The sequence below is a fragment of the Stegodyphus dumicola genome, chromosome 9, assembly GCF_044657685.1.
Source record: "Stegodyphus dumicola isolate Sdum_Otavi_A_Nest chromosome 9, ASM4465768v1".
NCBI classification, from domain to species: domain Eukaryota; kingdom Metazoa; phylum Arthropoda; class Arachnida; order Araneae; family Eresidae; genus Stegodyphus; species Stegodyphus dumicola.
Genome location: NC_140776.1, coordinates 41,880,531 through 41,933,384, shown reverse-complemented (window position 1 = coordinate 41,933,384; position 52,854 = coordinate 41,880,531). Strand labels below are relative to the sequence as shown.

Below are 52,854 nucleotides of genomic sequence, written 5' to 3'. Positions count from 1 at the left end.
CGGTGTCGTTCAATGATGTTTTCTTGTAACGGGTACCTGGAGCTCTCCATATGAAAGTCCGGCGAGAATCAGACTGCAAGCTAAACCTGGACTCGTCGGAAAACATCACACAAGCCCACTGTTGCGGTGTCCACAATGCATGCTCTCTACTCCAGGCTAACCGCAGGCGACAGTGAGTTGCAGTAAGTGGAACGCATCTGACAGGTCTACGAGCATATAGACCAATCTGCTCTAAGCGTCTGTACACGGTCTGCCTTGAAATTGTCGTACCAGTAGCTGAAGAGAGCTGACGAGACAGGTCTGAGGCTGTGCTCCACCTGTTTCTTTTGGCATTAACTGCCAAATACCGGTCCTCATTCGGCATTGTAACTCCTTCCAATTGGGTACGCCCACATTCCAGACGGCCAATAATTCTACCACGTAAAAAATCATCCAAATGCGTCCTTTGTGTCGTAACTATTCGGTTATTGCACCGAAATGCTTATAAAGCACCTGCGAACAATTTTACTTCTTTGCCTGTATTCCTTATATATCACTCTCTTACACTCTCGTTATTGTGACGTACCATCGGTGTCATCTGGTTACTTCCTGAAATTTGCATATGATTCTTGAAGATGTGTGTAGTGATTTTACAGGTGATATATTTATTTTAGAGTTCGATTTCCGCGTGACTCCGAATTATCCTTAATTTATGGACATGAGTGTATGACAAAGCACACAAGGTCTACTTGGCTACAGGAAGGGATGTCTTTGTGGAGCTAGGTAAACTGGCTTGTATTCACGTTTCCCATGCAGAAATCTATGAAAAACATCCATGCAGCCAGCCCATTCACCTGGATTCGAACCCCGGGCAAACTAGCAATCATAGTCTTAACCACTTGGCCAATGGTGGGGCTATTAAACTGGTAGAAGCTGAGTAAATGTTGCAGAAACTGGCTTGAAAAACCCTCAAGAAACTATCTGCACAATCAGTAGTTATGTATGAGAATGCTCAGAAAGCACAAAAAAAAATTAACTTTTATATATATCAACATTCGTTGTATGCAGGAACTGAAGGAATTAGATAAAGAGAAATATTTAGTGTAAATATGCATAATGTCTATATAAGAGCAATGTAAACAAGATTTATAAAAACAATACATATATCCTGAAAGACCTTTAATGAAGAAGATCACAACAATGGTTAGCAACACAATATCAGTGTACAGATGCTCCAGAAAGTAACCTCAAACTTTAAAATAAGGTTGCCCATGCATTACAAAACAGAACTGTCATTTCAAGCATATACTGTACGACATGATTTGCTGTTGCATTTGTACAATGTAAATAAATAAACATAAGTATCATATGTCTTGCAGTCTGTGCATTAAACCAATAAACTTTACTTACTTGTTGCGATGTGCACAATTTTTCAAACACCCTGTATTACTCAAACAATTAATTTATCAAAATTGATTTTAGTTGAATGTTTTCATGCTTCTTTCAGATGCATCAGAATTTTGCAATATAAACAGTACTTTACTGATTATTATTTTTTACATAATTTTAACTAATATGTAATTATACTAAGCCGCTAAAAATTATTGTTATTATTTTCACACTTTTAGCATGAAGACAAGAGATAACTCTCTCCTGATAACACTTTTAACACAAGACAAGAGATAACTCCTAAGATAGCTCTTGAGGACACTGCCATACTCAATTCATCAATCAACAATGATAGGCAGACACTTTATTTCATGAATTCTGAAGTAAATACATTTGCAGTTATTCGATCCAAACTCTTTAAGCTTGAAAATCACAATAATTATTCAATATTTGAGAAAACATCCAGATGTTATTTTAATAATGCTTGTAATTTCACTAATAGCATAACCTTAAAATATGAAAAACTGAGTTTTCAGGGGGTTTTCAAGTAGCACAGCAGTGCCATTTCAAATTTCAGACCGACTTAAATTCACTTTACAATACATGATTCAGGTTATTGAGCTACTTATAATATTCTGACATAAAATGTGTTAATACTTAATTAAAAAGTAATTAATAAATTGTATGTGCTTCAGCTAACTTTATTTTATGATTAAAAAAATCCTGAGTATGGCTTTGTATTGATTAAAGTACTTCTAAATGTGATAAAAATAAAATTAATGGTTATGATTAATTATATAATTGTATGGACAAACTTAGTAATATATCATTTATTGATGTAAAATAAAATTATATACAAATATTAAATTATTAAAGATGTTTGAATCTTCATAAAAGTTCTACACAAGTTGATAACATATTAAGACAATTCAGATCAAATAAACTTTAATAAGAAAAGTTACACTGAAAATTATTAAAAGTAGGAGAATGATATTTGTACATTCATTAATTCAATAAATTTAATAAATAATTAGCAAAAACTTTCCTTAATAAAGGCTGAAAATTAAAAATCTTTGGAAGATGTGATGCAAGAGCTGGCAGGCTATGTAGCTCATTCATCATTTTTTACCATATTTTAAAGATTCAGATACCTAAATTTCAGTCATAATAACAGTGAATAAATTTTACTAAAAAATGGTAAAAATGAATTGATTTTAATTTTAGTATTTTATGTAGAAAATCTGTGGGCTTTTATTAAAGAAACGTGAACATCAAAATATTACCTTTACTTCAAAAGTTTATCATTTTATTTGCTTTTTTTAAAATGTAATTAAAATTTAAATTACCAAGTTTAACAGGTCAACTTTCAATTCTGATTAGCCCGGAATTATATAAGTTATTACCTATCAATATTAACAACACTTTTTTTAATCATATAGCATCAAAACATGATTGAAGAAAACGAAACACAAATAACAATAACATCAGACACATTTTACGACTAATATTCTTAAATTCTTTTTGCCCTTACTTTTACAATAGAATATGATACTACTAATAAATACAGCATATTTAAAGTGCATGAGATAAAATAATGTAGTTAAAAAAATAATGCTAGATTTATTATAAAATCAAACAGATCTGCAATTACAATATATCTCTACATGGTAAAGTCAGAATAAAGTGTACATTTGTAAGGGGGGTGTTAACAAAAAAAAAAAAAAAAAAAAAAGTTATTTTTACACAGTGGTTATCATTTAATTTTTTTTGATAGATTTATATGTAAGTTAAATTACTAGAAACTTTAATGATGATTATTAACCTCTTAAATACTAATGATGATGCAGTTTCATTGTGCTCTTTCAAATTTACATTTTTAAACATTTAATAAATATTTTATAAAATGTAAAAGCAGATGCAAATGTGTAACAGAGAAATTTATTTCAAAAATGATCACATATGAAAAATAAACAAAACAAACATTCAGACGTAATAAGTCCAATTTGCAAACACAAATTAGTACTAGGATTCAGTCTTGACAAGAACACCTGATGAAGATGCTTCAGACTCATCCTTCATTGGTTCCAACATGGGAAATGGGGCCTCTTTCCTAATTTGAATGTTGTACTTTTCTTTAAACTCATTAATTTCTCTGCCTTTCTTTTCAATCTGTTGATTTAAATTCTCTAGAAATACTGCTAACTGCAAAGAAAATGCAACAAAAATTTCAATTAAAAAAAACTTCACTCTAGGTTTTTTTTCATACATCGTATAAAACTATGTATATATTACATAAGCTTTCTTCTAAATAACAAAGACGGAAAAAAATCCTTAGAGGATTCGACTAAATTATGCTGTTCAGATATTACATTTCTATTTACAAAAATCAAAATGTGTTATATCTAATTTCCTATAGCTAAATTATCATGTGGTTAATTTTTTTTTTATTTCTTGACAAAAATACATTTTTTTAAATACACAGTGCATTTCAAAAAGAATATGCATATTTCGAATGCACATATTTATTAAACTGTATGGCATACGTGTGTGTGTGAGTATGGCAAAGCCTCGAGGGCTATCTGCCTAAGAGGAGGGATGCCTTCGTGGAGGACTTTCTAAGGGAAACTGGCTCGTATACACGTTACACATGGGGAAAACCACGAAAACGCCCACGCAGCCAGCCCGTTCGTGGGATTCGAACCTCGGACCGAACTACCAGTGTTCAGCGACTTTACCGCTCGGCCGCTGGTGGGCCGTATGGCATACGAATATGAAACTTTATACACATATGTACGAACCCTCTCAAGTTCAGATTAGAGATGTTACAGATGTTCAATATGTCCTCCATCAGCGACATGAACAATATCACATTGATACTCAAATTCCTCCCATACTCGGGCAAGCATGTCTGTCGTCACTGATGTTATGACAGGACAGATCTGGTTCTTCACCTCTTCCAGGTTCTGTGGGAATGGTGGTACATAAATGCTGTCTTTAATGAAGCCCCACAGGAAAAAGTCAAATCTAGTGACCGTGGAGTCCAGCTGAGACATGTTCAGTCGCCAGCTCCTAGACGACCAATCCAACGGTTTGGCAGAGTTTCATTCAGATAATCACGCACTTGGTGACAAAAGTTCGGGGGTGCCCTATCTTGTTGAAAAATGAAGTTGTCTTCGTGCAGCCTCGGAAACAACCAGTTTTGTAACATAGTGAGATACTGCTGACTGTTAACCATGTTTCCATCAAAGAAGAATGGGCCGTAAACAGATGATCAGAATATCGCACAAAACACATTGATTTTGGGCGAATCTCATACATGTTCAATGGCTGCATGTGGGTTCTGTAGGCTCCAAATTCGAACATTGTGTTTGTTTACATGACCACTAACATGAAAAGTCACTTCATCACCGAACACGATGCTGGTGCGAAAGTGTTATCATTGTCAATACCATCAATAATCTTGTTACAAAATTCCACAGGTTTGCGTTTGTCATCAGGACGCAGAGCCTGTAACAAATGTAACTTGTATGGCTTCATAACCAACTGACGTCTCAAAACATGCCAAATTGTTGTTGAAGGCAGTAATAACTCCCAACTGGCCCGACAAGTTGATTTTAAAGGACTACGTTGGAAAGCAGTTTGAATTTGTGCAACAATTTCATTGAGAGTACAAGGGCGGCCAGGACTCTTTCCTTAACATACACATCCTGTATATCCTGTATTTACAAATTGTCGAACATCTGCGAATGTTCCACCCAATCGGAAGATCACTTTAGTACCTTGACTTGAAACATCTTTGCACTGTAAAGATGAAATTGAGCTTCACAAACTCAACACAAAATGATTTCTGCTGCAGAGTATTCATTTTAAGCATGTGATGGTTACCACACAAAACAGAAGACAACTGACATCTAGCAGCTATTAATATATACTAGACTACGTATTAGTTTCCCCAATAGCCGAGCCGAGGCACAGTAATCGATAGTTTGGACAAAATAACACTTTGTAATACTTATATTCTTTTTGAAACACGGTGTATATAACAGAAAAATATCTATATATTTAAGCATTGTAAGTGGTCAAAATTTGCATGCTAATCCTTCTTTTTCAAACTTTTTCTAGCATGGGAAAATTTTTATTGTTCTTACTTTAAGTTCTTAGACGGCTTTCTTTGCCTTTTTAATTTGTTCCTCATCCAAGAAAATTCGGTGTTTCGGATCTACATATATTGAACCCAGCAAGATCTCATTGTCTAGCAAACTAGTTTCTCTTTTCTTCATTGAAGAAATGATTCCTTCGGCAATAAACCCTCCATTTCAGAAAGAACAAACATCGCATCCTTCCATTCTAACCTCCTGCCAATTCTTTAGATTGCAGCCTTTTTGTGGCTATATTCGGTGTAGAAAGAAGAGCTTCCAATTTTGCAAGATCATTCCAGTCTTTCTGTTAGTGAAACATTAGGGTTATCTAAATCTTCTAAAAACGTTCTTAATTCTAACAACCTCTTTATCATCAAATATGTACTTTCTTATCACGTTGCTTAATTAATAATTGCTCTTTTTCCTGCTCGCTTCCTAAGAATGGCATCAATTTTGGTAGTCCTTGCTGCTAGTGCTGCTTACCTAAATTTGCCAGTGAGATTTGTAACTAAATGAATCAATTTAATCACTAATGGCAAATATCACATCCATTCTCCTCCCTTATATTTATTAATACATCAATAAAATAGAAAATAACTATTTATTAATGTATATAGTTCATAAATAAAAATAATAACTCAGCTTGTCATTATTTTTTTTTTCAATTCATTTGAAGTTCAAACTGTCCAACAAAAATTGGAGTCGGAGTCGACCTGTTTTTAGCAACTCCAGCTCAGACTCCTTTTACCCTAAAATCTGCCCAATTCCGATTCCACGACTCCACAGCCCTGCCAAATACGTTGGTGAAAGACTGAATATTTGGTTATATTCTTGTACATTCAGACTATCACCGGTGTATGTAGACAATCTCCGATATACTGTGGTGGAGGTCGAAAAGAGAAGTCGAGTCCAACAGAGGGGCAACTGTCTGTCACCAAATTCTTTGCTCTGCTGTGATTGAAATTATGTAGCATTTATTTGTTATACTTTGGAACACTGTTTGTCAGTCTTATGCTAGGTTTGATGTTACGCGCAACGTTTTCTTAATTTTTTTTTTTTTTAATCCAATACCCTAATTTAGGTTGAATGGATACTGCAGTGAATCGTGAACTTTTACTTGAAAATTTAAAATACATTAATTGCGAGTAAACAAGAAGACATTTGTTTTTATTTTTCAAACACATCTCTCCTCACAGGGCTATATTTAGCATTAAACCAAAAAGAGGCATAGCATCGTCTTTTTTGCCTGGCGAACAAACCACAAATATATATATACCACAATAAACCCTTCATTTCAGAAAGAACAAACATCGCATTCTTCCATTCTAACTTTCTGCCAATTCTTTAGATTGCAGCCTTTTTGTGGCTTCTTTTTCTTTTTTATCCAATACCCAAATTTATGTTGAATGGATACTGCAGTGAATCGTGAACTTTTCCTTGAAAATTTAAATACATTAATTGCGAGTAAACGAGAAGACATTTGTTTTTATTTTTCAAACACATCTCTCCTCACAGGGTTATATTTAGCATTAAACCAAAAAGAGGGACAGCATCGTCTTTTTTGCCTGGCGAACAAACCACAAATATTGAAACTGAAGAACAACTCTTAAGAAATTGCTAATACTTTTTAAACCAAAGAACAGCTCGAAGAAATTGTTAATACTTTTGAAGAAAACCTGAGCAGTGGCCATAGCGAAACCATATTCCAAAGAAAAATATTGAGGAGGACCTGCAACCTACCACGTCTTCATATCAAGACTGAACTGAACAACACGAGTTAATTTCTATAAAAAGATTGGCCGTGAAAGAGAATCCTTTATAAATCCAATGAAAATGTTACGAACCTCAAAAAAAATTTTCTCCTGCTCAAATTGGTGATACCGTACGAATACAAGTCCCTGATGTTGACCGTGGTTGTACAGATGGCCGAAATGCGTTGACAGTTGTTGTTAGAATGAGACTCTGGCTTTTATAAACTAGCAAATAAAAATGACACCTTCAAGCCACTTTATACGCGTAATCAGTTCATAATTTGTAAAGAAAAGTTACTTTCCTTAGATGAGATTCCTTCTCAAGTAATGTCACTGAGAGAAGCAGCTGATTCGAGAAGTAGAGGGCAAGGCTATACTGCAATGTCAATGCAAAAGAAAGTGTTCCACAACTAAATGCATTTGTAAAAGCAAGGGACTCTTGTGCAATTCAAAATGTCGTAAAAGTTTATGTTGTTGCAATAAAATAAGATTTTAATTACATAATTAAGTTGTTGTTTTCTTTTGTATTATTTTCTTTTCTCATTTAAAATGTATTGTTTAAGTTCAAAAGTTTGTTTACATGTGCTGTTACTTAAGCTTTTTCATATTTTGACATACACAGTATAAATGCAAAAGTAAAAAAAAAAGTTCTTTATTGGCTAAATTTAAAATTAAATGCTTAACATTTATCCAAGAACAAATGCTGTTATTATTAGGAAGTCAAGTAATATCAAGTAGCTCTTCTCACATTAGAATCAAAAGCTACATGTCATGCAGTGAAAACGCCTCTATAGAGTTACAAACAACTCTTCTCACCATGGATTGGTAACTCCTCTCAGCAAGACAGGTGAAAACATTATGTTACCCTTAAAGTTTTAATGGCACCCGAAATACGGAGAACAAAATGCAAATCTCCGACGACCATTAGTACCATTAGTACATGGTGAATGTCGACATTTGCCGGCGTAAGTCAGAAATAAGGATATTTGGCAAATATTTGGGCATGCACCAAGCAACTATGTGAAGGTCAACATTCTCCAAATCTCGATCTTTCACAGTAACATCAATGCTACGGAAGGTATGTAGGGTGTAATAAAAAGGGATTTTCGAAAGAAATGCTACCGGCAGTATGGAGGATAATTTTCATTTTTACTTTTGTGAATTAATGTGGCAATGGCAGTATACAAATTCTAGTTTAGATTTTTTTTTTTTAATAGTTTTTGGATGCTATTTAAGGAATTCTGTGTGTCACACTAATCGAAGAAACAGAATTTTTTAAATAAGGTTAGTTGATATTTCCTTTTTGTACAGCATAGATTAGATAATCAGTATTTCCATTTGTATGCTATTTCTTTGTTTGATTTAAAATGAGTTTATTGAGATTATATAATGTTTTATAGTATTATGTTTTGGACACCATTCAGGACATTAGATGTAAACAAGAATGACAGAAAAAAGAGCACCATTATTCACCAAAGGGTACTTGAACAGGGTTCATAGCCACATTTTAATTAAAAAAATAAGCACCTATAAGCACTTTTCAAGCACATTTTAAGAAAAAAATAAGCACCTGTATAATTACATTATACACAACTGCATAACCTTAAAAATTAGACTTGTAATTTAAAATATGAGAAATGCAGTACAGTCAAAAGTCGTTAATCCGGACTCGTCGGGACTTCGGTGATTCCGGATTATCGATTTTTCCGGATTATAGATAATCAGTTTAAATCTGGTAAAATGGCATGCAGAAATTATAAAATTCAAAATATGAAACCGTAATTTACGAAATAAAGAACAATTATGATCTAAAGGGTATCAAAATTTACAAAAAAAAAGCTTAATATTTATTTGTTTACTTCATTAAACATTTCTTTCAATGTAAGTTGTTTAAGTTGCTTCGTTTTTTTATGTGATAATACATTCTCTTTAATTCTATAAACAGACATAATTTCTTGTTCAGTTACAAAGTTCCGCTGTTCAAGTCCTATAATTGCTGTGTCGAGAATACCGACTAATTTGTCAATCGAAATTTATTCGTTTTCAATAACCTCTGTCACTTTCTTCCCTATCGGACGCAAATTATAATGACGAAGCATTTGATTTAAATCATATCAAAGACGAGATGAAATACTACATTAAGTAAGCAATTATAAGCCAAATAAAATAAAAACATCTGCCCTTAAGATAAGGATAATGCTGACAGATCAACTTCCAATTCATTGCACACCGCCGCCCCAGCGTTAAAGATAAACAAAGTTTAGATAAACAAAGGATATGCCTTTATCAATTTTTTGCAGCAATTCCACTTTTTGTTTAATGGACTCCGAAAGATACTTTCGCTTTGTATATCCTTTACGTATTAGTAAATATATATCGGAAATTCTATTTGACAAAATCGAAAGTTTAAGCTTACTTTTATAAAATTGCTCTAACAGTCTGCAAAAAATAATAATCCGGATCCAATTCGAAGATTAAGGAACAACGCAATCTGCAACATTCACTGAAATAGATAATTAGATAATTTTCGCTTAGCTTATCCTGTCCGTGATACATTAAACGCGCATTCGTAAACGTATTTTGCGCATGCGCACACGCAAATTCGCAGCGGCAAAGGTCCGGATTATAGATCATTCTGGATTATGGGTGTCCGAATTAACGACTTTTGACTGTATTTATTAAGAGAGAATAAGTATTACCTCAACCATGGAAAATAATTACTTTTTTTTTTAAATTTTAAATAAAAGTTCAATTTACAGAACTAGTTTACAATGAGAGGAAAAAAAAACTATGCAGAACTAAACTATATCACAAGATTTAATGATGAAATTCTGTTCAATATAGAAAAAATAAATAATAATAAGGCATATTTATTGTATTCGCTTGGAACCTAATAATAAATACAATTTATTTTTCTACTCATATTGATATTTAAATAATTTAAATATAAATTCTGAAAATTTTCTAAATTTTCATTGTATATCAGTTTTCCCTTAACAGATATTGCAAGTAAAGTAATTTAAGTAAAAAAGAGGAACATTTCTGAAATCAGAAGACAGAAATTTGCTTCATGCAGTCATCCTTTAACAGTAAAAGCTTAACTAACATCAGGGTTGCCACTCAAACAGGAGAATGAAATTCCCTGACTTTTCCAGGTGTGTTTCAAGAAAATTCCAGTCTATCCGCATAATGTACATTGGCTGTGCTAAGAGGTAAATTAATTATGGTATTACTTGTATTGTGTAGCAAATTCACTTAATTATTCAATAAATCCCAGAGGACATTTATTCTTAATTATTCTTGGTATACTTTGTTTAATAATTTTGTTTAGTTTTCCACTTAAGAAACTTAATAAAATTTAAGATATATATATTGGATAACAAATGTATGTTTTATTTAATTATTACTCATGATCATCACCAGTTCAACACGAGGCTTATCCGGTCCTTATAAATCACAACGCAATGCTAAATAGTTAGGTTAGATTTTAGGTAAATTTAATTTGCGTGAGGTATGTTCTTAAAAGGCACCTTAACACTTGAAAACACAAATATAATTATAATAGTTGTTGTTTCCTCCAACTGAAGATTGAGATTAGAAACTTCCCATTCTGGAATAAAATAAGGCTTTTTTTGTAGACATTCTGCAGCTAAACGAAAGAAAGAAATCTATTTTAATAAATTGAGGTATTTTATATTTATTTCGCAGCATACATAAGGAAAAAATATGTGCATTAAATTTCGTGATGGTATGTCATCATACTGCTATAATTAATTTCAGAATTATGCCAGAGAAAATTTCCTGAAATTTGGAAATATTATTTACTAATAATAAATAAATTTAGAGGGAAGAAGCAACATTAAATTATACGAATAACATAAAAATAATTACTTAAAAATTGAATTAGAATAATCAATGATATTTTAGCGAATATAGTTATATTACATGGCTAGCCTAGATGACTGATTACTATTTTTTTATTTTACTGCAAAATGGCAAGGTATTTATTAAAAAGAAAAAAAAAAAAAAAAGGTTTAAAAAGATTTTGCGGTAAAATTCTAGTATACGGTAAGGCTTTGGCACGATTTTGAAAATTGTCGCCAAGACCAAAATGACCCGTTTACTGCGCATCAAGATGTCGCCAAATTCCATTATTATTCTAACCAAAGAACGTCTATGTAAAGAAGAAAAGGTTCCATACAAGTAAAATGCTATTACGCCGCTAGAATGCGGAGGGAAAATTTGCCAAGGGATTTGGCGACGGAACCTGGCGGCCAGAATTTCCCTCTCTGCGATGTGTACAGGAGATTGAGAAACACGTGTTAAGAAGAAACGCTCTTTGACAAAGAGAAAACTACGAAAATCCGTTTTTAAATTATTGCGAAAAATCCAAGAAGAAACGTTTTATCAAAGGACGTTTCTTCTTGGATTTTTCGCAATAATTTTAAAAACGGATTTTCGTAGTTTTTTTTTTTTTTTTTTTTCCCTGAAAATAACTAATCCATGAATTAATTTACTTGCGCCAAAAAATATTTTCTTTTCCTTTAGAGTCTAACCACTTGCGCTGAGACTAAACTTCACGGTTGCGGTGCCGTGCGCTACAATATAACAAGCCGTAAAGTGTCTCATTCACGCCGCTCCGCATCTGCGAGTGCAATCCAGAGCTGTAACTCGAGAAATAAACAATCTCGTTGTTAGGCGACGTGTGCACCACGTTATTTTCATTTTTGCGATAAATGCTTATCGACGTGGTGTTCACGTCACTCGCGGTTTGAGACAAAAGCATGACGTGCGTGGCACGTCTTTTTAGCGCAAGTGGTTAAAGAAATTTTAAACGATATTCATTTTACGAACTCTTGATAACGTGACCTTCGAACTTCGACACCGGTGTCGAGCTTTGGCGACAGATATATCAGACATGCACAGCTGTTTTCCCTCTATGATGGAACGGAGCCACAGCCACGTCTGTTGCAGAGAGGTTTTCCTTCTTTACAATACATATTCTTTGATTCTAACCTCCATGGTACCGTATACTAGGATTAAACCCATTTTGTTTTATACGAGAACAGGTACTTTCTTTAGTTCATGCACTGCACATGCGATTCTCGAGAATATTGGAAACCAAAAGTTGCGGGAAAGTTGCTTTGCCTTTCTAAAAGACAATCAAATTGGAGCTGCGAAAATTGGCTCTATGCCAGCTACCCGAATGACACTCACGTGATACATAATTCGCCAAAAAAGTTACCTCTTCCGACGTCGGAGCAAAAATCGCTTTTTTTGGCGGGATTGTTGTATGAACTTCCCTGACTTTTCCAGATTTTGACAAAAATACTTAAATTCCCTGACTTTTCCCTGAATATTTTGGTCAATTTTCGAATTCCCTGACTTTTCCCGGTTCTCCAGGTAGCGTGGCAACCCTGTAACATGCATACTTGGAAATTGGCGAATATTCGGACAGTCAATCGTAACTTGAAAAAGAGGAGCGGAGGGGGCTAGACAGTAGCCGCTCTTTAGATTTTTCCGCTAAATAAATGCTTTTGACATTTCGATATGTGCATCATATAAAAATAAATTAATGGAACTGAAAAATATTCTGCTTAGCAAGCACAGTAAAACTCTTTTAAGTGTTCATAAACAAATCTCGGACAGAATATAAAAATTAATTATCTCTGCAAAATATCGCAAACGTTATTACACAATATGTTTCCCTACGTGATATTACGCAATCGGAATCAACAGCTGCCGGTATTGGGAGAATAAATAACTGGGGTGTTTTTCCTTCTAATTTTCAACAAGCGGCGTTACATTTCCGGAATAGAATCATTCTTTGCTTGGGTTGGTAGATCGCAGAACTTTTAGTCTTATTCAATCCAGATTGAAAAATGACAAAAAAAAAAGGTTGTACTGTATAATGTATCGGCCAAAAAAATGAAATTATTTTGACTATTCGATTACTTTTCCTTTATTTAAGCCATTCCGAATATTATTCCTTAGAAAGCTAATCTGAGTCAAAACACAACCATTTTTGGAAGTTTACTATACTTCAGCAGTTACTGCAACTATGTTATTATAAACATTCATACATATGCTCATAATATAAGCATAATGATCATAATAAACATGAGTGTGAACTGACTAAGCAGAGCGAGAATGCAAATTATTAAGATCTTGATAGAAATTCAAATGTGTGTAGTATTTGGGTGGAAGTAAAAGAATGCCAAATGTACCGAAATTTTCTACTGCTTTCGCAATTCTTTGACCAATAGAACGACGGGCACCTGTCTGTACTCTTCGTGAACACCAAAGGTTATGTTAATGCAGAGAAAGGGGGAAAAGCTATTTCTGGGCCGGGAGTATGATTCACCATCTGACATTTCATATTAAGAAGAAAAGCTGTTTATTTAGTTTCGGCTTTGGTACGGGGGAAAAATAGCACGTTCATTAAAAAAAAAAAAGCATTATAAGCAAAAAATAAACACACACACACACAAAAAAAAGGACTTTAAAGAAAAAGTAAGCACCTATAAGGGCCTTATATTTTATTTTCAAATATAAGGACTTATAAGCACTTATAAAGACCGCTACGAACCCTGTTGAAATATATTTTTACCCTGATTTTTATGGCTGATTTTCTTGAAGGTGACACTGTCACAATATGTGGAAATATGACTATAAAATCTAGGTCAAAATGCAAGAAACTCTTTTTTTTTTTTCCTTCCTACACACAAAGAATCCTTGTTGTAATATATGTTTTGAGAGGTTGGATGAACAACAACTCGCAGACCCCCCAATTTTCATCCTGAGATGTCTAATTTCCCTTGTTTACAATGTCAACTTGTGATAGTCCATAACTAGCCATGTAGTTTGAATTACATGTTCATTTAAAATGTTAATTTAAATTTAGGAATTATTAAAAAAGTGACAAAAAAGCCACATGAACAAAATTAAAGACAAACGACAAAGGGTTATAAGGACCAAATTATTCTAAAAATATTTACTTTTAAAGACCAAATGAATTTTTGTTAGCCCATTCTGTAAAAAGAGTATGTGCTAACGAACATGGTTTGATTATGGTTATAGCAAAGAAAATATTTCACTGAATGATATGAAAATTTGCATCTGTATTTTTTTCTCTTGAAATACCATTTGGATTCTTTACTCAAGGATCATGAACCATTAGCAAAATGTAAAAAAAAGGGAGGGAGAAGAATTCCCACTACTGAAGATATTTGCACCCAGCTAAAAGTAACAAAAAGGTACATTTAGTAATCATTTCCAGTTTTCCTACAAAAATGCAGTACAAATTGTAAAAATAAATTAGAAGATAAACAATGTAAATGTGCAGACACGTTCATAAAATTAAAAAATATATTTTTATTATTAACAAAATATCTTAAGCAAATTATTTAAAATATTGTTACCTGTTCCTTGTTATGAGAAACAGCAGGTAAAACTTCTTTAACAGTTCTTTCAACTAATACACCTCCAATCATACGATAACACACTCTATCTTGATCAACATCTTTAAGAGTATCAACAACAAGACTAGAAATAAGAATATGTATATAATAAATATTTAATAAGCATAAATCTGATAAATTTAACATAAGGTAAAATAATTAAATGATAATTTATTTGCAACTCTAGAACCTGGCAAGACTGGTGCAAGTTCCGTATGGGCTTGGCAAATCGCAATATATGTATGTCAATAGCATTTGGGGGCGTGGAATTACTGAAATCATAGAAATTAGTACTCCAGAATGTTTGTCACAGAAACGGTTGATATAAAAATCAAGCACAGAGTTGTTTTAATGTTTTATTTATTATTATTAGTCCAAAGGGCTTTGTCCCTGAAGGACTATTGTTTACGTTTTGCGATTTTGCGTCGGACTCATAAATGTCGGTTCACTTTTCAAACTGTTGCCACAAAATGTTAGAGTCCTGCATTATATTTGAAGAAATTAAATAATGAAAAATCTGCATAAATGATTGTCTTATTTCTCGCATTGTGATAAAACAATGGTATATAGAGCCATCGAATTTTGAATGACGAAATCCTACTGCGAATATGGGCATCTGAAATCCCAAATTTGGAATTTGTTTTATTATAGATTTTATATTTTGTAAAACTTTAACGAATTTTTGATTTACAAACTCAATGCTTTAAAAGCGAGAAATGGCAACGTTATATAGAAAAAAAATACTTTTATCTCCAGCTCGCGAGACTGTGTATATCGGAAATTCTAAAGATATGCTTAATTTAACATTATTTTGCGATATTGCTCTTGAACTGAATTTTATGGTTTAAGTGCAAAGAACATGATATTTAATAAATAAAGGTAACACTCAAAACGTTAAAAAAACGCCCCTTTGGACGTAATTTAAAATCTGAAACATTTCAGGTTTTTTTTTTATTATTTTTTAAATAAAACTGGGCAAAAAAACCATCTGAAATTTTTCATGAATTGCACAGTGTGTATAATAAACACTGCTTATCACAGGTGTTAGTCTATATTTTAGGTTGCCCCTTGGATTATTGCCAAGTTGTTTCATTTATGGTAACTTGAGTAGTTGGATATTATAAAAACCCTATTATGACAAGATTGGTTGCATGATTGCAGTGAATTGACTGATGGGAAAATATTTATAAGGGCTTATTTCTGGTTGGATGTCAGCTAGGAAGTACATTGCTTAATTTGTGCTGTACACCACAAACTAGCTGTATGCGATGTGATTGTGAAGTTTTTGTACGATTTGGAATGAAAGGGGAAAAAGCATTAATTGGCTGGTGTGTAAATGAAGATTTACTTAGTAGACATTATAAGTGTCCTGTTTGTATTAAGGAAATGTGTATGGTCAAACGTAAAGATTGTTCAGATGGCTTTGAATGAGTTTGTCACAAGAAAGGTTCATGCAAGAAATGCCACTGACAGTCCGGCACTACAAAGGATATTTTGGTACAATTCTGACATACGCCCTAATTTCACCAAATGTGGCGATATGTGTTCTGCACTGGTTTTGGGCACGATTGCGTGTTGTATGGCAACCCTGTTGACGTTGAAAAATCTTTCGCTGGAGTTTGCTGGTTTGCGCCATGCTCTGTGTCTGAGAAGCTAGGGAGGAAAGACAAAATGGTGGAAGTTGTTGAATTGAAGTTCGGCAAAAGCAAATATCGTCATGGCCATCCTGTTGAGGGGCAGTGAGTATTTGGAGGTGTGAAAAGAGGGTCTGGGAAGAAGTAGGGATTTGTGATTATTTGTTATTTTATTTATTTGTGAACCACAGTATAAATTTTCTGGATAGTGTGTCTGGCTATCATATAAACACGATAGTGATTACGTGGCAGCATTAAATTGGTATTTCTGCTGTTCGAAAAAGTGCTGATTTCTGCTGTTCGGTAAGTACATTTTACTTTTTGTTCTTATTTTTTAGAATGTTATGTTCATTGTTTTTTAAGTATAAATTTGTCGTTATTGTTTTTTTTTTTTTTTTTTTTTTGAATTGTTTGAAATTTATTTTAGTTATTTTGTTGATTAGTGCGTACCGTCTAAATTGTGCAATTCGTGGATTTTTTTTTTAAGTTGAAACAGAACGCTGTGTACATGGTATTCTTTGAAATTTATTAAAGCGAGGTGTTGTTATGTTAATTTATTAAAGCAAAGTGTGCATAGTTCGTAGCCTAGATTGTGCCATTCATAGATGTTTTTTGAAGTTAAAACATATCGCTGTGTACATAGATTCTTGTCAAATATTTTTGGTTAGAAACTTTACGTTTTTGTTTCAGATTTGTAGCTTAAATTGTGTGTTCAAAACATGGTTTTTGTATGTGCGAAAACAGCGTTATTGGAGACATTTTAGGGTTAAAGTTCGAAATATAGACAAAAAATTTAGATAGCAATATGGCAGCGTGGAGTTTCTTGCCAAAAATGTTTGGCAAGAAATTTGGCGACTTGAGGCCGCATACCAGAGTAGTTCTGATATTTTTTACTCTTATTTTTGTGACTTTGTGTGGTGACAGTAGTATGCATATTCTAATTCAAATAATTTTAGATACTGAAGAATACTCTAGAAGTTTTTGGATACTGTTACGGAATTTTGTGTGTAATAGATTGAAGACGCAGAAATTTCTAAATATGGTAAGTCAATATTTCCTTTTTATAATACGTATATGCAATAACATGTATTTCCTTTTTTGTTATTTCATTGTGTGATTTAAAATGTAGTTTACTGAGCTTAGATTGGCTACAAATTTTGTTCCATTTTGGTGATAAGTAACTTTGTTTTAATATTACTGGAGGGGGGCTATTGTGAAGGAATATATGCTTGATTTTCAACAATTACTAATAAAACTTATTATATAAGAAAATTGGGTACTATTCGGTTTTGAGGGCCATAAAAAATCACCAAAGTATAATAGTAAATAACTATCTAAGATTGATGTTTTAATTTAGATGAAAGGTTAATTTCATATATTACTTTATAATTTATATAAAAAAGGCTAAACATGACTGAATGGAAGCATAAGAGTAAATAACTACTTCAGATCATTATTATAATTTATATAAAAATTGCTAAACATAACTGAATGGATGCCTGCATCGCTATTTCGCTACCGAGTTATTGCTAAAGCATAATTTCATCTCGTTGGTTGTTTAAACATAATTTTCTACAGTGAATGATGCTTTTTCTTTGAAAAAATTCTTGGTAAAGTGCAGAATTGTCCTCTTATTTGTTTGTCGCTTTTTACAAGGGTTAAAAACAATTTGATTTTTGTCAGTTTTCTTTAATTTAACCTTTTACTGGTGTGAGAGGTCTCTCAGACCACGAGACATTTTCCATTAAATGCTTCCACCCCTTAGAATAATTAATGGGTTTTGCCATTTCTAGTACCTTTCTAAATCAGTTGTCCAAGGTCACATACCATACCAAGTTCCATTTGGGTAGCTATATTTCTTCTTTCACTTTTTTTAATTTTTCCCCCTCAGCGGTCTGTGGGACCGATCACAGCAGATACGATTCAAAGTTCGGCTGATAAAGTTTACTTTTCATTATTGTTACATATTTCGCTTTCTTATAAATATTCTTGAAATTGCTTCGAATGCATGCAAAAAACATTCTGTATATCTTACCTAAGACCAAATTGAATACATAGTTTGAAATTGGTCTAATTTAGAGTTCTCTGATGAAAGTTCCCATGATGAAATTATTGAGAGCGACCATGACACAACTTCAGAAATATCTGCCGATGAAAATGAAAATCCATGTTCTCCTTCTACAAGATATTTTTTTATTGGAAAAAATGAATTCAGTGGTCTATTCAAGAGCCCAACAAAGGTGTTCGAACTGTTATATTGCTGTTATATTAAAGTCACAATATTATTCTTCGTTCAATCTATTCAACTGATCGTCGAACCCAACATTGGCCTATGGCAACATTCTTCAGAAACTTGGATACCTGTGCAACAAATGCATTCGTATTATTTCAATCTTATTCCATTGGCTCCGAAAATGAAACAAAAAGATTTCATTAGCAATTCAATTGGTGCAGTCTTGTGTAAAACGGAAGATAACTTTAGCATTTCTACCTAAAGAACTCAAACTTACAATAAGAAGAGTTTTCGGAATAAATGATGATGAAGGAAACATTGCAATTGAAGACGATAAATTAGATTAAAAAGAAAAAAGAACGTGCTATATTTGTCCACCGTGTAAAAAAAAGCAAAACAGCTTACAAATATATAGCATGCAAATAATCAGTGTGTCTACAAAGCAGTAGAAAAGTATGTATAAAATGCAGCTTGGATTATAAGTTTTAAAATAAAAATTAATTTTCTATATTCTTATTAAAGCATTCTTATCGCAAATTTTAATGCAAAATAAAAAAAAGTTGAATTTAAAAATTTTCTTCTTCGATCCAGATACACAAGCGAAGGAATTATTATCACAGTATATCTTTTATTTTAATGAACTGATTTAAGCATAAAAATTGCTTTATATCTTCATGCAAAAGTTAAATATATGAAATTAAATAATATTTATTCAAATAAGAAAAAAAAAAAAAAAAAACAATATCTTATTTTGTTTTTAGCAGAAGCAGTCTGAGAGACCGCTCACTGTAGTTATGCAACAATTTAAGTCACAGTAGTCAAAGGTTAAGTGAAAATAGGTCGATGTGTACATAGATAAAGTCTAGGGTGTGCTAAGTGCCATTTTTGTGCAATTCTGAGATTTTTTTTTTTTAAGTGAAAATAGGTCAATGTGTACATGGATACCAAGTATGTGCAATTTTTAAAAACGCGCCAAGCAATGGGTGATTCTGCACTTTCCCCATTAAAAGTTTATGTTTTTAAAATAGAAATGGTATTTTTACATGTTGTGCAGTTTTTTTTTTTTTTTTTTTTTTTTAAATTATAAGCGACGGTTATTTTAAAGTAAAAAAATTTAAGGGGTAGAATTTCGAAACCTTACATCCTACAGAGAAAATATACTGCACGACCCTGGTCAATACCATACTGAGAATATAAATTAAAAATCTGTCATTGATTGCATCTTATAACAGGGCTAGATTTGAACTGCAAAGAGGGAAAAAAAGAGGAAAAAGGTGAGGGGAAGATAAGCATTTTGCTGTTATATTATATGGATTCTATCAGATTTTGCTAATTCTTGTTATATGGTTTCCATACATGAACATTAATACATATATTCGTTATTAGACTTAAGATGTCTGATAATACCATTTACTTTTGAATTACTTAAAGAATGCATGATAAGAGCCTTTCGTGTTATTATTATTATTATTATTATTTTTTTTTTTTTTCTATTTCTTTAAAGGAGTGTTTTCGAATCTTCAGCATTTCCTATGTCTTACTACAGAGACTAAACAACTGAAATAATTTATTTTTGGTACGCTCATTACAAGAATACTAATTGCTAGGCATTAAATCTTCATGGAAAACTTTATCAATAAATTCAAGAAAGCACTTAATAACACAATTTTTTTATTTAATGAGCAAATTTTTCATAATAATTTAAAATAATGTTTGTAGTATATTTAACGATAGCAACATATGAATACTATTTAATAAATATTGAATACTGCTATAATTATCACTGAAATTCAATTTACATCCTAACTCATTACAAAAGGTAATAAATTACATATTTACATTCAGGTGTTCGGCGCACATGGATGATAATAATACACATTTAAAATTTATACCTGTGTTCGTTTAACTCTTGTTCAACTTCTGTTAATTTAGTTACTAAATTCTTCTGGTCTTGCCTTAATTGATTGAAAGTAGAAATAATTTGTTCTTGGGTTAATTTCTTTACTTTTTCACCACCCTTACTTTGCTTTTCGGCATCTGAAGCCATCTTGACAGACATGAAACGAGTTGAGTTGTGAGAGGCACACTCTAGTCAAAGATGTCCTTTTAAAATTCTTGGAGTCTTGGAGTTAAACCATGAATCCTTTCGGAATTCATGGTTTAACTCAGGTATGATAATATTATTTTATTGATATTCATCGTCTGTGTATCCCTCTGTTTTTAATTCCTCTTTTCCACCTAATTTTGCTTCTAGTTAGAAGGAGAAGGTATATATTATTTTTGAAGAATTTTTGAAGAAACAGTTTAAACACAGCACATTAAAAAGCATAAATTAAAGACATTCTAATATTATAATTATTATATTATGCATTTCCAAAGATTTGGCATAATATTTCTTTTATTTACTCAAAATATCTTTCTATTTGTGCATTTTACATTGTTACCATTAATCAGAACTTTCTCATATGCTGAAAAAACATGGGGGGGGGGGATAAGACAGGGGGAAATATGCAAATGAATATGGTATAATACAACTGAAATAAACTGTGATGTTTATACTAAAAATATATTATAGGCTTTGATATCCTAGCCTAGAGCAAAATGTTCCGAAGGAAAAAAATAATAGCTGAAAATTAAAAATACAGTTTACTCGTTACTAAGCAATTTTTCAAGAGAAAGGAATTCAAGAAACTATCAAAAATTAATGAAGTCTTTGTAGATTTTTAAAAATTTTTAAATTCTTTTCAATGAATGCATTAAAATCCAGCCTGGAGGTTTCTCAAACTAGAACATAACCACTCTGAATCTGTGTTAATTAATTTATGCTAGTGTGTTTAAATAATTTACGCAAAATTAAGTAGCAATATGATTATTACAATGTGAGTCGCAATAATTAAATTTTCCCATTGAAATAGCAACAATAAAAAATTTAAGGTGTACACCACATGACTTCCTTGCACGGAATATTAAATAATGCGCATTTTTTCTTGCATTTCGTTTAAACTTATTGGATTTAATTAAATCTACTTCGCCCACAGCGCATGAACCACAATAGAATAAATGCATTTTTTAAAATTCACTCTATTTGTTTACCATAGCGACACTCTGGAGGTAAGTTCACTTAACAGTATTATATTTCGTTCATATGATAACTCATAATGCACAAAATATATATCATTTAAAGAATAGAATTATCTAATCGTTGCCACAAGTTCTATTCAAATACTATAATAAAGCTAGAATTATGTATAAAAGAAATTAAGCAAATAAAACAAAAAAGAAACAGTTTTTCATGGACGATTGAGTATTTCTCATTCAATTAATTCAGTTCTCACTGCGTGACAAGGCAAAAATACATAAAAACTCAAAATATCTATAATAAAAATTACTAATTATTAAAAATTAAATTGCTAATTATTAAAAATTAAATTATTAAAAATTAAGTAAATCTGAAACACTTATTTCCTCGAAAAAATTCCAGAAAGAATTAAGCGTGATTTATTTCGCAATAATAAATGAAGGCGTTATCTTTGTTGTTGCGAAGCTACGTTTCTATAGATTGGCAACAAATCCACTACTCTGCTGTTTCAAATGTAAATAAGCCAAGGAGGTTAGAATACATGGAGATGGCGTCTCTGCTGTCGCAATACGAGGAGAGTGAAGCCGGGGGAAGCAAATAAGCCACGCCTCGTGAGGGCAAGAAAACGCTTCCCTTACTATGTCAAGTGAGGTTAAACGTCAGCTTGTTTGAAGTTTTGAGTGTGTTTTCTGATTTCTTATGTGAAGACGTGAGAGGGTTATAAGGTACTGAATGGTTACATTGAAATAATGTCTACATTTCGGATTTCATTTCCATATAAAAGAATGTTTTTTTAACATGCATAAATAAGTAGAATAATTGAAATGTGCGTTTGAAAAGCCGTCAGAAAAGAGTTTGAGTATTTTCTCGGTGTGACGTGCGCGAAGAAACATCTATAATTCTCAGATTTTTCTTCAATTAATGGTTTGAGTATTATACTCGTAATTAACTGAGTTGTAAAAGCAGAACGGTAAGTAAACAAGGGAAGGGGGAGTGGTCAGCTCATTGTGGAAAAGAAAACGCGTTATTTTAAAGGTGTGATCATATTATATTACAAGTCATATTTTATGTATTTAATTTTATTTTCTGTTAAAGTAAATATTTAATAACAGGATTTAATTTGGGGTGAAATTTGTGGGAGTTTTAAAAATAACAATGCAGAATTTAAATATTATTTTTTATCATTGTTCATGCAATTTAATATTTTTCAAAACGTAAGTAGTATTTCTAACATGGAAAATTGAGAATTATACCTGTATATATTTAGAATAACTAAAATATAATCAATTAATGGTTTGAGTATTTATTTATTTATTTTCACAATACCTTTATTGCTAGCATTCATTAATGACAGCATGTAATTACATAATGCATTTCTCATTTAACTCATTTTAATGGAATCAGTCCCTTTGTACATATATTTTCCCTCTGCACATCTTGATAATCATTAGAATTGATACAATTATCAGCACTTGCAGCCGTTTCCTTGGGTATGTTTTAAACATGCACAGCAAATTTTTATCTAACTTTGAGCAAAGTATAATTAAATAAATGATAGTATATATGTTAAAAGAATATTTACCTGTGAAATGTAATACCGGATCCTGCTATTCTTCTATTTGTACAGCCGAAAGCGACGCAGGAATAAAAATTGCTTCTCGGAACAATATTGCAGCCGTCTACAAGATGATAGAAAATGTAGAAATAAAATGAAATGGCGGGAAAAAGTGAAGGAAAAAGCGCGCGAAGAATCCACGGTCTTTAATTTACGAAACTGGGTGTGGCTAGGTTCTGCCTCATTGGCTGAAGAGCTCGTCAATCTTTCTAAAGCCACGACTACTAAGGGCATGCTTTCCCCCACTTTTTGGCTTCACTTGGACTGCGGGCAGGGCATCTCCATGTATTCTAACCTCCTTGAAATAAGCAATGGCCGCCATCAAAAAAATTATTAGGCTTAGCGGCACTTAAACAACTTTAAAATTGTTGATAATTCTAAAAATATTGCATACAGATTTACTAAATACAGAAAAACCTTAACCGGAAGATCAGAACAACATAATTCAACCACTTTTAAAGCAAAAAATGTACAATTTACAAACATATAAGTGTAAAGAAACTGAGATCATTGAGCCGGGTAACAGAGTGGATATATATATAAATATTTTTATATATGTTTGGCGCGGCCCGCGGCCGATTGCAACCAAAATACGAGGTGCACATCTACATGTTATAGTAGTCCTATATACAAAATTTCAACGTTCTGAGGCTACTCGTTTTTGAGTTATGCGAGATACGTACTTAAATACGTTCGTACAGACGCCACGAAAAATTCTCTTCAGAATTCATTTTAAAGCAGTTTTATAATTTTTTTGGAGGAAAAGAGTCTTTTATTCTGTCCTTACGTACAGATATCACGCAAAAAACATTGTTAAATTGCATTCGAAAGCGGTCAAAATGGATATTTTCGTTGAAATATGCTACCTGAAACTTTTCGCAATTACAATACTTCCTTTTTATTTCGTACAAGGAAGTAAAAAGGTTTTAATACTTTCTCATGTAATGTAAAGTATTAAGTTGTGCATTAGTGACACATGAGTGTAAAGGTCTGCATTATGTGATAAAATATATAAAACTAAACATAGTGTTTGTGTAATAAAATTTTTCAGCATTTTAGCAGATCTGTGGTTAAGATAACGTAAATGAGTTTACAGTTGTTTATGAAGGATTAATGTAAAATGAAATATTCTAAAAGAAGTAAAATGGTTGCGAATGAAAAATGAAAGGTTGTGGTATGGAAAAGGGGGCCACCTGATTCTTATCAGAAGTCGAGTAAAAAGATGTTTCTACATCTTTTTACTCGAGAATAAAATACGATTAATAAAATACGCACGATTAATAAATTAATAAAATACGATTAATAAATTAATAAAATACGATTAATAAAATACGCACTCGAGAATAAAATACGATCTGTGTGTGTGTGTGATTTGGGGTCAAGCCCCAACGCAAGTATTGGTTTCCTGGTAACCCAGAAATGACTCTGTTTCCCCAATATTATGTCAGCTTTATTTATTTATTTATTTATTTTATTTTTTTTTCGTTGCGTGCCAATGTTTTCCTTAAGTTCAATCCGGTTGGAAATTCTTAGTTTAGTGATCGAGAACTACATGATTTGTAGTACGCAAATCACATATTTTGAATTATTGGAATTTTAATTGCTGTTAATGGGCCTTTGGTTTTCGTTAGTTGGCTGATCTAATTAATCGTTGTACATCGCTTACACAGAAGTATGTCTGGTAAGATAAATACTCGTTTGTCTGGTTCGTCTAGTCGTAAGGATTAATTGGATGGTTATGAGTAGGTTTGTCGCTCGAAACTGAAGCTCATACAAACACCATTTAGGACATGTGGAGCCATAGTAAGCTCGAATTTTCGCCAGCGGGGTCTTCGGCAGTCATTGGATGACATTTTACATTCAGTCATTTTACATTTTACATTCAGTCAGTTACCGGTATTCTCGTGATAGAATTAGCCATATGGGCACATGACGGTAAAAACAGGACGGGCCAAGGAGGCATCGGAGGTAGGTGAGAGGAGGTGACCATGCGTCACAAGGGGAGAAATACCAAGGAGAGGCTGGTGTCGCGCAATCTGACAAGTGTCTGTTCGTGACATATACATGTATAAAACAATACACAGAAAGTAAAAATAAAATAAAATTATTTACTGGGTACATAAATACACAAATAGGGTACAAAATAAAATACAAATCCAATTAAAATAAATATTTACATATGTACAAAGTGTTCGTGCGCTATCATAATTAAGTAGAGAAATTTGCATTCCTCGTGATATCTTATTTTGTAAGATCTTATTTTGTAGTCCTCTTGCAGTGGTATATAATCAAACGTGTTGAATTGAGCAAGATACGGGCAACTGACAGCTCTATCGAAGAAACTGCTGTTGGTGCGGTGAAGAAATTTGTCAACAGGCTCAATTTTTAGGTCTCTGTGAAGCGTTTCATTACAAACAAAGTAGTGTGCGTTTGCCATTAAACATAGGGCTTTGTTAAGACACAATAACACGCCGAATAAATACTAATTCAGAAGTCAAACAACAAAAATCAGCGTTATATTTACAAAATTTTCACAGGACTAGTTTCGATGGTTTTACCGAACCACCATCCTTAGCTGCAAAACCGCAAATGAACAAGATAGGAAATAATGATTAGATAAGATTAGAAAGCCTGGACAAGAATAAGCTAGTGGCGCCCTCTGCTGATGAAACCAGAACTAAAACATAATTTCTTTAAAGGCCGAAGGCAAAGATGGATTGGAATATAGGATCGTTAACTAGAACAGAAAGATTTTTTTTAATGTGAAAAATTAAAACACACACCGAGTAGAGCCTGGCACGACGACCTACCTCTACAGGCGGATGTATAGTGGAAAGCACACAAGGCCCCTGACAAACGCCTAAAGCGTAAGCTTTGGGGTAACTATGTGCGCATGAAAATCCCAAGTCCTAAATCAGATAATTAATTTAAGTTAAAATTAAATTTAAAGATAAATTAAATAATTTAAGCGCGCACGAAAAAATCAAGCTGATAATTAATTAACTAGCAATTAAGCTATGTGGCAAGACAACGTACTAATACAACTTACAAAATTTAAATAAGTCAAAAATCCTAAAATAATTGAATGATTGCTTATTTACAATCATCAGTACCAATCGTAAAGAGCATTGCACGTGGTCACCTCTTGTATCACGATTAGGCTTAGCAAGAAAAATCCAGAACAAACTCGCTGGCCGCCTACTTTTACAGACACGTTGAAACTGAGAAATACAATAACTATATCTGACGGCCTACGGGACGCATATTTCACAAGTGCACATCTGTGTAGCCACCGAGGGAGTGGCTTCTAGGATGGACCAATGAGCTTCCAGTAATATTTCTGTCATGTCACATGACTTTTCGCACACTTTAAGATTTAAGCAAGATGTTTGAAAATATTTTGCCACGCAATTATCTGTACATCGTCTATTTCTTCTGAAAATTTTCATTGCGAAGTTAGATCAAATATAAGCAATTGGAAAGATTTCACTACCTGGTTGAAAGAATTTGAAATAAATACAAGCACATGTTGGATACTCCGCAAATATATTCGTGCGAAATATTACTTAAGTGATAAATAAGGCGAAATAAATATGTGATACACATCTGAGCCCAAATGCTATCTTTATATAAAACTATGCATAGGAGAAAAATATTTACACCAGTTATACACGTAAATAGAAGTCAGCACTTTTTATTGCAGTCTATATGAAAAAGATGTTCTACAATAATAGCCAATGCATAATTTTATTCATTCATTCACTTCACTAATTTGCATTTAGCATGTTAAATTTCGCATTTAATAACTGCTCACTCTTAAATATACTGTCTACACAAGAAATGCTCATCAAACAAAATGAATTTATCTATTCACAGCGAATATATTCAATTTATTCACATATAACTTTTAATGTTAACAATGGATATAATCAGATCATACACAATATGTATTCTGAATCTTACACTTTCAAAATCAAAAGAATGCAAGCACTGAAATAAGAAAACTCTAGATTTATTGTAACACTTCCAGTCCTTCTCAGTTCAATAAAAAATAAAAATAAAAATAAAAACTATACACGTGAATGCTCTTAGTCCACATTTGTTAGTAAATGCATAATATTCGAGTGTAGCCTGAGTAATTTTTCTCGATGTAAAGAGCGATAATATGCCATGAACATTAATCCAAATATCAATGAGTGACAAAAGTCGCGAGAGTGAAATGTCAGCCATTAATTAAACTCAGAAAACGAAAGCACTGCGAGATTTTCTACTATTACGCAATATTTATGACTGCGAAATATATTATAAATACTTTTATAATATAAATACTATAATTTATGACTGCGAAACAAATGCAAATTAAAACATAAACAACATGCGCTCACATGCACGAAGATTCAGCGTCACAAGAGCAATAAAAGCTCATGGGTTCATTTTCGAAACCCCTCCCTCAGTGCCTACGCTGATGTGCACTTATGAAATATGCCTACGGGACTGGGTCAGATATCGTAAACAAGTAAGAGCAAACCAAAGTACGTCCAACACGCTCAATAACACATTTTACATTCCTACTTTGAGAAGTTATAAAGTGGCCTCGCCAATACTGGGATCAAGAGAAGGAGGATAAATTCTGAGACTACGTGATTTGCCTTATGTATGTGCAGCAGTCACCTGATGATGACTATCGTCTCGAAACAGGGATGGTGGGTTCAAATCCATGCGAACGGGCTGGCTGCATGGGCGTTTTCATAATTTTCCCCATGTGTAACATGTATAAGAGATAGTTTTTCTTAGAAAGTACACAACGAAGGCATCCCTCCCCTTAGGCAGACAGCCCTAGTGTGCTTTGCTATAAGAAACTAAGCCAAAAAACAGGAATGGCTCCTTAAGTTTTAAGAGAAAAAGTTTTGAATGCGTCATTTATTTTTAGTGCCAACAAGTGATGGTCAACATACTGTACTTTCGCGTCAACCTTTCGTATTTTATTTGAGAAAGTGTAGCTACTGTCAGTGTGTTTCATAAAAAAGTTTGGTACTACTTCATTTTCACGGGCCACGGACCCAAGATTAAACTAATTGAATATAGTTTGTGGCTGCCATATCCCCGCGATTGCTTTTAATATAGTATCAAAAGACTACCTTTCTCGGAGGATTTCCGCCACATGAATTCCGAAAAATACGACTCGGGTGATATTTATCCGTACACCTTTACTTTTTGTTTCGTCATTTAACAAAGCCCTAAATAATCTTTCCACAGTTTGGGTGAGAGCACCCGTGGTGTTTTGTCAACAAAATTAAACCCGTGATTCACAGTTAAATGTAAGCAGCCTTTTCAAGCTCGTCTGTTTTATATGCTCGCCAACAATGAGATACATACCGGTGACGTCGGAGGTCACGTGATGTAAGAACTACTAATGTAAACAAACAAGCTTGTGCTTTTGTAGATGTGTTGAAAATTCGGAAACTTTCTTTATTTTTAATTAGTTATAAAATTTTCACTTTATCTTTAATTATTATTTCATCCGTTAATTAACTGTTCATTCATTTTGTAAGTATAATTTCCCATGCGTGTAGCATAGCTACAGCCTCGTAAACCAGTGCTATCTTAATTCTCCTTTCGTTTCCTCATCAGGCCGAGAGCTTTACAGCCGATTAAAAGTGCGAGGTATTATTGGCTCACCTTGTGTATGAGGATAAGCATGAATCATAACAAATTATACTACTACAAATGTGTGCTGGTACCAGTATTGCAGAGTACTGTGACAGACAATATCATGTGCATCACTAAAGCAAAACTGACAACTGGCAGTACTTATTCTATGTCAACAGCAAATAGCAAACTATGTATGTACGATGCCAATAATGAAAAGTATGATTATTATTTACACGTTCTCAATTCAAGTATTGGCCATTGTGTTACAGTAGAGAATTTGATTTATTTTGAACACTTTCATATAGAAAACAATATAAGTCTGTGCACCTTTGAAATCCATTTAAGAGAATTATTTTATTGGTAAGATTTGTTAAGTGTCACATCAGATTTTAATAAATGGTCAAATTCCTTTTTCCAATGATTTTAATAAAAGAGCTAAAGTTGTAAGAGATTTAGCTAGCTTTCAGTCACATCAAACATGCTAAGGAAATCTTGATTTGATACTGATCCCAATACATAATTATACCTTAAATGAGTGAAGTCCACCAAAGGCTTGATGAAAAGAATCATCAGTAACTAATGATTATTTAAGCCTTAATGTAAAATGGTATGCAGGTTCCCGAGAACAAATTCTCTATAATCCACTATACTGTGGGGGTGTCACTGTTACCAACAACTCACTGTTGCCTGCTTTTATACATAAAGACAAGTTACATATTTATATAATTCTTTTTACAGCTAGAATATGTCAATAATAATATATTACTCACAATGTATATATGAGATTTCAGATATACTGTCAATATAAAATTTAACATGTTAAACATAATTTAATGTAATAATTGAAATAAAAATTTTTAAGTTGTTGTTTCAAATAATGTCAAAAAGAAAATTGTATGGATTTCCACAACTGAGTTCGCTGTAATTCTAGCTGTAAAATATATAATTTTTTAGTCATAGATATTTATTTTATAGTAGAAAGTGATAAAAAATACTACATTTATGCGTATTGATTAAAACTTGATTATAACAGCCACATTAGTGAAACACAACGTGATGAAATTAATAAAAATTTAGTGGTATAACATGTTGGCTTCGGTATAAAATTGGCTTCGGTGTTAATGCTTTTGCAAATAAGCAGATGTTGCATGAATTCCACTATTTCAATAATTTAGAACAACTATTCATGAACTATTAAGAAATATTTACATTATTATGTTTACAGTTTAAAGTTTAGAAAAAATTATTCAAGGTCTCGGGTATATTTTTCGACTATTGATATACACTTAAAATTCCTAATAAAGTAAAACATGAATATTGGTAAGTATTGTGCATAACAGGAAATTTATGAATCTTACCTCATTTTCTGCAGAAATTTGCCCAGACGTTTTATAGTTAATTGTTTTCTTCATTTCTGCTTTAAGACAGCTTGCTATAAGTACCTTACTATCTGGCATTACTTTAAAACAAATGTTATTCACTTGTTTTTCCTTGAATGAGAGAAGATCCTTTTTATTAACATCAAGAAAAGAGAAATCACTTCCAAGAGTACTTTTTAATTTTTATCAATAGCTTTAAATTTAGAAATTAAAAAAATCATTTAATTTTAGCGGTACATCTGGTATAGACATCACCGTAAACTGCGCACGTGCGGAGATTGTTGTTATTAAACCACGTGACCACTTTTTTCCTATTCTTCTCTTGCGGAATGTATCTCGTTGTCGATCCTTCCACTACAACAAACAGTCGATCCTTCCACTACAACTTCCACTACACTTCCAACAAATGTATTGTCCATCCTTCCACTACGTGGTCTACAGTTGTTGATATCACTGTGCTTGGTTCCCGATTTGGAACCTGAATAAAAAAGTAGTAGCCACTTTTACGGTATAACCCGCCGGATATACACTATTGTGGAAGTACCCGTCCAGCGTTGTTTTCTGGCCTCACGAACACACTCTCGTCAATTTCGACTATTTTTCCAGGTCCACACATTCGTTCTTTAGATCAGTGCTCCACAACCTTTTTTCACCTGCGACGCACAAAAAATCTTTCTGGAATTTCGTGGCACACCAAAGAGTTCCGAGTTATCAGGGAAGTGCCGAAAAAATTCAAATGCTGACACACTTACAATCACACACACAACCACACAACAGTGAAATATATAAAAACATTTAAAATAGCCATTATTAAGGAAAAAAATTATCATTGTGTATTAAATACATGATAAAAAATTGCAAAATGTCAAATACATGTATTTGATTGCGGCACACCTATATCCTACTCATGGCACACCGGTTGCGGAGCACTGCTTTAGATTGTCAAAATAAATTTAGCACACAAACGTCTCTAATAAAATTGTTTCAGTCAGTCGTGGTATTTTGACACATTTTGAGCTGTTTCTCTCACCACTAAGGCGACCTTAGTTTCTTTGCCTAACAGTAGATGAAATGCAGGGCTGTTAGGAATGGCATTCTGGAACCACTAAACCAACTGTAAGATGAAATGCTTTTTTTGTTTACAACTTCCTATACCTCCAAATATTTTTGTTTACACCTAATTTATTTCGTGGCCATTTACGTGTATTAGAATGCGAGGCAATATATCTTTTTCCTGGAAAAACGATACAGCATCTTCGGTAAATTAAAAATTGTCAACGTTTTTTCCCCAACGTTTAAATTGAAATACCGCGATATGCCGCTGTTCATTAAATTCGGCAAATAGAAGGCGGAAGTGAAAGTGAAAGCACCTTTTTACTCCCTTGTACGAAGTAAAGGAAGTTTTGTAATTACGAAAGGTTCCGGATACCATATTTCAACGAAAATATCCATTTTGACCTCTATCGAATGCAATTTAACGATGTTTTTGTGCGATATCTCCACGAAAGAACAGAATAAAGGACTCTTTTTCCACAAACGAATTATAAAACTGATTTAAAATAGATTCAGAAGAGATTTTTTTCGTAGCGTCTGTACGTACGTATGTATGTATCTCGCATAACTAAAAAAGGAATAATCTCAGAACTTTGAAATTTTGTATGATGGACTGCTATAACATGTTGATGTGCACCTCCCTTTTTGGTTGGTATCAAAAGCTTCAAAAGTATGTGTATATACTAGGCTCCATGAGCTCAGTTTTTTTAATCTTATATGTTGGTAAATTGTGCATTTTTTGCTTTAAAAATTATTGAATTATGTTGTTCTTATTTCCGGTTAACGGTTTTTTGCCTTTAATTAACCTGCATATTATAGTTGTAAAATTATCAACGACTTAAAAGTTGTTTAAGTGCGGCTAAGCCTAATTTTTTTTTATCAGTTTTTTTAAAATCAGTTTCTATACCTTCAGTGTCTTTTTGCCAAGTGGACCAAAAAGAAACTTTTAGTTTTGGACACCGAGAAATCTGCTTTTTTGCCTGCTGGCTGAATTGCTTGTTTTGTGCAGAAACTCTAATTTTAACTGTAAATTTTTTAAAAATTATTTTAACAGTATTTTGCGTTTTATGTTTTTTGCTTTGGGTTTTATGCTTTACCCGCAAGCCTTTCGCTTAGTAAATCGCATAATTTTGCTAAAGTTTTGAAGTTAGACAATAACACACAGTAACAATTTTATGAAAAATTTTTAAATAGGAATTACAGCTAAAATTAAAAAAAAAACTTAGAATATATAAATAACTTATAAAAATCATACAGGCATGCTGTCTTTCTTCTTATAATATTGAAACGTTTTGTTGTTTGTTTCTGCGTTTCTCTTTTAAACATAAAATAGTATTAATCTTGAAAAGAATAAAAAGAATTAATCTTGAACAGACTTGCAATCCATTATTTACTTCAGAATTTTCCATAACCAATAGATTTTAATTTATTGTAGATAATTCTGTTCATGAGAAACAGAGTTAAAATTTTTGCAATTGACCTTTATATAGAATATTTGAAACTTATTTTGTTTAAAACATTCATTATGTAAAACAATATTTTTCCTAAAATAATGTTTCACTTAAAAAATATTTGTGGGTAAATACTATTTCCAAGTTCTTATAAAATAATTATTTTAATGAGGATTTAAATGTTTTATTAAGCAACGTACTTTTATGATAACACAATTAAATGGAAGATCTTGTTGTCGTTGACTGGCAGCTTAAAGCGGATACTTTTTTATCGAAATTGAAAACAAAAATATCTTGAAATGGATTGTTCGAGATGTTATTCTTTCAGTTTCTTCCAGATGTTAAAAAAATCTACCAGATAACACTCTACCATTGTTTTGAATATTATATATCCAGACTTTTATTTAAGTAGAAAATATTCTGATACATTGTACTAGTATATAACAGGGATGGCCAAACTTCAAGACGGTGGGAGCCGCATGATAGATTTTATGAACGTTCCAGAGCTGCAAGTCAAAATTTATATCGTTTCAAAAATAATGATACAGTTTTGGAATATAAAGAAACTTTTGGAGTAAATTCATGACTATGTGATTAACATACATATAAATTTGATCTACTGTTTTGTGTTCAGAAAAGTTAAGTCCCAAGAAAATAAAAATTTGTAACTCTTGTATTGGGCTACTGAGCGTTTTTTCTTCAGGCAGGGAACCCAAATATTTTCTTCTCATTTCCATTATACCCCTCCGTTTAAAATTACCTGCTGTTTTATTTTAGTAGAAGTCAAATGAATCGGAAACATATTCATTGGTCTGCAATTACATAAAAATATGTTATTTGAGTAAATTACAAATCATAATTTAAAAGAAAATATAGCTTTTTTTTTTTTTTTTTTAACTAATGAGCAGTCTTTTAGAAAGGATAAATTAAATGATACACGTCAACGCACACTGTAGAGAAACTGTTTTTCGAGAAAGAATATTTATTTAATTTAAAAATAAGCTATTAACTTGTTTAGGCCCTTTGCCTAAAAAGTAATTTTGTTTCTCCACGCAATTAACATAAGGACCAACATACTGAGATCATTCGAATTTTTGGATCCTATCCTAAGAAACCGTTAAACATTTTTTTGCAAAACTTTTGCATTGAATTGAATAACTATTTTTACTGATGCCCAGTATAAAAGAATTCACCCCCCCCCAAAAAAAAGAAAAATATGATTGCAAACTCAATGGTACTTGAATAACCAGTACCTCCTGATACAGCATTTTAACCTGGCATCCAATGTAATCTACCAGAATGTTTTAGTAATTAGCACACACTGCACATCATTGAAAATTCTCGAAATGATCTCTAGAATCGTCCCGATAATTTTGGACATACATAATGAAGTTCAGGCTCATCATTTAAAATTTTCGAAACTATCTCTTGAATCGTCCCAATAATTTTGGAAATAGATAACGAAGTTCGTGCGCATCATTGAAAATTCTCGGAAACTATCGCTCGAACTGTCTTGATAATTTTGGACATACAGAACGAAGTTCATGTGCATCAATGAAATTTCTCGAAACCGCTTCTTGAATAGTTACGATAATTCTGGAAATACGTTACCTATTGCTAATAAATCTAATAGTTCATGCTGAGCTATATAAACGCTTCGTCGAACACATATTTCATCCACCAGCCGGACTTTTCAACCTAACTGTTTAATTTTGAACTGTCTTTCAAATACATGGCATATCAAAACTAATGTTAAAGGGAAAAAACATACCTGCCACTACTATAATGATTTATTTAGCAAATGCCAGATAAATATGAACGCGTAGCTCTTCATATTTCTATCGGGACATGCACAGTTGTTCCATGTGGAGGCACTTTGTAACACGGCAGACGTCTGCACAGTAGTTTAGTTCCTAAGCTCTTGCCAAATCGGTGAACGGATCAACCATATTCTAACTGGTGGACCCATAAAGGCGGTCCAATGACGTCTCGTCTTGAATTTCGAAGTAAAATAACGCAAAAACGTTTAAATTAATTATTATCAGACTAACGGTTACATAGTACAACTTTTCATTGGATTATCTAACCTGTGTGCCGAAAATAAATATCAAATGGAGTTTGAAATGGAATCTGTAGGCAGAGGATACTTTAGAAAATAAAAGATTAGACTTTAAAAATAAACGTTTACGGGAGTAAAATTCCACATTATTGCCTGAAATTTGTAGTGATCAAGCAGTGGATAATTGTACAACTTTACTTTTAGCTTTTAAGCTTTTATTAAGGTCGTGTCAGACGTATGTGATGATCGAAAATTAGGAAGACAAAAAATATCAACAGATTAAGAGAATAAGAGCCGGAGTACCCAGTGCAGCTGCAGAATGGCCGTACTAAGAGATGAAAAATGTTAGATATACCAGTCAGCAAAAGGTCTCTAATCTAGTGCGATATTTACCGGCGACTCTAACCTAGTGCAGCAAAATGCATCTAACCTAATGCGAGGAAGAAAGAAAGAATTTCATCAAACAAGAAATTGAAAAATACGAGAAAATATCACAAGCTAAAGAGATTTTACCAATTTTACCAATATCAATATGCCGATTTTGACAGAAACTTTGGAGAAGAGAGACATTTGTGTTCTGTTGATCTCTCGTAGCTGATTATTGATATGAAAATTTGATGATTAAGGTAAAGGATCTCTATTTGAAATAACGATATTTGATAAAATGGGAAATAAACATTTTGACTAAAACTTAAATCGTTATCAAACCAGTGATTCTTCCTGTCAAGCCAGTGATTCTTCTCCCCACTCCAAATATTCCAGCATGCATAACCATTAGTGAAATAAATTATGATCTCTGCTTAGGATTACCAGGGAATTATTATGCAAGATAGAGTTTCAGAGGGGAAAAGTATTTATTAATCAAGCATATTGTTGTGATTGGCTGCGAAATACATGAAGCAAATGCATAAAAATGCTTGACTTGCTTAGGGATAGGAAATTAATTTTGAAGGACTTCCGCAGAAAAAGTCTCCTAACCAAGTAAAAGGCTTCATTCCACCAAAAATACGAGTAAAATCCTCGTACAATTCCTCCACAGATTAAAGAGCTCAATACGGATCGCAAGGCGGAACAGGTTTCTTCAATAGTTACTCACGCCATTCAAAGACTGAAAGTAGTACCCTACAACGAATAGCAAATCTTCCAGGTGGATCACTACTGTTGTAAAAAATGGGATCACACAGATATGTAATCAGATACTGAAGTAAAATTAATTTGAGAGAAAGAGTATTAGGGAGAATAATTAAATAAAAATAATAGCACTGAGTTTTAGATTAACTTCGTATTCGTGTATTCCGATGACCGTTACTTGTCCAAAAAGTAGCATAACCGGACTAGTAATTACCAGAAATGGAATTATTTGTAATTTTTACGTATTTGTTGCTCTGACGATCAGCCAGCATTGGACAGTGCAAAATTTATCAAAGTTTTACATACTTAATATCAGAAATTAAATTAGCGATTAATTAGGAAACGTGACACTGCACGATTTCTATATCAAATTCCATTTGTATTAAAAATTTAAACTATATTTATTCAAAACAAGTAGCATTTCAGATGGCAAAGAATCGCAAATAGCTCGCGAGCCGCAGTTAAGGTGTCAGAAAGCCGCAATTTGGCCATGTCTGCTATATAACTTATACAAACTTTTCTTCTTAATGCGTTCCCTACCGCCCAGCAGCACGTTTTCAAATTTAGGAAATAATACTTCGTCATTGCTTGTAATTATTAATAAGGATAACAATTTTATGCTGGTTAGAACTGCCAAATATGCTCTAGACTTGTACGCGAAAATACGCTCTGGACTTAAAAACTGCCTAGCCACAAGATTCGAAGGCATATGAGGGCCGAATTACGATTACAGCTACACAGAATATCAATCACAGTTATTCAGTTACAATATTCATTACAGTTATACAAAGATCGGATCAAAATGTCACCAACTGGTCACCAAATTTTGCGACTTCTGGCGATTTCTTTCCAAATTTGATGACAAAAATTAGTCACCAAAACTGTTGCCCGTAGTCTTACTTTTCGTGCAAATTTCGCTTCTCTAAATTTTTATGTTACATTTTATACAGAAAAAAATGCAACAATTTCACATATAACTGCACTAAAATCATATATCTATGTGCAAATTCGTAGCAACATAATGAGTTGTAAAATAGATATAGATTATTTAAGATTTTAATATTTACTTTCCTGTTAATTTCGAATTATATACATTTGTGCCCTGCCTTCAGCTGGCACAAATAGAGGCAGCAGGCGAAATAACAGAACTTTTACGTATCGGGAAGTTAAATTTTTCTTTAATTCACCGCTTAAGGGTGTAAGCAACTTGAAGCTAACTGCAAAGGTGTCATTTAAAATGAGTCAATATCAATTCGTCGTTTATATAGGAATGGGATGATGAAGTTATTGACAAATCAGACAAATATATTCATTTTACACTTTAATGTTAAAGAAAAATGAAGTAGAAGATCGACAACAGTTATCTAGACCATGATATATTTTTTTCTACAGAAAATTTTATTTTAAATAAAAAAACTTAAAAAAAGAATGCAGTGGAACGAAAGCGTTTTTGAAAACCGAGAATAGTAATTTATTACCGTCCGTAACAAAACTACCGGCAGAAAAACAATTTTATCGTATTTAGAAAACTTTTCCGTTTTTCATCAGTGGTACGAACGCATAACAAAATATAAACAATAATATTTGAAATATAATTCCCATTCCTTCATCCTATATTCCATGAAAATACAAATTTATTATAAGAACTGGAGATATTCTTTTTTTTTATAATTTTTTTAATGATAATATATAAATGAGACTAAAAAAAGAAAATAAAATGATATTAAAAGAAGGTTTTTATGCAATGAGCTTTTATTTAAAAGAGATATGATGATTAATGCAGCGAAAGGAGAAAAATAATTATTTATATAGTTAAACGGGAATAAACGTAATTATAGAGTAATTCTATTTACAGATATCATCTGCAGTTTTATACTAAGAAAATAAAAGCATGGGCGCTCATGATAAATTAATAAAGATAATGGTTTAAACATTTTACAATGCTATTAAATTACTACACATTTTATAAAGTAATGTATATTACATCTGATATGTATATTACATCTGTAATGTATATTACATCTGTATTATACATCTGATATTATCTTACTATATAAAAAATATTTTTAGTCCAAAGGGGCCATTTGCCCAGAAGGAATTAAATTATTAATTTCGTTAATAATTTAATTCCTTCGTTTTGGTATTTTGTTTTGGTATTTTGCGTTGGTTCTCTATAAATGTCGGTTCCCTTTTTAAATTGTTGCCACCAAACATTATAGCTCTGTGTTATATTTAAAGAAGTGATAAAACAACAGTACCTAAAGCCATCAAATTTTGAATCACGTAATTTTCTACCGAATATGGGCATCTGGAAGCCCTAATTTGAAATTTGAAATTTGTCTTATTATAGATTTCATATTTTGTAATAATTTAACGAATTTTTGATTAACACACTCAACGATTCCAAAGCGAGCAATAGCAACACTGTACGAGAAAAAAAAAAAAAAAAAAAAAAAAAAAAAAAAAAAAAAAGAGCAATTTTATCTCCAGCGCGTGAGAGTGTGTATCGGAAATTCAAAAGATATATTCTCATTTTAAAATTATTTTACGATATTGCTGTTGAATTGAATTTTATGGTTTAAGTGCGAAGAACATGATATTTAATAAATAAAGGTAACACACAAAACCTTAAAAAAATCCCCTTTGAGCGTAATGTAAAATCTGAAAGCTTTCAGACTTTCAGTTTTTTTAATTGTATTTTACTTTTTTAAAACTTTTGATTATATTATTAGTCTAATTGTTATCTTAAATTATGCAATTATCTGCATTATGATTATATTGTATGCTGCATTTAATAGTGAAAAATATAGCAGGGTCGTTGAATAAAACTATTCTTTTACAATGGATCGATGAAAGAATAAAAGAGTTAAGAATTCCTGCTTTAGATTTTTGTACGTGAGTATTTGATGATCTAAGATTTTCTAATATGTCAAGGAGAATTTATCTTATGGCTATCATTCTTAATGACCTATTTATGGCTGTTTCCCTTGTTGCATGAATTGTGGTTTTCTTTCAAGAATCTGTCAATTTCTTACTTGACGTAGTTTCCAAGCAAATATTTACGAACTCCTAATGTTTCAGAGATATAATTATTACTTAGTAATGATTCTCTTGAATGGTTTAGTTTTTATTGTAAAAAATAATGTATCTTACTTTCTTGTAAAAATAAAAGTGTCAAAATCTTTATTAATGTTTCCAGTGGTTCTCTGAGAAGGGTATGCTCCGTGCCGTGACATATAATACATTACATCGGGATTTTTTATCTTCAAATACCTCATTCAGATGTCTTAGTTACTCCTATTCTTTAGACGTTTCGCTTGCAGAGAAATGAATGACTTTTCAAAAATCTTTGATCTTACTAAAACATAGATTCCTTTTATTTTATTTGGATTTAAAGCGTGCTGGCTGTAGGATCTATTGTGTGTGTTCGAGCATAATACATCGTACAAATTAATGTTTCCTTATTTTTTGTCAAATACCTATTTATATTTATTTTTTTCTGTTCTTTCATCTAAATCGTTATCTTTAATTGATCTATAGAGTAAGTTAAGAGTATCATTAGGGGCTCCACCGTTTGCTGTACAGTCAAATACTGTATCCAATTAAGTTAATTTCAGTCCTTAAGGATATTTTTATAGTATTGTTATGAAATTTTGTATATTATGTGAATAAGTTTAGTGAAATTATATGTAACTTGTAGTATCTCTTGCGTAATATATTGTAAATGGCTTCAGGATACGAAGAATCACCGGAAAATACGATTACAGGATTAAGTCCATCTAACATTGATGTCACTGTTAAATGCAGTGTCTCAGCAATTTGGCGAGATAGCCAAATTGAGATACAGCCAAGCTGGCGATTGTTTTGGCGGCTAATTTCTGTCACACAATTTTGCTAGAAATCGCTAAAAGCCGCCAAATGTGGCGATTATTGGCGAAATTTTGCCTTATACTTCTCTAACTGTATCCGACCCTACGCAACTGTAACTCTGTATGACTTCCAGCAATTTCAAGAAATCGAAGGTAATGGAAATTTCTCGACGGTTGGGGGAAAACTATATAAAGCTGAACAAAAATATTAGTTCAGAGTTTAATTCAGGGTATTGAGTTTCCTTTCTACATTATGCAAACTTACTCATTTCAGGCTTTTTTTATTGCCTTGTATTCAGTGTTCTTAGTAGTTTGAACAGGTAACTACTTCGCTAATTTTTCTTGTCCTTTATGCTTGATCAGATAGCCTGGCTCAGTAAAAGTAGGCGGCCAGTGCAACTCTGATTAAAAATCCAGTTATAACCACGTGCAGTGCTGATAAGGACCACGTGTTTCTGAGACTCCTTCTCCTTTATTTTCTTCTTTCTAGATATTTCTTTCTCCTGATGAGGAGGGACCTTTAGCTGCCCTCGAAATCGATTGAGTGTTTCATTATACTTACGCTAAAAACAAAATTGTTTTTACGATTTTGATTGTCACATTAGCGTGTTTCTCTTCTAGTCTAGGTAACTACAGATTGTGCTCTGTCATGTTGAGAAGAACTGTACGAATACTTTTATGTGAAAAGTTCCAGAGCTGTAAAGTGCTTTTGGAAAAAATAAATTTCATTAAACTATCATTGGTTCTGTATGCGTGATTTTCTTTTTCTTTTTAATTCTTTTTTCTTTTGAAGAAAACTGAGAAATTAGTATGCCATAATACGCAATGGTCAAATATTTTATTGACTAGTAAATAAAAGCTGATGAAACAGGAACTGTAGTTTGAAATGTTTGGAATATATGAATGAATTAAATTTTGAAAATTAATGATACTAATCATCTTTCTTCTCTCTGTATATGAAAGAATTAGAAAAATCTTAAATCCACTTTCCTTTCTACATTACATTATCAAATACTAAAAACAAAGGTTTTTATTATACCAAAATGCTACTTAAAATAAGACAATAATTTCCAGATGATTTATAAATACACCCACGTATTTGTTTTATAATATGCTAAAAATGCATTTATTTCAAAAAATGTTTTGGAGATGCTTACGAAAATCACATATAATTCTATAAAAAATGCAAACGCTTTTTCGTGGAATTATTCAGTTCCATGACACGTTACGATATGTTCTTTCATATGTTAAGCGTAAGTGCTACAAGTATCAGTATTTAACATGCTGCTATAGGTTATAGAACTGTAACATGTAGATGTAATTAAGATTGCTCTTTTTGAAGATTGTACGAATTTTCTTTTACAGAACATTCTTGACATGTTATATGATAGTGGCATCAACAACGGTATATGACGTGCTATTATCTGTTAAAAGAATAGCATTTAGACGTGATTCAGAACTCGTTGAAACTCGTATAAAACTTCTGTTGAAACTCGTATAAAAGTTCTTATAGGACATTGTATGAAAGTTCTTAGTAAAACTTTCTTTACACGCTACACGAGAGTGCCATTAACACCGGTTGTTAACACCGATAATCAAATGGACCCCAAAATACGAAGTTTCGTTCTCCAGTAATTTTAACGGACTCAACTGCTTCTACTTTATACAAATCACAAATCGTGGGCATACAATAGATAAAGTATACATATAAAAGTACCTAATAATATAATTAAATGACATAGTTCAATTAAAAATAAATATTAAAATAGCTATAGGTAAGCTACGCTTTAGTAACCAAATTCCATAGTGACGACAAAGCTAATGCTGTTGCCAAATTAGAACAATGTTTAAAACTTAATTAATTACGAGAGGCTATGTAGCGTGAAAGTCGTACTGTCACCTGTGAGGTGCTTAAGACTCTTGCCAACGACAGGAGCAGTTTTGCACTCCTTGCCACGATGAATTTCGTGAGCTTGTCCTGATGCAATTGTCAGACAATTCAGATAAATCACAACAACAATCATATAATCAAATAACATAATTAAGATAAACATAAATATTAAAACAGTTATAGATCAGCTACGTTCTAGCAACCGAATTTCATGGCGATGTCAATTTTAATTACGTTGCCAACGCAGAGCAATGAGTAAATGTAAATTAATCATGAGAAGACATTTCTTGTGAAAGTAAACACCGGCATTAGACTTGCTGCTGCGTCCGTTTTAGAATTGTAGCATGTAGACATGATTGAACATTTCGTCTAGAAATTCCTGACACATTCGTGAAATACTTGCATCAAACGTTCACTGAAAATTCTGGTTCTAGTTCAGTTATAGAATATTTACCCTCGTCGTAATGTTCCATATAAAAATTTCCATGCTTAACAATATGTCAGTATTACCTGTTATGTTATAGTTAACATCGGGCAAGTTTAGATATGTGCTTCGTCTACACAGACAATAAATAGATGATTAAAGAGTCTAAATTCGTTTGTTGTTGCAATTAAAATGTATACTCATCTTCACAAATGAAATTATTCAAGTAAGAAGAAAAGTTATAAATTCTCAGTTCCAGCCTATTTGGACACTCATCCATAATAAAGCTCAACATGGAATCCATGTCTAAAACGGCTGAAAATCTTGGTATGATCATAACGTAACCTCTATGAAATTAATTGCAGCACTCAATTAATTTCGTGGCTGAAACAAAGCTTACACTCGTAAACTTTGTTTCAGTGCAGTGACTTCAATGGACTAGAAGAACGATTAGTCTTATATTATTTGATAGATTAATATTTTCAAGTATATTTTTACTAACATTCAACAATATTAAAAGAAATTTAATTTATTTTGAAATCGCGTTCTATTCAAGGATAGTCGAGTTTCACCAGTATACATGTTGCCGTATACATACTGTTAACTTGTGGCGATAAGTCATAAGGAATTTTAATTTTCTTGTGATTCTTATAAGCGAAATTAATTTAATGTTTAGCACTATATTTTAGTTCGACTTTATGAAAGCATTCTTATGCTATGTGAAAAAATTTGAAGTAAAATTTGTTGACTCAGGAGAGGGAAGCGGTGCAGAAAGCTAGTCCTCAACTCCTCACATAAGAGATTACTGTAAAGCATGCGCAAGCGACTTATGAAGTTAGTTTATATTAATACGCTCGCCAATCAGCTGCCAGTATCACAACTCTATGGTCTTGATTGCTTATATCTGTAATGTTTTGAAGATTATATGTTTTCAGAAGACACAAAAATAATGACAGAAGGTAGATCTATTTACGATGCCATCACTTTTATAAGCATGAAACGTTATAGCCGTAATTCCAAAATGGATATTGAATAATTTAAAAGTGGTTAATCATATACAAATTAAGAAATAACCCGTCCTACATAATTTGCTGGCCTTGTACTCTTTTGAAGATAAAATGTTTTAAAATAATTATTTATTGTTTATGACATTCATAAAAATAATTTTTATTTGTTATGGTATGAATGCTTTGACTCCTCTTTATCTGATTTTGATAAATTTATCAGAGCATATTAACCATTATTGTACTCATTAGTCTTCAAATTATACGGCTTGTCTTCTTTTCAAAACATAATAAATATTCTCGTGTCTTTCACCTCTCTGAGATTACCACTTCTCAAAGGTGACCAGTGTTTCTAAGAACGTGCAAAAGCATTAGTTCTATTTTTCACTTTTTTAAGATGACTATCATCACTGTACACGCTCGGGAGTCTTAGACAAGTTTAAAATTTCTTCATATTTAGTTCCCTTCAGTAAAACCTACAGCACGCTGTAGTTGTTAAGTGTTATGCAGCGTGCTGCATTAGCTATTTTGAAGTTGGAAACGCAAAAAATGTGCAGCGCCCTTGCCGGGACTCAAACCTCGGACCTCTCGAATACACGCCGAGTGTGCTGACTATTACACCACGAAGACATGCTAAGAAACCAGGAGAAATACCTTATATACTCCCCCCTTTTATTGACAACTGGGGATTAGGGGACCTAATCGCTAAATCCTGGTGGTGGAGAATTATCATCTCCCATCTTCTTTAGTTCGGACGCCACTATAGAGATATTAGGTTATTTCGAAGCCGGAGACATGAAAAATGAGCAATGGACTCAAACCTCAGACCTTTCGAATACGCGCCGAGTGTACTGACCATTACATCACAAAGGCATGCTAAGAAGGCGGAAGAAATACCTTAAAACATCAATGCTTTATTTAGTTTTTCTATACAATTCATTGCTAGAAACAGGTAATCCTGAACTCGGGTCTTAGGAAATAGAAATACTAATTTTTTTTTTTTTTTTTTTTTTTTTTTTTTGTGTGTGTGTGTGTGTGTGTGTGTGTGTGTGTAATTGATCAATTTTTGATACAGATTTAATCACTGAAAGCTTATAGCTTATGTGCTATTGTAGAAATATCACTAGATTTACTTTCAGAAAATAGTGATAAACAGTGTGATGAATAACGATATTTTAAACATCGCGAGAAATATCAAAAAGGTGACGTAAGGAATAGAAATAGCAAGCTGTAGTTTCCAGAACTTTTAAAATGACTCAATGCAGGACTGGATATTTAATGCACAACATTTTAATTTGTAAAAAGGGCGTAATATCTGCGAAACGAAGTAAAATGAAGTACGCCATAAAAGTTAATTTAATAGTGTTTTTTCATATTAATACAACATTTAGAGATTTAAAAAAAGGTTTTAGTACCTTCTTAAGGCTTTTGAGACTTTTATAAAAATTATATTTTCTGAAGTTCTTTTACTCTTATGGTAACCCTGTCAACACTTTTTTAAGTCTGAATTTAATACTTTGAGCGAAACAAAAGATGGGCAAATACGTAAAAATATTTTTAAAAATACAGCTGAAATTTTAAACAGAAAGCTATTTGAACTACCTGTTCGCAATCGTACGCAACTTCAGCGCAGATCACCATGACAACGGGATTTCAAAACCGCAAACCAGTCTCATTCGTTGACGCCTCTCTCCGTGGCCACACCTACACGATTCGCCGTCGAGTAGCGCCGAGATGAGTTATTCAATAACTGTGTTTTCTTTTCGATTTCTTTCCGGAAGATGGCAACCGTAAACGACAAACGGTGTTCTAAATAAGTGAAGGAGAAAAAGTAGAAAAGAAAAAGGACCAGTTATCAGCTCTGAAGACTTAGCTCGCTGAGTTTCTCTTCCTGATGAGCCACGCACTTAACGGTCTTTTTTGGCTCATTATCCCTTACGTTTCTAAAAGAAATTTATACTCTGCTGTTTATGGAGCCGCTCATTAGAGACCAAGGGGTAAAAGCATAAAAAAATTCCTTTAATGTAAGTCTTCAAAGTAAGAGGGAGCATATACAAAATGAATTGAAATTTTTCCTGATTTTTGAAACTTCTGAGTTTATTAAATGTTAAGATTATTGAACAGGTTATTAGTTTAAGAGGTTTTTGTTCGTAAACACAAACTTAACATCTGTTATGATGCAAGTAAGACATTTTTAGAATATTGCCGCTGAAGTTCGATAGTTTTTTTAAATCTAGTATTTTTTAGTATAATATAAATTGCATTTTTCATAATTACTCATGTTGTTAAGTTTTCCTTGCGTAAAATATTTCAATAGATTTATAAGATCATATCAGATATTACTGTTTACTAGTACGTCTAATCAGAGTACTGTTTAACAAGAGTAACAAGAGTACTGTTACTAGTAGTAACAAGAGTACATCTAACAAGAGTAACAAGAGTACTGTTTATTAGTACATGCATCTAACAAGATACTGCTGTGATTCCTCTTTTTTTAATAACGGTGCAAAAAATACGATTCACAGTCAAACATTTTTCTGTCTGCTACGATATGGAACCCACATAAAAAATTAGGATAGAAAAATAAGCTAATTCTCTCTCATTATATCAGCAACAATGGTACGTAGTTTTTAATGATTTTCGTCTTTCTAATCAAATGGTCGTAAAAACTCAAGTTCCATCCAATATTTCACCTATATTCAGTTTTAGTCGATTAAATGTGCCAAAACATTTATTATAATTGATCAGAAATCAATAACACGAACAAACAAACAAACACACAAACAGACAGTCTTTTATATATATATATATATATATATATATTATTTAATAAAACTTACAAATTTTTGATTAACAGACTTTACGATTTGAAAGCGAGCAGCAGCAACCCTTTTCGAAATAAAGCATTTTTATCTCCAATGCGCGAAACTGTTGCCACTCGGAAAAATGAGTGTGAAGATTAATGCTTTCAGAGTTTTTAACTAATATTTCGGCTGATTAAAGTCGTACGAAGATGGGAATAGTCGAAATGGCTTCCCACGAATTTTTGGAATCGGGAATAATGTAGTTAATGTTTGGCAATGCTATTTTTACTTCATCGTAAAACTTAGAAATTTTTTATTAACAAACTCTAGGATTTGAAAGCGAGAAGTGGCAATAACTTTCGAAAATAAAGCAGATTTTCATCTCCAGCTTACGAGACAGTTGGCACTGGAAAAAATGAGGGCGAAAATTATTGTTTCTTCGAGTTTTTAGTTAATATCTCTGGTTTTAGATATTTTTTTTTGAAAAAAGTGGACGTCGACCTTTTCCAGAACCCAGAAAAGAATCGTTGGAAGTTTGGCGACGATATCTGTAGCAGTGACTGAGTTATTAGAGGACAAACAGACAGACTTTCTTCTTTATACATATAAATTTATTGGTTCGTTGCTTTTAAGGATATAAATTTAGAGTTTGTTTTGCGCGTAATGGGATTTCTGGGCACATGTTTTGCACATAAGGTTTTATGTCTTTACATAGAAATCCTTTTTCGCATTTAAGCTATTGAGTTCAAATTTTGAACACACACCGTTAGTTAGTCTATGATTTTTCAAAATTCGATTAGATTTCTTTAATTTAATATTTAAATGACTTTCGCACATATCTTCGTTTAACTAACAAACTAAAACTATCAGAATCTTACATTTTAACTCTATCGGGGCAAAAAGAAAGAAATTTTATATGGAACTTGTAAGAAAATTGTAATTTAATTTCTGAATTTTTGACGAATTTCTGAAAATCGCTAGATTTTTCGTCTATTTGAAGACCACGAGTTTGAAACTTCAGCATCTAAAAATGTGTCGATTATGAAAATTTGAAACTTTTACAGATTGTAAAAAACATACTTCGCCCTCTTTTAAAACCAGAATTATCAAAAAATATTAATTGGCAGATTTTCTATGCTTATTTAAAATTTATGTTGCAGTGTCAAGCCGAAGGGGCAAAAACAGATCTATCAGTTGTAGACATATTACTTTTAAAGTTATTATGTCTTTACATCACATGATTATTTTCGTTTCTGCACATGTACATAATACAGTTTAAAGACTGATTAGTGTTTAAAGTTATTTTCAATAAATCTACCCTGTTAGTTTTCCATTTCAAAAATTTATATATATTTAATCAGCATTTTCGTTTAAAATCTGATCTTCTAAACTTTATCATGATACCTAATATTATCTTCCTTTTACTTTCTTTAAAATTCTAGCATCAAAAATGTAAATTTAAGTCTCTACTATACAAAAATATATCTGTTATAAAGGTTTGAAATTTTTAAAAGTTATAAAAGAAACTTTTCGTCCTTTTTCAAAACTAAAATGAAAAAACAATATTAATTAAGCGACTTTCTAGAACTTTTAAAATGTAGCTATATTTTTATTAGATTTTAGTTGACTCCCTAATTATAATTGTCAGTATGGCCAAAACATTGCCATCAAATTTTAAACTATTTCCTGACATTTCATAGAGCTTAAAATTTGCCCACACATTCTCTGTGGATGACAATAAAATGTAATGAAACTATGTCTTCAAACTTTGGTTCAGTGTTTTTTTTTTTTTTTTTTTTTTTTTTTTTTTTTTAATTTAATGTTTAAGATCATTTTTTGTCACCTATCTTCGTTTAACGAATAAAATAAAATTCTCATAATTTTATTATTTGTATTTAGGATAAAGCGGGAAAGAAATCTGAAAAGAAGCTCATATGAAACTTTTAACTTAACTTCTGATTTTTTTTTTAGTAAACCAGTGGTAAATAGAATTATTGAATGCTAGTCAGTGTTGAAAAACTATTTTTCAATTGAATAGTTACAATTTCTCCTTTTCGCAGTCCTCACTAGAATGCAAATTAGCTGGTTATGTTTCTGAGAGTTTAAATGTTTATGCTAGAGCTTCTGGAAGCCTCGTCTTTCTATTACTTACTGTGCTCAGCTAAGTTTATTGTCAGCTTCAGCACCTTACAAGCCAATGTTTAAAATACACTCCGTTAGTTATCTTGGGCCAGATTAAGTAGTTTATTTTGTGCTGTAATCTCAGGCTAAGTTACCTACATGGAATTTAACTTTCTTAAGACTTGGTTATTTGTTTCAGACGAAAGCGATAACTTACCAGTCTAGTAGGTCTATTAGGGTCTAACCCAGTGGTTCTCAACCTTTTGACTTACTCGTACCATCTAAACAAAAATTAAAAACCTTTACTACCATCACTACAAAGTAGTACTACCACCACCACTCTTGACCAAAGCTCAGACGCATAAATTTACGAGTGTTAGAGAAAAAACTCACTCAGGATGTTGGAGTTTTAATTTTTGAATTTAATAGTTAAAAATACTTTGCATCTTTGTGTACCACCTATTTTTCTCTTGCGTACTACCAGTGGTACACGTACCACCGGTTGAGAACCCCTGGATAATCTAAATAAGGAAGTCTGTTGATTTAATTACCTTGTCTGTATAAGGTGTCAAGGAGAAGTCTAGGAGTTTGTTTCTTCTAAATGGCTTGACATGCTAGAAATTTTGTCAGGAAGTGAAATATCGCAGTTTCAGCAAAATTCTATAGAGTTTGCTTTACTGCGATCTGAAGTCTATCATCAAAACCTCAATTTACAGGGGTTTTTAAAATTGGTTTTCTTGTAAAGTTTGCTTATCGGCAATTTGAAATATGTCGTAAGAAAATCCGATGTACAGGAGTTCATGGGCTAGAAATCGTGGTAGAATATTTAATCGTGATTTACATTATTAGTTCAATTTCCCGCACCATATCTTTTTTAAATGTTATTACCATTAAAATAATAACTCTGTATATGGTAAATACTTCTTAAAATTGATTAGTACCGTTAGAAATTTTATTTGTTCCCCAAGTAGGCAAAACGTTTTTTATGTTAATTAGGAAACGCAATACAACGCTTGTATGTGGATCCGGACCATTCGCTGATTATTACTACATTGTAGCGAACTAATATTTTTGAAGCATTTCTTCTAATAATTCCAGTATATGATGAGCTTAAAAATATCTTTTGAAAGCAAGTCTGTTCAGCTGTGCAGGTATGGCTGAATCCTTTTAATAGTAACAACAATAATAATAGTAAGTAAAATAGTATGTCTGAAGTCAATATCAATTAAAAACATTTGAGTGATGGAACAGAGATCTCCTTTCTTAACAAGCAGTAATTTAGTCCAAGAATTTTGATGGATTAAATATCCAAGAGTTGTAAAGTTAGTTTTATAAAAGTTAGCAATTCCCCTAAAATTTGCCTCGTCATTGTAATAACGTTCTTTAACTGGAATAAATCAGTGTAGAAAAGGCTATTCGAAGAAGTTTCCCTTTAATATCTGTTGTAACAAAAATCACAGGAAAAAATCTTCCTGAATTCGAAATCAGATTTTATTTGAACCTTCTGATTTCAGGGAAAAAGAGAATCTCTCAGTTTTACTTATCGATTTTAATCCCTGTCATTCAAACATTGATCATAATTTTAGTTCAATAATTTTTTCTTCTGTTTTTCTGTTTTGCTAAATAATGACACTACAGGTTTGTTGTATTCAAGGAAAGATTATCAAAGCGGTGGCGCTAAACTACTGGTTCTCGAAAAGAACAAATTGCTTCTTTGTCTCTTTAAATCATTAATGTAGTCTTAATTGATGTCAATACCAAATTAAAATTCTATTATTTGCTCACAGCTTCATGTAATTTAAAAAATACCTGTCTTTTTGTAAAGATCGGTTTCTTTTGGACATTAAATAACATTACAAAATCAAAGTACATGACTTAACTTACTCATTCTTATTACGAACGTCTTTTACATGATTTAGAATGCTGAGAGTCGCCATCTTGTGACTGTCGGAGAAGGTGATCATGTTAATTGCCTTGGGATCGAATACAGCGCAATGTTTAGATATTTATGGATCTCATGTTTACATAGAAATGAGGCATATAAAATCTGATGATCAAGAGGTTTTATATGTTAGACAAACTTATGCTACCCTCACGTATGCTCTCAGGTTTATGAAAGCAGCAGATATACTAATCTTTTTTTTAATTAATCAAAATAATAATTTTATTTTGGCATCGAATTTTGTATAAAACTCTATCGATTGGTGGATTTTTCTCCTTTTTGACTAATTTCTCACCTATAGATTTCCAAGGGCTTTCCGGTTATACTGAAGAAGAAAACGTTAAGTTTCGGAAAGCACAGGTTGTTATTAAGAGCTCAGATTAAAATATAGGAAGGTAAATTGCTCAAATTAGTTAGGGCTCAGATTATTTTTTGCAGATTTTGGATTGCTGGATTTGCTTCTTATAGAATAAATATCTTTATAAACCTAAAGAAGCATTTGCAGTATCATGGGTCATCATGAGTAATAAATTACAATGTAAATCTGTGGCGGCAGAATTCTGTTTAAGTCTAATTTAACTTTTACCTTAGGTTCACGGCTTGCCTGTTACGTATATTAGGTTTAGCATATATTCAGTTATATGTCGTAATATAATAAACGCTGATAATTTTAAAGTTTCTTTTATTAATATCAATAATTTTTGTATGAAATTAGTCATAAGATAATTAAAAATGTTTAAATAAGCACAAATTCAGACATTCGGCCTTTAATTAGAAATTTCGTTAACATAGCCATGGGCTGCAGAAAAAGAGTTTAACGAACCATTAACAGGTTATCATAGATGCACAATATCAGGTTTACAATTATTGAGATTTCAGGTTTTAGATAGGAAATAAGGTAATGAATTCGTCTGAATTAATTTTAAATTTGTCATCATAAAATATTCACTGCAGCTAATGTCACTAACTATAATTATCTACAATTCAGTAAGCTTTCACTTCAAATTTTTCAACCTGAATAAAATCAGAGTCCATTTTTCGTTAAAAACAAAACAGTGTACAGAGTATATGAATCAATTTACTCATTCTTGATACGAAGCTCTTTTTTATGATTTAGAGTTCAACTAAAGACTTTGAGTTCAGCTAAAATCAACTAAAGACATTGAGTTCAACTAAAGACATGTAAATAAAAGTCGAATAGAAATTATACTGAACAACCTACCTTCTTCAACTATGCTGCTACGCAACCGTTGAGGTTTTAGTTGAATCCTAGTTAAAGTACAAATTAGACTCAAACGGAACTCTTTGGAATACCAATCCCTTGCACACCTTGTTCATATCCATACATGTCCAGCTCTAAATAGAATGGGAGAATCAAATCTATGAAACATCATAAAGATATTAAGAACGAAGTAGTTGCCACTTTCTCCCATGAAATTATTACGAAGACAGTGATGGTATTATGCCCGTAGCAGACCACGACGTTCTAAATTCGAGGTTTAGGCGAAGATAGATACATTCCTGAAATTTCCTTCATACAATGAAACAGCAAAAACATGAAGCTAAAGTAAAACGTAGTTAACAAAATTATTGTTTCCATTTCTCATAAAAACTTGATAATGGATTTAAATGTAGTGTTTCTTTTCGTCTAGTACTATTAAAATGCTAAAGCGAAACTGCAGCGTTGCGTTCCTATATAACTATATTTTTGGAATCCAATTAATATTTAAAATTATAAATAATTCTTAAACATATATTTGTTTCCGCAGTTATACAATAAGATATATTTCATACCTTTCTATACTCACTTTTCTAGAGATATGATTTTTCCTAAATTCATTTTTTGCGATGACAGACATGCCAAATTCTTTCGAAACCCGAAATATTACTTTTAAACTAACTCGAACCTAAAACTTAATTCTGCCTGAATTTAAAATCATTTTGCTTCTTCTACAGTCATTAAATTGTAACATTTATAACAATTTTTACAATTGATAAATTTTAATATCTTCTACAATCATTATATTTATAGCATGTATTAATTACTTAATTCAAATAAAATTCAAAGAAATGATTGTTAGAGGCTTGGTTTTACATCTATTTCTTTTATCCTATTGAATTGGTAAATTTCAAATGCACAATTTCTCTTATAAATGAGATTCTTCTGTAAATTTTTGTATATCGGAAGACTTGCAGAACTACTTGAGGAAGACCTTACAATAAAATGAAGAAAATATTGTTAAAAAAGGGGGGAAATCACATAGTCTAAAATTAACTAAAAACTAAATATATATATATATATAAGTCCACAGAAACTTCAGATTACATTGAAAAAATGTAAACAAACATAAAGATACCATATAAAATCCTATCCATATCAAAATAACTGTAATACATACTGTCCCATAGAAGTCCACAGCTTTTGAAGAAATTTTGCATTCTTCTGCGTAATTAGTTCTTATGTAAATATTCTCATTCAATTTCTTCGCTTTGATCCAGCAAAATTGTATTTAGTGGCCTTTGTTCAACTAATAACATGATCTGTGAATGTGTTGTACTCTACAACGTATTATGAAATATGTGCTGTTTTACACGCTCGAAACTCTGGCTTTACAGACAACTTTCCTGTGGATGTATTACATTTGCATAGGAAGCTGACTTTCCTTTTTTACCAGCCTCCTTCACAGATCAGGCCTCTACAGAGTCAGGCCAGCTCATTGAAGCATAAATTTAGTTACGTTACAAAATTCCAACAGATAATAGCCTAGCAAATAAATTTAATATCCAGGTTGGCA

At 32.1% G+C, this 52,854-nt stretch overlaps 1 protein-coding gene across 1 annotated transcript; it reads right to left on the bottom strand.

Annotated features, from left to right (window-relative positions):
• Positions 1–3,292: 3,292 nt before the first annotated feature.
• On the bottom strand, positions 3,293–20,650 carry LOC118190935 (prefoldin subunit 2-like). The gene is made up of 3 exons (XM_035361733.2): positions 20,478–20,650; positions 14,680–14,803; positions 3,293–3,570 (listed from the first exon to the last, which is right to left on the bottom strand). Exons 1-3 carry the CDS (start codon positions 20,642–20,644, stop codon positions 3,391–3,393), a joined length of 471 nt encoding a protein of 156 aa, XP_035217624.1. The 5' UTR covers positions 20,645–20,650; the 3' UTR covers positions 3,293–3,390.
• Positions 20,651–52,854: the final 32,204 nt, after the last annotated feature.

Bases quoted from the DNA above. Each gene is read 5' to 3' on its own strand.
- LOC118190935 (XM_035361733.2), bottom strand. From the start codon at position 20,644: ATGTCTGTCAAGATGGCTTCAGATGCCGAAAAGCAAAGTAAGGGTGGT. The intron at 14,804-20,477 runs GTATAAATTTTA...TCTTATTTCTAG, and splicing joins CAAGAGTTAAACGAACACAG to TCTTGTTGTTGATACTCTTA. The intron at 3,571-14,679 runs GTAACAATATTT...TTTTCTTTGCAG, and splicing joins TTTCTCATAACAAGGAACAG to TTAGCAGTATTTCTAGAGAA.